We start from the raw sequence: 72089 nt of genomic DNA on the forward strand, positions 1-72089 counted from the left end.
TTGCTAATAACTAGTGCTTCATATGCGAAATTGAGGATAAACAGCACTGGAACTGTGTTTTCAGGGCACTGTTCTTTTTTTTTTTTTTTTTTTTAATTTTAAATTTTGTGGAATTAAGCTCCACAATTTGAAATTTCATTTCAAAATTTCATTTGCAATGCAGCCTATAATTTCTACATAGTGACTACCTGCTCACTCTCATCTCAGGGTAAAGGCTTAGTAACTACTTTGAAGTTAGTAGAAACTGTCTAGATTTGTATCAGTGTGACAGAAAGATTAAGCCCAGCATACGGGATCACACATTCCCTCTCAGCCATGCATGCATATATATTTATATACACATACATGTGTACATTTAAAAGAATGTTTTGAAATGGCAGGACCTACAAAACCAGTAATGTATACAACAGCAAAAGAATGCAAATAACCCATTAATTCTAAAACTGCGCTCCTGTGGTCTGATTCCAATTTACCCCTCACCAGACGAGGCAGGAATTGCACACCGGGAACCACCTCCTGTTGGGATTGGATTTCTGTGGGTTAGATGAGTACAGAACAAAGATGTCTCAGCATGTGTAAACTGAAAAATGGAGCCAGGTGGGTTTACACAGCTGAGACATTCCGTGTTTGCAGCACAGTCACAATTTTTCACGTATGGGTGCAAAGAAAGGATCAAGTAATCACATGAAACTGCCAGAAAACAACAGCACTCGATGTATACATGACGAATATAGTGAGGGGGAAAATAAGCAGAAGAAGCGAAAAAATGTTTTGGCAGTGAATGACATGACAGTTTGAGTAAGTAGATGCTTATACAGATGAATAGTGTAGACAGGTATTTTTCCTTAATGGGCTGATTACAGTCAACTAATTTCCCATGCAAGATTCCTCATAATACATGTGAAGAAACCTTCCAAGTTAATGGGATCAGAATAACACATCTGACCCAACCCTGCAAACACATTTCTGGTTGAATCAAAGACTATCTTAGCTGCATATGGATGGCAAAACTGGGCTCTTGAATGGTCCAGTTGTGCTGCATAGTACTTTCTGGCTTGTTCTTTTTTGGCAAGATCCCCAAACAACATCAACAGGGAGTGCATCTCTATCAGGACTTACAGTTTTAGGCCCTCACAGATGAAATCTTCAGAAGAGCATGGATAGTATATCCCCACATGCACTTTTTTCTTTTAGTAATTAAGGCAAGTTTGTTTACCTGTTCCTACCATAAAGTGCTGTGCTTCTCCAATAGAAAGATTGACAGCAAAATGAAAACATATTTTTTCTGACCAAAATTTAACATTTTGCTAGTATCCTTCCCCATTAATGGACAACAATACAATTTGTCTATTATTGTTTCTTGTCAGAGGATTTTTTTTGCTTTGCTTTTATTGTCTGTTTATTTCCAAATGAGAATTAGAATAAAACTGACACTAAGCAAACATTTCATAACAATGCTAACAAACTCTAGATAGCTTTATACTTATTCATATATACAGACACACACACATACACTCTTTGAAATACAGCAAAGCATTTGCCTTGAGTACACCTCTGAGCAAGCGAAAAGCCTGGTGCATCTGGTGTGTGTTTGAGCAGGGGTACCAGCAGAAACCTGGTGTTGACGCTCTCGGATGTAAGAGAATTTCAGCCAGAATCCAAAAAAACCCACAACAAACAAACAAACAAACAAACAACCACCCAAAAACCCCAAAAAACAAAACAAAACAAAACAAAACCAACAACCCCCCCCAAAACCAAGAAAACAACAACAAAACAAAAAAAACCCCAAAAAACAAAACAAACAAACAAAAACCCAGAAAAAAAAAATCTAATTTTCACTCCTCCCAAGGATTTAGATCATTTTACTGTATTAGAAGGATACATTAACTCTTTTGACTATATTTAAGCAGCTTAAGAATCACAGGAAGAGTCTGTAAACAAGCAAATCCAGCTAAATGGAAAAAAGAGCATTTCACACCATACAGCCAATAAATAAGCAAACATTTTCACATTTCTATATAGAATACCCACATAGGTGTGTGTTCAAAACTTTATTTTCATGTTTTATTTTGTATGTTTGTTACATAAATTTTACTTGGAGAGCCTGTGGAAACCAGAAACAAAATCTATCAAGCCACTCTATGGCTTAGTTGTGGATGAAAGCATTAAAGTCATACCCCTTGTTCAACAAAACCATGACTTGTGACTCTAAGTAAATTTTGGTGCAGTCTGGATGAAGTTTAAATGCCATAAAAAAAACATAACTTGCTTAGATGACAGATTTCACTGGGGATGACTTGTATAGTCCTAACCTATACAGAAGAGGATGCTGCTGAAAGAGCCATCATGAATTCATAACAGCTGCATGGGATTTTTTCAAACAAATTTTCAGTAGTGCTGTCCAGAACCCCAAAGATCATTTTGCAAGTGTACAAGGATGTCTGTGTTATGCACATACATTTAAATGTGTCATTATACTACACATACACTTAAATTATTCTCTATTCTACACTCACATATGCATACACTTTTTCCGAGGCACCCTCTCAGTACAAAATAGCAGGAAGTGTTCTTTTTATTCCACTCCTTAAACTAAAGCAAACAAATCCGTTTAATGCTTGTTACCCATATGTTCCATATGACCATTTCTGAATTTCTAAACTCTGATGGGAGATAATAGTCATTATTACCTGACAGAAAATAGCAATGGACTGTATGATGCAATTCTCTCTTCTCACTCAATCATAAGTTCTAGTAATATCAAAAGAAATTTAACCTTAATTCTATCCCATAAAACCCTGAAATATTTCTTTGTAAGATGTTATAGCATCTGTTGTTTTGTACAGATGAGATGTTTTACTTTCCAAAGTTGTGTACTTGTGTGTTGATGTGTCCAGGAGATAGGACTGCCTGTATTTTATCCAGTTAGGTGTCATACAGTGGCACTGCTCTCATTCTATAAATTACTAAGTTTTCCATTTAATATGTTAATATGTTTCTTTAAAATGTTTCTTTAAAACTAGGATGATCAGTGATTTTGTTGCTGGAACAGTGCCTTTCAGTAGATTTTCAATCTTGTGTTATGCAGTATTATATCCCACAGACAATTTAAGGACCATAGAGTACTTCTCTTAGCTAGAATTGAACTACTACATGCTTTAGTACAGGAACTTTTCACTGATGAAACTGGTACTGATTTTCTGTAATCAGTGGAAAAGTGTTCAGTTCATAGCTGCCTTAAAGAGAAGCTTACACTGCACCTATTTTTAAGTGCAGTTTCAGTCTTGCAGAAATCAGATTTCCCCCATGGGACAAAATACTGCACATCTTAGAGGATGCACAGCTCACCTTATGCTCAAACCTTACTAAACACAGACGTTTTCATATTCAATTCAATGGATACGGGATCCGGCTCTTACATAAGATTAATCCTGGGAAGAAGTGGTGCTCAAAGCTGGCCTGTGTCCCTGCTTAAACCAGTTTTTCCAGGGAAAATATGCACCAGCAGCTGTACCTTAGAGGTTCATATTGTGACCAGTGTTATTTAATATCTTCATTAGTGACATAGATGAAGAAATCAAGTGCATCCTTAGCAAATTTGCAGGTCACACCAAGCTGAGGGGTTCTGCTGACACACCTCTGAAGGATGGGATGCCATCCAGATGATCATGGACAAGCTCAAGAAGTGGGTCCATGGGAATTTCATATGGTTTAACAAAAGTAAGTGCACAGGCAGCCCCTGGTGTCAGCACAGGCTGGGCATGAACAGACCCAGAGCAGCCCTGCCCGGAAGGACTTGGGGGTGCTGGTGGGTGAGAGACTGGACATGCCCCGGCCATGGCACTCACAGCCTAGAGAGCCAAACGTGTCCTGGGCTGCATCCAGAGCCCTGTGAGCAGCAGGGGAGGGAGGGGATTCTGCCCCTCTGCTCTGCTCTGGTGAGACCCAGCTGGAGCTCTGCATCCAGCTCTGGGGTCGCAGCATAAAAAGGACATGGACATGTTGGAGCCAGTCCAGAGGAGGCCATGAAGTTGATTAGAGGGATGGAACATCTCTCCTATGAGGAAAAGCTGAGAGAATTGGGATTGTTAAGTCTGGAGAAGAGAAGGCTTTGGGGTGACCTAATTTGGGCCATCCAGTACCCAATGGGAGAATACAAGAAAGGTGGAGAGAGACTTTTTACAAGGGTATGCAGTGACAGACAAGGGGGAATGGCTTCAGACTGAGAGCAGATTTAGATTAGATATTAAGAAAAAAACTCTTTGCTGCGAGGGTGATGAGGCAGTAGAACATGTTGCCAAGAGAAGTTGTGGATACCCCATGCCTGGAAGTGTATAAAGCCAGGCTGGATGGAGCTCTGAGCAACCTGGTCTAGTGAAAAGCGTCCTGCCGGTGGCCAGGGTGTTGCAACTAGATGATCTCTAAGGATCCAACCCAGGCCATTCTGTGATTACAGAGTTAGGCCAGTATCACGCATCTGCTGGCTTGACCTGAGGCAGAGACATTGGAAAACCCCATTTTGAGAATGAAAAGCAAGCAGGATTTTGTCTGTGCTTTGTGCAAGCTACACAGTACATCATGTTTACTATCCACTGATTATGGTACATAACACATCATGTTTACTGTCCACTGATTATGCATGTGTTAGAAGCATGACTTTGGATTTACATCACAAAGGCCTTTAAACCTGCAGCTCATTGATGAATATGATCAGTTAGACCACCTAACAGAGGAAATGTAGCAGCTTAAAATTTGCGTGCCAGATATACTGTCCTCAGTCTACTGGTGCAATGCTCACACCGTTGGGAATCCTGCTGTGAGCAGGAAGAGGACAATATATACATCCCCTTGCTCTGAAAACACCAAATTTCTTGGCACTGTTCATAACCACAGAAGACATATGAATCACATTTGGTACCTCATGGAGAACCTGTAAATGGCCTTCTTTTATCAAACACTGTAAACATGTTTAATTTTGCTCTTCACATTGAACACAAATATGAAAAATTACCATAAATGATGAAAACAGTTCCCTTATGCCCACCCACTAAAGCCCTAAACACCTTAGTGTGTTACAAGATGAGTGTTTTACAATATAATCCTTTTAGAATACAATCTCTCTTTTTTTTTTCAAATTCTGAATAAAGCAACAACACACATATCATAGTACTATCAAGTAGTGTCATCTTCACCTTCATCCAGAGAATAGTTGAGCTTTATGACTGTGCTGATAAAGTCACCAAGTTCTACAAAATCTGCAGTGATAATATTCACACCACTTTCTCCTGCTTTCTGAGTTCGGACCCACTCCATCATTGCGGGAAGAGCCCTAAGGAGAAAAGAGGAACAATAATTACTCATAAATCAGTGAGACAAGGCAGGATTTACTGACAGTGTCTCCCATTGATCTTACTTGGTTCCTAAGGGAAAGAAACCAAGTGAGACATGACACAGGTTACTGGTCAAGCTTTTTTAAAACTCTTTTTAATTTTCATTCTCTAAGGGGAAATAATATGTTGATTGCACTTCAACTTCTCAGTAGAAAAGAATGGAAGGAAGATCATGCAGGCTTAGAGTAATTATTGATTTTGCCTAGGCACAAGGCAAAATTGGACCATGGACCAGATACTTTTTTATATTATCTGGCCATATGACTCCAAGGGAATTGCTTATGGAAAAAATAAGTAACAGAGAACTCAAGCCATTTGCAAAGCATGTTTGGTACACTCAAGGGAATGCTGAAAATAGTATTTTGAGGAACACAAAACCAACCATGATTCCTACAGTATAAGTACAGCATATACCAAAAAACCCTTTCTTCTCCAGTACTGATGCCCAGGCCATAAGTTAATTAGACTTAATCATAAACCAGTGGTTGGTAACTGAAATAGAAAGTACCATAATCATATCAACTCTTTTCTAAGATGGCAGATTTTAATTATATCAGATCCTTATCACAGGAATACTGGGGTCTAAATGATATCTGCCTGTGTTTCTGAGTATAAAGAATTTTTTTCTGACATTTTTCTATGAAAATACAAACTAACAATCACAAGAAACATCTGTGAGAAAAATAAAAGGCTCCTTAGGCCTGCTGAGGCTGTCAAGCAGCAAAATCCAGTTTTTAGAAGAAAGAAGTTGACAGAGTTAAAAAAAAATAAGGTACACATTTTTCAGAGAAAGGGTATTTTTCAGAGAAAGGGTTATTGACCATTGGTACAAAATCCCAATGACTGTGACAAACTCAGCAACACTTTAAGTCTTTAAATCAAGCCTGGGTATCATTCCAAAATTATGCTCTTGGTCAACCACAAGCTGCTGAGTTAAATAAAAGAATCTAAGGTCTGGGCAGGGCTGCAGTCAGTTTAGATGAACATTGTGTTCTCCCTTTGCTCTAAGGTCTATAAATCTGTGATTTCCCCTAAACAGCATGATGTGTAGCCTTGCACACAGACACAAGGTACATGGAAAATTTTGGTCTGAAGGTAATTTAAATGAAGGTGAACATGTTGAACCTGTATCTTCTCTCAAAAGCTTTAGGAAAACAGATCTAAAGAAAAGAAAACTATTAGCAGACAGAGATTGTACTTGTCAGTGGCTACTGAATCAGCCAGTTTTAAAAATTATACATAATAAAATCCAAGCAGCTAAAATTATTCCTCTCTATGATTTCATAGGAGAATACCAAGGTTTTATTTCACCAAAATGTACTTGAATCTACTACGAGATCCACATATCAGCAATACATGTTATTTCAGTCATTGATTCAGTATGACTGAAGCACTTGCATGTATGCATACCAGCTCATAAAACCAAATTCAAGCATTCTGCTGTTTATAAACCCAGCCAGAACCTTTAGATGTAAGTTTATGTAATCCTGAAAAGTTGCTCTCTGTAGAACTGTAACAGGGCACAGGTCAGGTGTTAAATACCTGGCCACTGCCTGGACTGCTTGAAAAGCTCTGCAAGTGACCAGAACCAGGACAGATCTAAGAAGAACAGCACAGACCACCAAAATGACAAAAGGTAGCTCAGAGCAGCTGTAAACTCCATTGCATCTTCACATGTGAAAGGTATTGCTGAACTCTGCACAAAGATACAAAGTCGAATTTACAAGGTGGCAAAATGTTGCTTTTGTATTTAATATCTTCCTGTTTAAGCCCAGAGAGTTACAGGTTTAAAGGTGAAGAGATTCATTGTAGGCAGGCACACATCCTTCCTTCCTTCCTTCCTTCCTTCCTTCCTTCCTTCCTTCCTTCCTTCCTTCCTTCCTTCCTGCCTGCCTGCCTGCCTGCCTGCCTGCCTGCCTGCCTGCCTGCCTGCCTGCCTGGCTGCCTGCCTTCCTGCCTTCCATTTTACTCCCCCTTGAGGCAAAATTAACTTCTTTTGGTGTCTTTTACTTGTTCTGAAGCTGGTTCTGATGTAATTCTTTCTTCACACCATACAGTTTGCTGTCCATACACTTATCCATATTGACCAAAATACTATTTTCCTTTTGCTAATGTGCTCTTAGTAATTCAGACTCCACCAGTCATGCCTCCTTTTGATTAGTGCTTTATCCTAAAGTCAGCCTGCCTTGCTATTTCATCTGCAGTTGGCTTGGTTAGTTGAATGGGTTATTTTTGTTTTACTGATATTTCACACAGGACACGTTTGCATGACCCTCTGCTCATACATAAATTGCTAGATAAAGTCACAGAAATCTTTTGCTCATGAGACTAGAGAGCATTTAAAGATAAGTCAGAAATGAATCACATTATCAAACAAAAAGCTTACTTGCATAGCAAAGCCAAATAACACAATCCTATTAAAACAAACAAAAAAAAAAGATAGCTGAAGAAAAGATTCCACTGACCTTAAAGATTTGATGTGGGCTGTGTAGCTCTCTTTATAAAAGAAGTTAATACAAAAACCATACAAATCATCTCTTCCCCATGTGCCATCTTGAGAGTGGATTACACCAATGACTAAGAAACCACACGATGCTCACTTTCAGCGTGTATCGCAAATACTCACAATAATCATTAGAATGAGCCTGCTTTAATATTCCTCGGGGTGCCTTTGTGATAGCAGTACAAACCTTGTTCACCCTGCCTTGTAATTTCCAAATTGTGCCTCAAACTAGTCTCAAACTAGTGGTTGTTCTCACCAAGGGTTTTAGTCAGGCGAACATACCACCTACATGACTGAATCCACAAAAACCCAGTATGTACCATGGTGTTCATAGATATTCTTATGTGGTTCCCTGTCAGACATGGGGGAAGTTTCTAGAAACTTCTCACAGAAGCCACCCCTGTAGCACTCCCCCTACCAAAACCATGCCCCACAAACTCAATCCATCTTACTGAGTTGGTAAGAAAAGATTTTATGCACGAACATATACACAGAAGCCTATCAGCCTGCAAACCCTAGGAGCATTACTTGCCTCTGCGTCAGGCAGGTCCTGGCTCTCCTGTGGAGGATATCTGTGCTTTAGAGTGCCTCCCACAGCTGGTACAGTCCAGCCCTTATGGCCACAATCACAGTCCTCATGAGGAATAATTTCTAACCCCTATGTGTTCTGAAGCCACCATGTAATCCAGAGCCACATGCACAGAAGGTGCTGCTTGTCTTTGCATAGAGCCAGGGAGGAGAGTGGGTGTGCTCCTCCCCAAGATCTGTTCCAGGAGAAAGAGAGGAGTCCTATTCTCTTACCTCACTTCCTGAGCCACTGTTTTCATCCTGCTGCAGCTCCTCTGACCTGGGTTGGTGTTGGCCAGATCTGACCCTGCCAGGCCAGTGCGGCACTGCCCCTCAAACTAGCATCTGAAGTAAATTCATCTTTCCACATCCCTGGTGGAAGCAGAGGGGTTAATTGCACCATTAGTGTAGGGAGGGCAAAGACACAAGGCTGAAGGGCTTGAATACTGGCAGGGATGGAGGTGAATGGCATGTTGCCTCAGTTTGACTGTGGATTGAGGTCAGTAATCTTGGTGATAAATTTTCTTGCCTGAAGGAATATGTGGAGTATCTCATTTCTTTTCACTAACTTGAAACTAGGAGGTACCAGACAGTTCCCCCTCACTGCCAGGATGGTGGGAGTAAAGTCATGTGACTGATTGATGTGGAAGGACCTCATGAGAAGGGCTGTGGGTCCAGCCCCAGCCACCACTACAGCACCTCCACATGAGCAGACAGGTCCACCACCTGTGATGCCAGCAGCATTCTGGAGCAGCATTTCCACCTGCCAAAGACTGCATGAGAAGGGGGGAGAGTAGAGGAGATCTAGATGGTGGGGGTGGTAGCACCTATTTGTGCTGGACAATGCAAAGTCACACAGAGATACTTGATATGGCTGTATTTCTTCTGAGACCTAAGCTTTTATCTCAGGTGACATCTCACTAAGTCAGTCAGAGGTACTCATAATTTGGGCATGACCTGGGTATCAGGATGGTTTACACCATGACTGCAAGCATGCCTTACACCACCATTATACCACCACCACCACCACTTTCAACCTTTTTTCTTTTTTTTTTTTTCTTTTTTTGAGGAGTCATGTACTTTCTCATATAGCATTGCTACAGCAATTTTCATTTACAACACAGTAAAATCTAGACTCAGCTTTGACACTTACTTTATTACCTCTATTTACTCTGTTCTGCTTGCTTGCAGAAATGTGCACATATTTATTTTTTAGTTTTTCTCTTCTTTCAGGAACCACTTTCTGATGCATTAGAGGAGATCTGCTGAGAAATACTGACCTCAACTACAAAACAAGCATAGCCCTTTTTAAAGTTACTGAATATTCAAGACCTCTTTCTTCTCACTTTTTTAAATCTATCAAAGGTCTCAAGTGACTTCAATAGCATTGAATTTTGTTTAAAAAATAATAATTAAGCATTCAAGTTGCTTCAGTTCAAGCAGTAAAATCGTGAGTCCCATTAAAAGCTTTTAGAAAGAAAATATGACCTAATTATTTGTATTAAGATTTGCTTTTAAAAAACTGTTCTTGGGCTATTTTAGTTCAGAAAGAGGGTTGGTTATTTTTTTTTTTTTTAATGCCTGAGTCATGAAAGCCTGACAATGTGACAGAAGACTAATGACAGCAGTGCTGTAAGACCGGACCTCCCGTGGCGGAACAGCCGTTCCTCTCTGCAGAGCTTTCACAGGAGAGGAGAAGGAAAAGCAACTTCACAAACACAAAACAGAACGGCTATTCACTATTTAACGAGAGTTTGATCTCTAAAGGCAGAGAACAGGTTTTCTTCTGGAGTGCAGGGAGTTAGTACAACCTAATCCACAGTGAGAAATTGGTCCCATTCACAGGGTGTGATGCTGCTGAGCATTAAGTGCCCGTTCTCAGTAACACCAGTGAGAACTGCAGCAGGTCTCCATGCTCAGGGCAAAGTGACATGCGGCATTTCTTCCCTGTCCAGTGAAGCACACACCTTGCTCCCTGCAGCCTTTTGCAAATAGGAGTTACTGCTGAACAAAACCAGCAGCCCGCTGCAGGAAGCTGTGCTTACATGAGCCGCACCCAGAGTCCCTATATTCCTTTATTTCCCGCCTTCTCCATTCAATTTTACCACTGTCTGCAACAGCAGATAATTCAGCATATGCTCACCTTGGCTTTTCAAGGTTGCTGAGAATTCATCGCGCCAGTGGGAGCAATGGATTTCCCGTGTGTCACTGAAGCATGAAAATCATGACTGGAAAGAACTCTGAAAAGTCATCCAAGTTCATCCAGCCCACCTTGAACAGGATCAACTACACTAAGATCAGTGATACAAACCACTCCTGGTTCAGTTTAATCTATTTACACACCCTCAGTGAGGGAGATGTCACAACCTTTCTGTATATTCAGAGCACTCCTATACAGATATCCTTATACATCCTCATTAGTTTCAACTGGAATACTCAGAAATAATGGCATTGTGACATGCTGCTCAAGAGTGTTCACTATGCCTTTACTCTGCTCCTGCTGAAGATTTATTCTGCATCTCTAAATAAGTTTCCCTGCAAAGGATGAGCTTTAGGTACCATTCCACTCAACATTCTTCTACCATAATTTTCTCTCTGGCAAAACTACTTTAAAAGGTCCTCCTCTTTTATATGTTAGCCATTTGTTTCCACTCCCCGATCCAAATTTACAATTCTCTCTGTTGTGCTAATAGATCTGTAGAGAGACAATTAATACAGCACATGGAAATGGTCTGAATTACCAGAAACAAAACAAGTGGTTTTGCTCTCCCTCTGTCCCCTGATTCATTGACAAGTTTTGGTTTGTAACAGGTCCTCGCTAACTGTTGAAATGTGACAAACAAGGAACAAGTGAACCGAAGCACAGAGATTTACATGAGCTCAGCACAAAAAGGCTGGAAAGGAACTCCTCAGATGCACTTGCACACCCCTTGGATCCTCTTTAGGCAGCAGTAGCATTGTCATAAAATTGGCACCACCAAGGTCAGACTGACTCAAACCAGAAAATTTGGGCAACACTGTGTGGAAATTTCTTTCCCTGGATCCTGAGTGAACATTACTGCATGTTAGCTAACATGTTGTGAGAACTACTTAAGTTAATATCTAACAACCTTGAATTTATTCTTCTGAAAAACTTGTCTGTAATTCGGTCATCTTCAATTGCTTTATACAATTTGGAAATGCAACTATTCAAATGATACAGACAAGCATGCTGGGGTCAGATGCATCTTTTAATGTAATTATCTTAGCAGCATACTCTGCAGAGACACTAGGGGCCAGATGACTTCCTCCTCAGACTGAACTGGTGTTGGCTTTCTTGGTTTCATTTATAAAGGGAGGCAGAAATGAGCTCAAAATGAATATTCTTGCCCTCCCTTCAAAAAAAATTTTATCTGAATTTGTTAAATGTACATCTTGTAAAAAATGCAACAGGATATTTAATAGCAGCAAATGATGGTTTCTGGAGGTAATAATGTTCAACATCCCGTTTTTCCCTTATTCCCTGTTTTTAGCCATTGCATCTAGAGCATTAACTAATAGCATTAGGAATGCAGACAGCAGGAAAAGAACTGAGTACTCTGTAGTATGAAAGACTCTGTAGTATAAAAAGATCTCATTAAGGAGACAACTCTAGTATTTTTGGCTGCTCTCTTGGTTAATGCAGTAGGGAGCTGAAGTGGCAAAGACTGAGCTAAAAGTTTGAAGTGCTGCAATACAAATCATGGTGTTTAGCTTTTACATTATGACTGAAAAAGGCTTGTAAAACATGTAGTTACCCTTGTGTGGGAAATACACAATAGCCAAAGGATTTAAAGGAAAAGTACTACTTGCTAGAGGATGTCTCTCTTCAAAAGTTGGTTGCTAGGGGATGTCTCTCTTCAAAGGCTGGTTATCTCAGTGATTCAGCAGATCAAATTAGATAAGCTCATCAACTGCTTCTCTAACCTGGAGTTGTGCAAAGCATTTGACTTGGTCATGATATCTTTGTCTCTAAATTGAAGAGACATAGCTTTTGTGGATGGATCACTTGGTGGATAAGGAATTGGCTGGATAGTCATACTTCAAGAGCAGTGGTCAATGACTTAATGTCCAGGTGGAAAGCTGTGCCAAGTGGTGTTCCTCAAGGGTTGGTATTGGGACTGGTGCTGTTTAACGTTTTTGTTGGTCACACAGACAGTGGGATTGAGGGTTCCCTCAGCAAGTTTGCTGATGACACTGAGCTGTGCAGGGCAGTGAACACACTAGAAGGAAGGGATGGCATCCAGAGGGACCTTGACAGGGTTGAGAGGCAGGCCTGTGTAAACCTTATGAAGTCCAAGGTCAAATGCAAGGTTCTGCACATGGGTCAGGGCAACCCCCAGGCTGGGGGCGGATGGGATTGAGAGAAGTCCTGCAGTGATGCACCTGGGGCTCTTGGTGGATGAGAAGCTCAACATGACCCAGCAATGTGCACTTTCAGCCCAGAAAGCCAACCTGGGCTGCATCCAGAGCAGTGTAGCCAGGAGACTGGAGGAGGAGTTTCTGCCCCTCAGCTCCACTGGGGTGAAACCCCACCTGGACTGCTGCATCCAGGTCTGGAGCCCCCAAAACAAGAAGGAAATGGACCTTGGAGTAAGTCCAGAGGAGACCATGAAGACGACGGGCTGAAGCAGAAGGCTGAAGTACCTCTCCCATGAACACAATCTTAGAGAATTTGGATTGTTCAGCATGAAGAGAAGGCTTTAGGGAGACCATACAGCACATTCCACTACCTAAATGAAGCCTACAGGAAAGCTGAAGTGGGATTTTTCACAAGGGCATGGAGTGACAGGATATGAAAAATGACTTCAAACTGAAAAAGAGCAGGTTTAGATTAGACATTAGGAAGCAGTTTTTACTATGAGGGTGGTGGGGCACCAAAACAGAGAAGTAATGGATGCCCCATACCAAGTCCAAGTCCAGCTTGGATGGGTCTTTGAGCAACCAAATCTAGTGAAAGGTGTCCCTGCCCATGGTGGGGAGCTGGCATAGGATGACCTTTTAAAGGTCTCTTGCAACACAAACTATTTTATGACTCTACATTAATCAGTTATCTCCTGGAGATCACAGAGTGGAAACCAGGGAGGTCAGTGGGGTGTTCAGTCATCATTCCTTTCAACCTCTTGTAGCAAAACTACAAAGCTTGAACACTCATTAACACAGGTACCTGGATGAGGCATATTTTATCTGCATGAGAAGTTGCTCCTGCTCCCAGTTCCACATAGAAATCTGACAGTTAAAGAAACATTTAAAAAATTCATGTAAATGACAATATGCATGGAATATAGAAACTGGAATTGGAACTTATTCCACTGTCTGTGAAACAGAAAACCTCTGCTTTACAGAAGAAAATATCTGTCACCAATCAAAAGAAGAGCTACAGGTTTGGGGTTCCCCCTGCTACCATCTTCTAGTTCTTTAAAAAAAGAGTTATGATTTATTCATACACCCATTACACTTGAATCCCTGTATTAAAGCATCCAAATCAGGTGTTAGAATCTGACAGCAGAACTGGAACTCCTTTGTCACAGAAGTATGTTGTAGCCAGTACCAGACCATTCACAGTCAAGGTATCCTCCACCAGACTCAATCAAGAGCTTTGTTTTCTCCAAGAGCTGCCAGCATGTGTTATCTGTGACCTTTCAAAGAGCTGTCCTACTCTTTGAAGAACTTATTTGGGTACTTAAGCTATACAGCTGTTCAGCTACTCCCCATTTTGGAGGTTCACTTGCTGCTGCTGGCTCATCTTCTTGTTACAAAATTCACGTTCTTGAAAATGTAAAATTTGAATGATTCAAGACAGGGATTTAGAGGGGAAAAATAATAGAACAGATGAAATACCCTGAAATTTAATGTGGAGAACTGTGAAAGAGAATCTACCACTTCAAAGGAGAAGAAGTGATTTTTACAAACATTTAGCCCTGCCCTGAACCTTAGAACACAGATGAATTAGCAGAGTGATTATGAAAATCTGACTTTGGAGTAACAGGAAAAGTTAGTAAAAAGTTATGTAACATTAGCAGAGAAAGCAGAGCAGCTAGGTGGAGGGCAAGGTTTATTTAAAAAACTTGTGACTGCCAGCACTATTTCTCTGCTGTATGACTTGTAACAGAATTTCATACATTGCAGTTTCCACTGAAATCGTTACTACAACAACCTAAATTACTTAAGTAAACAGATAAAGTACAGATTTATTTTAGCAGACTAATAGTGTAGCTTGCAAAACTGTTTTTTCCTGCAGATACCTTGAAATGAATCTCACAAATATTTGAAGTCTTTGTTATTGAATACAGAGGCAACCAAAAAGTACATTCATCAAACAAAGCAATCCACCTAACAAACTTTAAATGGAAAATTATAAGAGAAGGAATTACCTCCAAAAAAAGGAAACAGTAGTTTTTAACCCTACTGTTATTTGGACAGCAAGAAGCAAAGAATATAGTAAGGGTTTCAGGCTGCACATCCAAGTAACAGAAATTGGGCATAATTACAGCTCTGATTTGAATGATGTTGTGATTAAAACAAGTCAGAAAATTAGATGGTGGAAACAAAATGACATGGGAACACACAGTTTTTCAGTTAATTAAAAATATATTAAATGTGTAGCTCATGTTCAGCATAACCAATTAAACATTCTTTTCTCACTCTTTGGTCTCTTAAAACTGTCAAAACACTTCAATATTTCTAAAACACTTACAGAAAATATCGCACATAAATATTTTCTTACATATTTTTCTTATATACAACTAGTCTTCAAGTTTGTCCCCATTTCTCAAATAGAATCAACAACATTCACAATTTTGTTTTTCCAGCAAATTTCATTTAGCACACAAAATCCTCGCTGCTCTACCTATCTATACCTGAGGCATCACTTCTTCTGTTTCCAGCTGTCTCTTTTTTTTTTTTTTGCTTCACCAAGCCTTCATCTACAAGGCTGGCTTTATCATTTCCCTAGCAAGGTGTGTACCAAATGGATTCACAGCACATCTAAAAAGGATGCTTATTTCACTGCTGTCATGGCCACATCCGGTGCTGTGGTGCCCCACAACCCCAAGCCTGGTGCCTGGACCTCAGGTACACACCTTTTAAATCCTCCACAAAAACTGCTTCATCTCACCACAGCAAAGGATCAAGCTGCTTATTATAATTTATACATCTTCTGGCTTATAACTCTGGACTCCCACAGCTAAACCATCTTTGTTAATCAGCTGGATCCCAGAGGCACTATCCTCCTAAAGAGCATCCTGGGCATTGCTGTGAATCATTTACCAGAAGCAGCCTTCCCAGAGCTATTCCTCATTCCTTCTACTTAACTTTCCTCACAACCTAGAATTAACAAGCCCAAAGCATTCATATGATAAACCCTTTACTATGCCAATTATAATTATCCAAAATAAAGTACCCAGGAGATATTACAAAATAGTCACTGCTCTTATACAGTGAGAAATGTTTGTCCTGGATACATCTGGTGGAGACAGGCTTACCAGGTTATCTTTCTGCCAAGGCAGTCCTACATTAGGGGGAACTGTGCCCCTAACACAGACTTCTCTGACTTCTAGATAACCAGTGAGGTCATGAATGAATACTGCAAGAGCACCTGTTTCCCCACCTCCAGGTGGGAGTCCCCATCCCATGTCTCAGGACCAGAGTTCTCCCAGGGCTCCCACAAGCAGATAAGGGAGGGAGCAGAACATGGTGAGGTCCTGTCCTCCCATCTCCAGTGACAAAGCAAGTGCCATGGACAAGACCATGCATATCTGCCTTTGGTAAGGCAGGTTAGCAGCCATTACATTCTCCTGTAAAATGGGGTCTGGGAGGAACTTGCAAACTAGTGATCTCTGCTCCTCTTTCAAAAGCTGATGAAGCTCATCTTAAAAGCAGTCTGTTTTCTCCCTCCCACTTTTCCAGCTGGAAAATTTCACTGTAGGGAACCCTTCTCTCACTTCCAACTTAAATTTATTTAGTCAGTATATACCTGTTGCTCTTGTAAGAATGCTTACAAGAATGCCCTTAGCCTGAACTGTTTTCCCTCACTGTATTTATTCCTGTGATATTTACAAAGAGTAGGTAATCACAGAACCTCTAAGGATTCACTGTGCCAGGATAAACAAGACAAGCTTTCTCAATGTCTTCAGCAATTCACTCCCTGTTTGTCATAGCTAAGTAGCCCCTCTCTACAGCTGTGCCTGTTTTATCTACTCAGAACATGGATGACCAAAACTGCATTGAACATCCTAAAAGATATCCTACCATACCTCAGATGGTAATATCAGCATCGTTCTGAGCAGCCTGTAAACGTCTAGGTGCATAAAATAAGGGATACCACCCTTCCTTCTACACAGTTTTCACTGAGGGCTAAGATTTAGCCAACCACGGGAGACACTACAGCAGCTACCTTGCCTGGCAATCCCAGCTAATGAGATCCTGCCTTATGAGAGCATGCTCCCATCATTATGACCTTACATTTTATACCACTGAATTTCATCTCACTACTTCTGCAGGCATCCAGGTCTTGCTATATGTTACCCCTCAGCTTTCCTCATTTACAATGACAGACTCTTACTTTGTGTTATCAGCAAACTCCCTTATCCTTTACAGCAGAATTCAAGGTCCTTAGTGGCAAAATTAAAGATGATCAGGGTCTTCAAGGAAAGCTACCATTTCTAGAGTCTGGTAAGTCTAACAAGTCCAACTTAATTTCTGATTTCTAAACTCCATTTCAGTTGATAATACGCTACTTAACCCTTTACCAACTGCGTTATGCATTATTTACTAGCTGCACTGGTCCATACCAGGTGTGACAAACCAGTCAAGGGCAGTAATTCTGTCCCTCTGCCCTCATGAGACCCCACCTGGTGCACTGTGTCCAGCTCTCAGGTCCTCAGCACAGGAAAGACATGAACCTGTTGGAGTGGATCCAGAAGAGGCCACAAAGATGATCGGAGAGCTAAAGCACCTCTGTGAATACAGTGTGAGAGAGCTGGGGCTATTCTACCTAGAAAACAGAAGGTTTGGGGGTGGCACTGCAGGAAATAATATCTGCTTCTTTCATTCTGTTGGATAGTTCTGCTGACCCCTGAGCCACCCTTTTAAACATTTATTACTGGCACATTTTGTAATCAGACGATAATACTCATCTTTTCTTTGAACTCAACCTTATAGCCAACAGTCTTGGAAAGTCAAGATGATACCATCAATGGCAGCATCATGTGATGGACAGCAAAATTCGGATCAGTCAAAAAGCTAAGACTCTTTCACATTGCACAGTCCTGAATCACTACCTCCAGACTACATCTGCCAGTATGCTGTCTGCCTTGAGTTCAAATAATTTTAGATATTAGGGAAGGCAGTCCGGTCATTTAACTTCCGGCCAAAATAAAGCAGTTGAACTTTCTTAGAGAATAATTAAGGACAGATTCTAATTTATTTCTCCTGCAAAAAAGTAAAGGACCCTTAAATGTGCCACAGTATTACTTAGACAATAGAGTCTCCCTGAAGAACTCCATCCTTCTACAGTGTTTATTATTGTGCACACCATGTTAATTAATACTGCTAATAATACTGCTGCTTTGCTTGGCTGGTGGTACTCACCTTATAGATGGCAGATAAAACTGTAGGTTCAAATAGTCATGAGCAAAGTTAAAATGGATATTGAGAATGAGAGAAAAAGACTGTCACTTGATCAACTGTGATCCCAATGGGCAGGCGAAGGCTGGATGCTTCAGTGCTAGACATCCACTGTGGTACTAAATAAATGTGAAACCAAGATTCTGAAACCAATAACTGTTGTTCCATTAAGCTCCAGCATTTCAAAATGTGATTTTGTTTCATATTAGAAAGCAAAACCAAAATGTTGGCCTTTCCACGAAATAAAGTCCAAGACCTTTTTCTGAATAAAAACATGAAAAGCTGAATATAGAAATATAGGAACAGCATTAAATATTGCTATTAAGAGTGTAACATAAATCTAAAGACAAGACAGAATCAATAGGAGTGAAAATAGAAATGTTTTGACATAAAGTATTTTACTAAGATAGACTTTTCCCTGAGGAAAAACACCAAAAGGAACATTTTTGGGGAAAAAAAAAAGGAGTAGACTTTAAAATACCTGCAGTTTTCAATAAAAGCAGCATTGATGGGAAAAAGAACAAATGGCTCTGTAATCTCTGGGTTGAAAAAATTTACAGAAACATGCCTCTGATGTCACATCTAAAAAACTAACAGCTGTAGACCAAACTCTTAATGAAGGAAATAAAATAAAATATATTAAACAATATACCACTGATGTGATCTCAAATTAGCTTTAAAAACAAAAATTTACTTCGTGACTTGGAGCACTCTTACAGGTTCTGATCAGCGCTAATAATAGGCAGACATTGTGAGAAGTCTTATGTTACAGTAATACTGATAACTTTTGAATGGATCCCATATTTTATTTAATGAGAACTCCACAGCAATGAACCATGGTTTCCAACCATCAGGGAAAAGGTAGACTAAAAAATACATTATATATCTTGTAAAAATTTACCAGGGGACAACAGAGGATGCATCAGCAATTAAGTAAAATCCCCATGGAGAGAAGACAAAAGAGGTACTTGGTTGAGAAACACTTTGGCAAAGAGGTCATGGAATAACTGAAGTTGTTTGGTTGAAATGTATCTTTAAAAGTCATCTGAGGGACATAACTTGTCACTGATGTCCATCAGGAGGACTCTGAGCTGTTAACCACTACACTCTGAATATCTATCCAATCTATTCTTCATTCACCAAAGTCTACTCATCAATTCCAACTCTCTCTGATTTAGAGAGAAGGATGATTTGGGGGACCATGTCAAAGGCTTTACACAAGCCCACACAGATGACATCCGCTGTCCACTGATGTGGTCACTCCATCATAGAAGCCAAGTAGGTTTGCCAGGCAATACTTGCCCTCCTAAAAGCTGTGATGACTGTCTTGAATCACCTCCCTGTCCTCCCTGCGACTTAGTGTAACTTTCATGAGGAATATGACTTAGTGTAACGTTCATGAGGAACTCTTTCATCATCTTCCCTGTCACAGATGGGAAGCAGACAGGTCAGAGTTCCCAGGGTCCTCCCTTCTACCCTTCTCAAAAATGGGTGCATTTCCATTTTTCCAGTCACCTAGGCCTTTATCTGACAGCCATGAATTTTCAAACACCATGGACAGCAGCTTGGCAACTCCAACAGCCAATTTTCTCAGGACTTCGGGATGCATCTCATCAGGTCTTACAATACTACATACATACATGCATACATACATATATATGTATGTATGTAGGATGTAAGACCATACATACATAAATATATACACACATATACACTTACATACTACCAAGTTCCTAAAATAAACATGAATCTGATCTCCCTATTATACTGGTTTCCCTCCCCTGCTTTAATGTCAATTCTCTTGAGATATCTGGGAAGAAAGGCTTCCAAGAGAAGTCATTCCCTTCTCCATCATTATGGCATTAAGTAATGCTGCTTCATCAGCACAAGGAAAAGCAGACCTGCCACCTCAGCCGTACAGGATGCCTGAGAATGCCTGCAGTGGCTCACACGCCTCTTGTGGAATACAGACCAAGCTGCACATTCATCAGAACTGCTGCAGTCCTCTTCCTCCAATAAACCTCTCACAGCAGAGGCTGATGGTGGTCAGTCTCAGCTAAGCACCTGTCTTGCATCAAAAACCAGGCAGACAGACCTTGCACACCTCTGCCTCAGCACAGACTGGGGTAGATCTGCTGGACAGCACAACCTCCGTCAGTGTGACCCAATGCACTGGCATAATGTGCATCAACAGAGACGTTATTTAAGAGACAACATGAGTTCAAAAAGAAGGGCCTGGAGGAAAACACACACCACTTCAACAAGCAGACATGAGTCTGTGTCTCCAGAGATACTCTCTTCTCAGAAGAGCTGGGCAGCTGGTATGATCAGTGCTGGCTGTTAGTAGGATAGGAATCCAGAAAGTTACTGAGAGGGAATTACAGTAACTAATCCTGGGTGTCAGTCCATCCAATGCATTATTTCACAGAATCATAGAATATCTTGACTTGGAAGGAACCCAATCATCGAAATCCAGTTCCACACAAGGGAACACCAAGAGTCACACCATGTGCCTGAGAGCAGTGTCCAAACTTTTCTTGGACTCAATCACATTTGGTGCTGTGATTGCTTCCCTGGGAAGTTGTTCCAGTGCCTGACCACCCTCCAGGTGAAGAACCTTGTCCTGTTGTCCAAGCTAAACCTCCCCTGACACAGCTTAATGCCATTCCCATGGTTCTGTCACTGGTGAACAAAGAAGAGATAGTGCCTGCCTCTCCATTTCCCCTTGTGACAGAGACCCAGTCTGCTATGTCTCCTCTGAGACTCCTCCATACTGAACAAGCCAAGTGAACTCAGCCACTCTTCATACAGTATCTCCTCTAAACTCTTCAGCATCTTTGTAGCTCTCTTTTGGATACTTATACTTCCAGTTCCTAAAGGACAAAGCAATGTCCTTCCAGAGCTGAAAAGTACTTTTCAGACAGTCCACCTGTATTTCTTATGAGAAATAGCCTAGAAGAAAAAAAACAAAACAAACAAACCAGGTGTTCATCATATAGATTAATATCTCCACAAATGTTCCTCAGACTGCAGAGCTCAAATGAGGGTGCTTTCCACCAAGGGAAAACCATTCAGCTGGATTTATGTCTCTCCTCTTCTAGCACGGCCAGACACCAACAGCAGTGAAACACTGTCTGATGGAGAGAGGAAGCCAGCAGCAAATGCCACTAACCAAGACAGATCATTAGCAGCCAAATGTTCTGAGCTGCAATTAGCAACAGGCTCAGAAGAACTCGCTGTGGTGTGAAAACAGGGCTAGAGCATGGCTCTTGTTTGTAGTGCCACAGCAGTGACCTTTCCCACCTCTCTCAGCTGCGTCCCATCCTTTATGTTTAGCAGAGGGATGTTTAACAGATGGACCAAACTGGGCACAGACACTCCCCATGCCCTGTGCTCCTACTTTTCATGGAAACAGCACCAGTCTTGCACAACACACAAATACCTTTATGACATTCCAGCAATGAGCTTCAGGACCACCTGCCTGACACCTGACAACAGCCAGAAACAGCATCCCTGGGTACAAAACATCCTTTCCTAAATCTTTACTAGCTTTAAAGGCTGGTAACATTCTGGCTTCAGATTTATATTTTCACCCTGATTACCCAAACCCTAACCAGCACCTCACATGCACCTAAAGTAGAAATGAAGCTTACTAGGCTGACTACTTGCAGTAGCTTAGAGGAAAAAAGCAAATCTAAGTATAAAGAGCATGTGGGAGGAGAGAGGTGAAGAAAGGTGGCTAAGAAAAGGATGTGACAACAGTGTTCCTTTAGCAGAAGTAGATCCTCCTCCTGACATGGGGTGATTGGCACAAGACCCACACAGCTGGACAGGTCAGTTGAGAGAGTATGAAGAGTTGTGAGGAGCCAAGTCCTCATTATTTCTGCATTTTCCTCAGCCAAAAGCAGGGAACAGGGAGGTACCCCTGTAGTTGCTTTTCTCTGGTAAAACATGCAAATCCAAGAGAAATCATAACAAACTTAGCTCTGAGAAAAAAGCCCGCACACAAGGAAACAGGTTTCTTTTCAAAATCCACTCAAACCTTGGGAAACAGCATTGAACACACTGGACAAAATTACCCCTTCCCCATTATTCAAGCAACACAGTGCACTACCATACCTGCAGGAATCATTTGGAATTATAGCCTTGCCTCAGAGCTGTAATTTGAACAGGTCTCACTGGAAAAGCAAAGAAGCCAGTTTCAGACATCAGAGTATGTAAAGAAGTTGGTTTGGAGTGTTCTGCTGGAGGGCAGGAAGGCTCTGCAGAGGGATCTGGACAGGCTGGATCGATGGACTGAGGCCAATGGTGTGAGGCTCAGCTAGGCAAACGGCTGAGTCCTGTCCTTGGGTCACAACAGCCCCAGGCAGGGCCACAGGCTGGGACAGAGGGGCTGGAAAGGACCTGGGGGTGCTGGTGACAGCAGCTGAACATGAGCCAGGGTGTGCCCAGGTGGCCAAAAAGGTGAGTGGCATCCTGGCCTGGATCAGCAATGGTGTGGCCAGCAGGAGCAGGGCAGGGATTGTCCCCCTGTGCTGGGCACTGGTGAGGCCACACCTCGAGTGCTGTGTTCAGCTTTGGGCCCCTCATTCCAAAAAAGACATGGAGCTGCTGGAGTGAGTCCAGAGAAGGGCATCAGAACTGAGAAAGGGTCTAGAGAAAGTCAAAAGAGGAGTGGCTGAGGAAGTGGGGCTATTTTGCCTGCAGAAAAAGAGGCTCAGCAGTCAATTTTTTGATTTCTACAAGGCTGTACAGGCTGTAACATGGTAGGGTTGATCTGCTCTACCAGGCAACCAGCAACAGGACATGAGGAAATGGCCCCAAGGTGCACCAGAGTAGGTTCAGGTTGGACATCAGGAAGAATTTCTTCACTAAAAGGGTGGTTAGGGTTTGGAAACTGACTTCCCAAGGAGATGTTGGAACCACCATCCCTGGAAGTGTCCAGGAAAGTACTGGACATGACACTTTGTTTACTTGGCATGATGGTATTTGGTTAAAGGTTGGATTCAATGATCTTGGAGATCTCTTCCAAGCTTATTGAGTCTTTGATTCTAAATCCAAGTAAAAAAGGAATAAAAATCCATGGCAGTCAGTCTTTGCTGTCCAGCAGAAAAATTAATGTGTTTGTTACCCAAGATCTAATATCGTACTTGATTTACTATACAACAGTGCCTGCTCACAGAACTGAGAGTGCAGGGTGCGGGTTTCAATACCCTACCATGGAACAAATCATGCTAAGGTTCAGCCTTCGTGCTACAGCTCTGAAAACAAGAATGTTCAATAGGAAAGTGCCTGCATTTCACCATAGCTTCTATTTCACCCTAAGTACTTAGTCTCCTTCATATCTTAATACTCTTTTATGATCTAATACATTCTGGATGACAGTTGCTTAGCTACAAAACCCCTCAGATCAACAGCTACAGTATTAAAATATTGCCAAAGGTCAAATCCCACTGTATGATCATTCAGCATCTTATAGATATGTTTTTATTATTTTTCTTAGTGTCTGAAATAAATACTGAAAGACATTTTAATATAAAAGGCTGTGCTCTCTAGGGCAACTGTACAGCCCAGGACAATACATGCAATTATATCATTATAATTACAGTCAAACCCTTATTGTAATCTTTGACTACATCAAGTTTGTATATTAGACCTAGCCCTCCCCTGCCCCTCCAAAAAAAAAAAAAATCAGTCCTGGAGAAAAATATAATTATTAAACATTTGCCTAAAAGTAAAGTTGTAAAGAAAAGATCAATAAAAGAAGGCTAGATATTTGCAGGATGTGTATTCATGAAACCAGCATCTTTCACAGTGACAGTAGCTCTTTAAGAAAAAAAACTGCATTGCAACCCACAGACATTACTAAATTCCTAGGGAAAAAGCTGTATCACCTCTGCTTTAAGAGAACAAAAGCATGGGCATTTTTATGGTTTATGCAAATTCTGCATGATACAGAAGGTGGTACATCAACAAGAACTTTGGCCTGGCTGCTTTCACTACTTCCAGCCCCCTGTTGCAGTCATCTCTTTTGTACAATTGCAGCAGTGTGCCCGAATCCTTATTGCTTTCTCTGCACGCTTTATCCAACATATCTCTGGCTGTAGCCTGCATGGCCAACTGCTCATTCAGCCCACAAAGGCTACTTGTTTTTAAGCACACAGAAGTATTTAATTAAATTAATTGCAGGCTTGGTGTATCTTCTGAAAATGGATTTAAGGGGTTTCTGTCACTAAGGCTCCTTTAATATCCCTTCCTGTCTTAAATCTTTCCTACCAGCCAAGTGGAGATACCCACTGCTGAAGCTGGGGATATGCAGGTGACTTCTTCAGGGACAGTGTGGATGCATTCTCTCCAGATTACATTTGAAAGCCCTCTAAGGTTTTAGAGGCTGCTGAGAATTGCTCAAACCCATCAGAAATGATACAGCATGTTCAGCATGGGTTTAAGAGGTGACGGGATTTTGTTTTGACATTTCTATTCACATCTTACCCCTCTAGAACTGTGGAGAAGCTACAGAAGATTAAAAATTCAAACTTCCAAACATATAATGAGCATGCTACTTCATGCAGAACTGTCCAGTTTCTGCTTAAAATTTGACAAGGATGTGCTTATGGATCTCCTTATATAGTCCTGAAAGAAATGGTCGGCAGCATGCAAGAGCTGCCAACAACAAGAGAGAGACATGGACGTTGCCATATCTGCCATATCTACTGAGTTTGTATTTGCTTGCGTCTGTGTGAAACATCTTTGCTTTACAGAAAATTTTTACCAACTTGAACACCACCTTGTGAGTACATCTGGAAAAGCTTGTTTGTGTAAACCTCTGTGCTCATTTTGTACCTTATAAATGAAGAGCAGAAGGATCAACCCATCAAGGAACTAATTCCTTCACAATGAGGTAAAAGCAGTTTCGCAAACCCAGGACCAACATTAGCAAATGCATTTTCCCTGGGGTCAGCACTTGTTAGCATCTATTAGCTTTTGAGTTTCCTTAGTGATCTGAGTAACGCATAAAGATCAAAGAAAACCCAAGTGACTTAATGAGACATTTGCAATTTCACTACAGCAGCCATAAAGATTGAAGCGTGAAATCTTTGAGACAAGTAGATGATAGAGACAGCTTACAGCAGTGGAGCTGAGAGAATGAACATTTCCTTTTTTGTGATGAAAAACACTTGCTGCTGTCTATGTGCAGGGTCACACTGTGCACAGAGTGTGACGACAGGAAAACACAAAGTATATTTACAAGTAGTCACAAAGAACACACAGAAACTATAAGCAGGTGTTTTGATGCCCAACAGAATAAAACTCACAAGCACACCAAGCAGAGGGAAAAACTGAGACACCCATACCTGCCACAAGGAAACATCAGGACAACCACCCCAAACAAACACCCAAAAACCAGCCACTGATCATGGAGGTCACCGTGGTGATCACCACGCCAATCTTCTTTCTCCACCAAATCCCACAGTCTACTAGTGGGTACCTAGATATATACTTTAGCAAAGATACTAAAAATCTCTGCTCCTGTATTTTGTGACAATTCAGTACTGTTCCAAGGTCATGACCAAAGGCATCAGGCACAACCACACAGCCCTTCCTATGGGAATGCTATGCTAAAATTCTCATGCAGACAGAGGGTCCAGTGATGAAAGGCCACTATACATACACAGCCCAGTGGGGATTTCATTGTGCAGACCTGTTGACATGGTGGATAGATTCCTCTAATGAAATCTCCCTGTGCTGTTCTGTGTGCAAACACAGAGATTGTTGCCTCTTGTGCAGAAAGAATGGAAAAGTAATTAAGGATAGTTTGAGGAAGAACAGAAAAACTAAAGATTTGTCTGGATTGCCCAGAGTTATTTTGAATAACCTACTAATACACCAGAATGCCATTTTGTGCCTTCTATGGTCAGGAAATAATAACAAATAAACAATAAAAACCCCACTAAACTCCAAACTAAACCAAACCAACAACAACAACAACAACAACCACCACCAAAAAAAAAAAAAAAAAAAAAAAAAAAAAAAAAAAAAAAAAAAAAAAAAAAAAAAAAGCTGTGTCCCAAGGCAACACAGTGTGGTCAGGCATGCTTGTACCACACACATAAGTGAGGGACTGAGTCTCCCCTCACCTCTCAGCAGTTAAAGAGCTGACACATCAGTTTCTCAAGTCCTAAAATCAGAACCAGCTCATTGGAGCCTGCTGCTCTCCTGCAGCCTATAACGGAGACAGACATCAAGGTTACAATCAGGAAGGATGCAGAAAATTAGGAAAATACAGTTGCCATTTCTGTTGTTTTTCTTTTTCATATAAAATAATTTAAGAATGGCATCAATTAGTATGAAGAGTGGATTAAAATATGATCAATTCCCACTCTTCCTGTCACATAGAAACTCTAAATTTCAGCTGACGGAGGTGTGGCACCATCAGTAACAGACTCAAAAAATCCCACTTCTTGCAACTTCAGGGATCATTTTTCATACAATACCCATCTATTCTCTAGCTAGATCTGACTCTGCTTAGTTTATGACTGTACCCAGAGATGGATTTTCTCCTGACAGTTTCTGTGGCCTACTTACTACCCCTTCTGTTAATAGTGTGGATTGGATGCTTTGCCTCCACTTCAAAAGGTTCATTCTCATGTGCAGGATTTTTTTTTTTTTTTTTTTAATTTGGTTTGGTTGCTAAGCAGGAAGCTTTAGCATGGTAGGCAAGGATTTTGTCATATGAGAGGCACAGGGAACATTATCTTTTGAGATTTATTTGGAAATCAAGTGACAATTGGTGGGGTATGTGTTTACTTTCTATTTTTTGAAAGCTTTACAAGTACCACAGGATTTTTGCATCCACCGAAGGAGATCTACTCTTCTGCTATATTAATAAACAACAGAGACAATAAAGAGAGTATCATGCTTCTCTCAAGTGTCATAGATAAAATTAGTAATTTCACTGCAAATCAGAAAGGAAACTAGATTATTAGGAACAGCTCTACACTAATCAAAAGGGTGTCTTACAACCACCTTTCAGATATACTGAAGGCAGCTGCCTCACTGTGAAATTAATTCAATGAGCACAGCAAATGTAATTCATTTGGCATATACTGTTTGCTAATCAAAGAGAATTTCTTGGCATCTAAACTGTGTGTGTGACAGAATGTTAAGCCTGGAAACACACTGATAGTCCTCAAAGATTTTCATCAAATCCAAGAAACATAATGTGCACTCATGCAAGAGATTCTCCTCATTCAAGCAGTGTAGGTGAAATCTGTGTTAGCAAGTTTTGTTACACTGAACTGTGGTCCCAGGAAGATCTTACAAGAAATGGCTTTGCCCTCTCATATTTGTGCAGGACAGAAAGCTTCATAACTTTTATTTTCTTCTCCTTTCTAATTACTGTACCACAGAACACTACCTGTGATATCAGCATAGCCTGTGAGAAAATATTATCAGAAGAAAACTCCTGGCATATCTTCACTGAATTGAGTCTTAGGAGCATGAAAATGTTTTGGGGTTTTTTCTGTTTTTGTTTTTGTCTTGTTTTTTAGGGGTTTTTGTTGTTGTTGTTGTTTTAAATTGAGGTTATTTTGGGCCTCACAGCTTGCATATCTGTGCTCTAGGGAACAGGTTAAGGAATAACATCCCTTCTCCTTCTAAAATACATTGCCCTGGAAGGCTGCTCTACTGCAGTGTGTGTGTGGACCTCCACCACCACAGGCAATAATGATGAAAAGCCATTAAACCAACCATCTTGGCTACAGAGGAATTTTTCACAGTGCTTTTTCCCAACATAAGCTGCAAAACAGCAGAATGGAGTCTGGATGGGATTGCTGCATGGAGTCTGCTCACAGATTTCCTAGTCCAGTGGATGCTGTGACTGAGGGAAACCATGCTCTTCCTCTAAGGTAGCCACTGCTCCTCAAATGGTAAAAAAAATTTCATGACTAATAAACAACTTCAGAGATCAAAACCTGGTATGGTTACAAAAGTGCTTCCAAAAGCAAGATAACTGCATTCTTAATATAAGGCTCTTCACCAGCATTTCTTAATAAGGAGAAAACAGTAAAATATATAAGTCCATGCAGTAACTGGCAACAAAAGCACATATATTATCTACCTGGACACAAAGATGGGATTTGATCTGGGTATTTATTCTGAAAAGGACGAAATAATATTTTTACTGAGTGATGGCTCAAAGTGGCAAGCACAGCACAGCTGGAATGTATATTTTGGTACCTGTTGTATGGACTACATATTTTTAAGCTACTGAAACATTAAGACAGTGAGATTGAAGACAACTGTGCAAATTCTACTGTGTAAATTGTACTTCATCTTTTAATTGCTTGCCTATTTATTTTTAACAGAATTATTGTAAAATGAGGAGCAGTTCTGCGTATATTTGATGTTTACTTTTAGAGCAGTTAATTCAAAATACAGACTGAGTTTCTATCTACATTATCATAAACTCCAAGCCTGTTTCTTCCTACAGTGTATTTTTGTATTAAAAATAAAATTCAAAATGAGATGCCACACCTGGAAGACTAAATATTAGCCTTGGAGATTATTTTGAAAGTCTTTTTCTCTCATAATGGCTAAAAGAATTATGCAAAAAAGGAAACAACTTTTCATGTAGCAGACGTGACTACACACTTGGGGAGCACGTGAAAAATCTCAGTTGAAACTGGCAAAACAACATTTCCAGGTTTTTCAGTGCAATTATTTATTGACTTTTGAAGATAGTTACAATTTCAAGGTTTGCTGTTGGGAAAGGCGTACTAAGAGTTCAATGGCTTTGGACATTCAAAGCTCAGTCAAACACATTCAGCATCTATTTCAAGTCTTTGTTTTACAAACAGCTTCTAAAAATCAGATTATAAGCCAAAGATGAAGAAAATGGGGTTTGATGGCTATTTTATTGATACAACAAGCTTTAAGAACAACGTGTTATTTTTCTGATTGTGCTACTTCACGTTCTAAAGGACACTCAGGAAGATGTTTACCAGAGGGGAAAAAATCCCTTAACAACAAGGTGTTTATTGGTAAAATCCATCAACAAAGCAGTGTTTCAGAATAGCGGAGTGCTCTTCAGACTCAGGAGAGAAGGAGACTCCCCAGTCCGATGAAGCCCATAAAACACAGATGAAGGACATCCCACCAGCTTCAAGTGCAGTCACACAAGCACTTCTAAATAACATTCCACTGCTCATAAAATCTTCTATGTCAGTGTTTTACCATGTCAGGTAAAGTTTTTACCTATTTTTTCAAGTTAACAGCTGCTTTGGAAGGCTGCCATAAAAACAGCTCAACCTTACACGAATATGAGACTATATTTTCTTTGCAGACACTGCATCTTTCATCTCAGAGAAGGGGATATGCTACCAGCAGACCTTCCTGTCACAGGCACATAAGTGCAGAGAGCAAAACATTAGCAGGCCGCTGACCCCCATTGTAAATTCTTTTCACACTCTGCAACCCTTCTTTATTTTTAAGGAAGGGCATTAAATTTCGGTTTTCCTACCAAGTTGTCAAGAACATAATCACATATATATGCCTTTAAGCTCAAAATTGGCTGTGATTTATCAAAGTCAGAATGGTATAAATAATCACATCTTGCACAGGTGGCATTTTTTGTAATGTAACAACTAATGGCCTGTCAAAAAAGTGTTCCATGTACAGAACCTATACAATGGTGTGCCATCTCTTTCCTGAGAGATAATGATAAATGAACAAAGAGTTTAAGGAGTCGAATTCTCTCTAATGGTGTCCTTCTGTCTTTGATACCATGTGTGATGGTATAGAGACAGAGAAACATGCATCTTTGAGGTGTGTAAAGGCAAATTCTGCAGTATCAGGCTTTGCTGATGAGACAGGACAGTTTTATTTTTTTTTATCCAATATCTGAAGCCTGATACACAAATAAACACTTAAATTATCTAGATCATACAGATAGATTTGTCTAGATCATACAGATAAGGTTTTCCAGTAAGGAAATCCTAGACACAGTATTCACTGCTTATGGTAACAAACCACATTTGGAAAACAAAACAAATTAGCAAACCTACTTTCAGAAAAAAAGAGAAAGTTAAGCCAACCCTCTAATATCTCATTATGCTTCAGTCACAGATTTTCTTTCAAGATGCAAAAGTTTGTCCTTCAATGTATTTCTGTTTAAATATTTTCGGATTATGCCAAGTTCTGACTAGCCCACAGAAGCATGTAGCCCACATCTGCTACAGTGTCTTTAAAAGGAATTTGAAAAACAGCACTACCAACACACATTCAGCACAGTCAGCACACCTTACTAGCCACAAACTCACCTTTCTGTGATCGTTTCTCTGAGACCACTTGCAACCCCTTTCACCACCGTACTAGCCTTTGGCGTCAGCACTACTTGAGATATGAAAAAAGAGCCTTTCTTCCTTCTTTCAGTGATTGATGCCTGCAGGAACTGAATCAACTTTTCTGTATCTGTTGTGTTTGCCCAGGGAGCTGGCATCATCTGGCCTGGCCACAGAAAGGCTACTTCAACAGCCACTGGACTGTGGTAGAACACTAGCACTTGGTGTTCCTTTTCCCACAGGTACTGGAGGCTGACTTCATGGGCAAATATAGCAGGACACATTTTGTTTCCATATGTGTCTTTGAGCATCTGGACAAGCTTTTCATGATGGCATTTCTGCATCCCGTAGAAATGATTGAAGTCCAAGAAGACCACTTCTTTTGGGTGCTCAGTGAGAAACTCATTTATCTCCTCCAGACCTTCCTTGACTTTGGCACTGAATAAACCGTGAGCGAAGTAGAGTTCATTGTCTGGGTCTCTGGGCTTAGTGGAAATTCTGAGATCAAAATACCGTATACCTGCCCCCAGCTGGCTGGTAAAGTTCATGGTCTGTGTAGCCAACCACTTCCTCATCAGCTTTTTAGCCACAGTCCCAAAAACTGACACAAAATTCTGGACCGTCTCTGGCTGTTCAGGCCCAACTGGAGAGGCTTCATCAATGTAGAAGCTAAAAGAGTCATGAGACCCTAAAAACACAAGAGAGAAAAAATTATCAGTATCGTTTACTCATGCGTTAAAAGATTTTAGTGGGTTTTTCTCAATGTAAATAATTTTCTGACTGTACCAACACCCACCAACCACCTCCCCTGCCCTTTCCCTCAACAACAGTACATTTGTCTGGCAGCATTCGCCCCAACAACACCTTGCAGGAAGTTGAATGAAAGCCTGTTTCACTGCTTGTCTGGATGCTCAGACACTCTCTTCCAGCTCTTACTTATGCCTTTAGGCTCAATGAACACAGGGGTCTCTGAACATCAAAGCAATTCTGGTAGCAAAGCTAGTCACACAATAAATTCCTTGAGGCAAGGAGGAGAGTTTGGCCCTGCACACTGAATTGTGCACTGTCCAGTTTGTAGAACCAATGGAAAAAAAAAAACCCAAAACAAACTGACATCCTTCCAGCCAGAAAAAAAATAGGAGTTGGAAAAATGTCAAGGAATGTAACATTTCTGATCTTTATTCCAAGACTCATCTGGTCAACCACAAGGTTACTGAATGTTGTTTTCCTTCTTAAATTTCCTTCTAAAATTCTTACGTTTCTTTGTTAAATAAGTACAACAGATAGAGCCAAGAATAGCATTGCATTCCACTGATAAAATTCAGAAGCTCTGCTGCATGCTCTTCACAAGAATAGGACGTAAAACTTAACATGCCTATGTAAAAGAGTTACCATTTTCTACAACAAAACCTTGAAAACCAATATGTATGTCACTTCGCTATACAAAATTCTCTGTCTCAAAGTATGTCTATTTGTAAAACCCCACAACCTCAAAACAAAAGCAACAATCAACAATGCTCAGCATTCAGACATTCAGACATGAAAACAGTTTTATGGAGAGATGAGCTGACCCTAGGAGATGCTTATCACCTTTGCCAACCATTACTGCTGAACACCTGGTGTTGGCACCTGGTAGTTTACACAGAAACAATGTCCAGCTGCTGGCAGAGCCACACTCCTGCTATTCCTGCCGTAGATGCTTCTGGTCATACTCACAGCAGCAAGCAGGTCTGCTGCTCAGCCTGAGACACACTGCTTGCAAAACTCCTTCAAGGTCAGCAAGACTTGCATTCTGAAATGGACTGCAGTACTAGGTGCTCAGAAATCCAAATCCTACATCAAAATGAGTTCAGAGCACTGGTCTTGCCTGTCACCAATGCTTTTGCAGGTGCTTTTCAAAATTACTTTCCAAAGCACACATGCTGTAGCAAGTAAGTATCACATTAATGAAATTCTGCTAGTCAGTCATTTCAGAGAGCAATGCTACTTTACCTGAACTGGAATAAACCCCATAAACTGAAGAAGCAGCTATAACATTTTCTTCTTTAACAATAAATGAAGTCATGAAAAATCACCTTAGACTCTGGCTTGGATTTGGCTTTGTTAATCTGAGAAATGTCTTTAAATTTTGTGCACACCTGCTTCTGGTGGTTGACTCTTTGAACTCATTTTGCTTTCAGTATTAGGTAACTTCTCCATTTTGATGAAGCTTCGTACTGCTAAGTGTTGAAGTGATAATATATTTCTTGCCGAACCTGATTAGATCACGCAGTATCTGGTTACACACTGATATCCTTAGGGACTAGAACTGCATACAGAATTGTAATGATAAAACAAATTATTAGAGTAGTGACCTGTGTATCAACAGTATTACAGGGAAAATCAATGAGATGCATTAAATGTTCTGCTCAGTGTGACCTGCACTAATCTAGAAATCAAAGTAAATCTGGTCTTATTTAAAACAAGGCATAGTTATTGATATTGGAAAGGGATGGGTTTTGCACCCTCCCTTTCTCCATTGAAGTCCATTTTATTTTTGTAGGGGTTTATGCCAGATTAAGGACCCGTGTAAACATGATCAACTGATCAGAGCAGTAGGCTCAAAATGGTATTAAGACTAATTAACCCATTTGTCTTTTATCTTCTGATCTGCAGACATGGGCAATCTGAAGCTGCAGAAAAGGTAGCAGCTAAACTTGACCCCAGCACTGCCCGTAGGCATATATTGGTTTAAACTACTTCTTAAAACTACTTCAGTCAAGAAAGGCAGCACAATTCTCTTAGCAGAAAACTAAGGTGAACAACCTCTCAAAAGGTGGCTTTTAGCTACTGATAATGAAAAATAGAGGTGTGGGTGTGTGTGTGTGTGTGTGTATGTATGTAAACACCACAGGTAGAAACACCTGAACACTGCAAGTAGGATAGGTCAGAAAAATATTTTTTCCTCATTGAAGTCTTTGTGCACATATTTGAGCCTAAAAATAGATATTTCTATGTGGATGGTAATGAGAAAACTGCACAGTACTCTGAGAATTTTCATGTTTTGTAACCCAAACAAGGAAGCCGTACAGCATAATACCAAAAGGAAATAAGGCTTAACTTGGCTGACACAAAATGAAGCAGAGGTTAGCTGTTTAAAAGTATGTAAAGATCCCTCCTGAACAAAAAATACAGCAAATGTTTTGTCTTTCCACATGTATAATTTGAACAGGTCAATTAAATATTCATTTCCATCATGCACCCACCTACCTTTCCTTTTGCCTTAATCCTGTGCTGTTGTGCCAGACAGTTTACTTGTGTAGCTCACAGAAATTCAAAATCCTTACACTTATCAGAGCAAATTAGAGTATGATCTTTCCCAATGTCATGCCCAAAATCAGTACATTTCTGGTAACGAGGGAATCCTGTACAGACATACTTTTGGCAACCGTGTTTCCTTCCAAATCTTTCCTTTGTGCATGGGGATGTCCCCCTCCTACATTTTCACTGGAAAGTGTTCTTGCAGGTTCTCTGTATCACCAAACTTTAGTCTCCATGAAGAGAGGAGTTAGGAGCAAGTTACATTTAGGAATACAAATGCAATGATGCCTGCAATCTTTGGAAGGTGGCATTGCTTCCACATCATCTATCTCTGTTTTGGTAGATCTGTACCACAGAGACTTCACAGTCTGAGACCTGGAGAAGCAAAGAGGGGAAATTACTCATCCTAAGTCATTCAGGGAGCAAAAGAATATATTCCTCTCATGTGCAAACATATTTTCTCACCAGTTTACTAAGAGTCTAAAATGTTCTTAAAATATTTCACACTGTTTTCTCACTATTTCAACAACCCAACATATCACTGATCCAAGAAGTCAAGGGTGAAGGCCTATGGATCAGCATGATGGGGGTAGCAAAAAAGGGGTTAACATGGTGTGCACATACTATAGACTGCCCAGTCGAGAAAAGAAAGTGGATGAAGCCTTTAAACAACAGGAAGAAACTTCATAATTACATGTTTTCATGGGGGAATTTTGAGACATTCACTGGCAGAGGAGAACAGCAGAGTGCAGGAAACCTGGAGAGCATCAGAGGCTTTTTTTTTTCTGTAGGTACTCCTTTAAGTAGTGAAGTTGCACTGCTGAATGTTGTTTGAATTAAGGAAGAAATGGATAGGGACATAAAGGCTGATGACAGCCTTAGACTGAGTGACTATGAGGAGAAATAAGAATTTGAAATACTCCGGAAAGCAATGAAGGCCAAAAGCAGAATAAAGATCCTGGATTTCAAAGCAACTGTCTTAGCTTGTTCAGGAAAATGGTAAATGGTAGCCTGGAAGAACTCAATTACCTTAAATGCCAAGAGACTCAGGAGAAACAACTGAACTTGAAAAGCAACTTCTCTAAAGCATATGAACAGAGTGCGAGGAAACAAGGAGGCAAGGCAGAAGGCAAATTTGGCTGAAGGGGTAACTTCTGAGTGGCAACAAACTTAAAAAGCCTTACAGAAGGTTTTAGCAAGGACAACTTGCTAGGGAGGAACAGAGGATGAAGGCACAGAGGGAGCTAGGAAGGGCACAGCTGGGAAGGGAAACCTGCAAGGGGTGGGAAAGGCTACAGACAGCTTCTGCTGATATATCAGCAGCAAAAGAAAGCACAGAGAAAACTGATCCACTACAGAACAGGGCAGACCTCCTGAGGGGTGGGATGCCGTTCAGAGGGACCTGGACAAGCTCAAGAAGTAGCCCATGGGAATCTGATGAGGTTTAACAAGGCCAAGTGCTGGTGCTGCACCTGGTTAGGGACAACCCCTGGTGTCAGCACAGGCTGGGCATGAACAGACACAGAGCAGCCCTGCCCAGAAGGACTTGGGGGTGCTGGTGGGTGAGAGGCTGGACATGCCCCAGCCATGGGCACTGACAGCCCAGAGAGCCAAACGTGTCCTGGGCTGCATCCAGAGCCCTGTGGGCAGCAGGGGAGGGAGGGGATTCTGCCCCTCTGCTCTGCTCTGGTGAGACCCAGCTGGAGCTCTGCAGCCAGAGCTGGGGTTCCTGCACAGGAAGGACATGGACCTGCTGGGTTTAGTCCAGAGCAGTGTCTTTGATCATGAAGACGATGAAAGGGCTGGAGCACTTCCCCTCTGAGGACAGGCTGAGAACGCTGGGGTTGTTAAGCTTGGAGAAGAGAAAGCTGCTGAATAGCAGCTTTCCAGTACCTAAAGGGGTCTTACTTAGAAGAGAGAGAGCGAGTTTTCACACGGACAGCCATAGGACAAGGAGGAACAGTTTTAAACTAAAAGAGGAGAAATTTAGATTATATGTCAAGAAAAGGGCAGCGTTACTCAGAGGGCAGTGAGGCACTGGATCAAGTTGCCCAAGGAGACTGTGGATACCCCATCCCTGAAGGTGTTCAAGGCCAAGTGCTGGATAGCATTTGTAATCTGGTCTAGTGAAACATGTACCCGACCTTGGCAAAAGGGTTGGAGCAAATGATCTTTAAGATCCTTTCCAACTCAAAGCATTCCATTATTCCATAAGAAATTATCAAGAGACACTTAAAGTGTCTATACCAGGCATGACTCAAAGAACAGAAGTAGCCAGTTTCAACCACCAAGACACTAAATTTCCACAAACCTGATATTAAAGAATAAATTGTGCAGTATCACTTAGATTGCTAGAAAACACCTGCTAGTACTTTCACTAGGGAGAACTGTCTACTGTTTTCTTTACTGGATTCCTGTAATAGCACAACTGGGAATATTTAACCCACTACAGCTCACTATGGACATATTTATGGCTTCCCTGCAGGGCTAACCCCCCCATTTAAAAAGTAATTGGGCTTGGTGCTGAAAGAAGTCCCTAAGGGAGGGTGCATTTTAGTTCAGAATTGTTTCTTCAGTCTCCTGGAGATTTACTCAGAGGCCTGGTAAATCTACTATTCTTGGTAGCTAAACTTAAATCTATCATTAACAAAGCTGACAAGTGTAGCTGAACTTTGCTGTGCCTTCCCTTGCTTCCCTGCCAGCTCTGGCCACCCCTTGGCAAATACAGCCTTATAAACAGCACCTAGAATTGAACAGCACTGACCAATATACTCCCAACAGCAGCAGTCACACCCTGAAGATCCGCAAGTATCAGGAGAAAAACACAAACAAATAGAAGCAACAGTTCACAGGTTTTAGCATGTTTTGCTCTCTTCCTCTTCTTCCATGGAACTCTTATCTCTGGGCGAGGAGTTATCCAATAGCTGTTGGAAGTGGAACATTTTACTAGAACTTTAGGTGTCATTAAAAGCTTTCCCTGTTGTCTTTCTGTGTTTAGATGTCATCCCTTTGTGACTATTGCTGAAATGTCACGTGCAGTGCCACATAATTTCTTTAAAGACATTCTTATCAATTAAGGCTCTATAGTGACTGATAGCAAGCAGGTAACATGTTTCTTGGATGATGTAGAGACCAGGCAGGACAAAGTTCATGACCTCTGGTACACAGGAGTTCAATGCAGATGTTCTTGCAATCTCATTTAGTCTGTTCTCCCTGTCTTTTTTGACCTTAAAAAACAATCAGTCAAGGGGGAAGCTCTATGAATTGTCATCTAGTTGCACTGCCACTTCAAGGAACAGCAAAGCCCAGTCATGAGACTAGAGTTAATGCACCTCAATATTGTCTTTTGCCTTCTTTTTGACATGGCTGAGAGCAATTCTCTTCATCAAAGCCACAGCACATCTCAGGAAGTCAAAAGGTGCTGCCAAGTGCAAGGTAATTCAGACTTAACAGTCCAGTTCCTTTTAGCATGCAAACTGCTTGGGTGGTATCAGCTTTATTTGATAAAAACACTACACAGGAAAACAAAACCAAAACTGTAAGAAACACAGAGATTATAGATGGCCCAGTGTCGAAGTGTCCCCACAGGTAACTGCCTAACTTTCCAGCTGTTCTTCTAGTGTTCATCAGCAGCTGTGTGTCCCTGACCCCAATTGAAAGTCACAGGGCTTTGTCACAAATTCATACTCAGGAGCCCACAATCTAAAGGCATGGGAATAGAGGCACACACTACCTCAGGTAAAGCAAAAATCCAAATACTGAACAAGTCCTGAGAACACTTGCATAACATTAAAAATTGACATACATATAGGTGTATACAACACACACACACGCATATATGTGTGTGTGTGTGTGTATGTATATATGTTTATATACTCCGAGAAATTGCACTCTTCTTGTACTTGTATCTCATTCTGCCTTGAAGACATTGGTTACAATGTGTGAAACAACATGGAAAGGAAATGTTTGCTTCCTTCTTGCCCCATAACTTCCCAGAAGTGATAGCCACCCCTCCTCCTCCTGCATCTTCTCTCCACCACCTGGACCAGCCACTGGAATTGCATGTAAAGGGAACTTGGACCCTGGTCCTATGCCTGGGAATACAGCATTGGGAGTCTGGACTGTGCTGCTTTATTGAGACTGTCCTGCAGACAAAAGGGACAATCGGAGAAACAGCGCAGGAGTGCAGTTACCACCATGGAAACATTTTAACATGGTTTGCTGGCAAGGGTGAGCAGAACTACTTGGTGTTGTATTTCACCAACCTCTGCCTGGGTTTCTAATGCTACCTCTGCCAGGGTGGAACTCAGCATTTCCCAGCCAAAACATCTCAGCTGGAGCCCCTCAATCCGCATCAAATGTCCAAGCACAACTTCAACAGACTCACCAGTCACTGGACCGATCTAGGACACAGCCTAGAACTGCAGTACAAAGCATTAAAAACTCAGCACAAACAATCTGCTTCTTGTTCAGTGTAATACAGAACAGAGAATTTATTTTCAGAGATTCACAGAACAGCTGAGTTTGGAAGAGACCTCTGGAGATCATCTGGTCCAATCCTCCCTTCTCCTGAGTTAAATTAAAAAAAAAAAATATGCAGAATTGACAACAGATCATTGAAGACTTCTCCAAAACACCTTGCTGAAGCAGCTTCTTAGTCAGGAAGAAGGCAGAACTGGTAGACCATCAGTCTGGAAATGGCATTCCATATCTACTGACCAACTTTCAGGCCTGGGATGGCTTTGTTTTGCCCTCCCTATAAAAAAAAAAATTCATGCAACAAGAGAGGACTTTAAACAAATACTTGATCTTGTTCTCCTTACATGTCTTTATCACCTGTGAAACGCTCTTGAGAATCATTTTGGCTTGTACTTTTGAACATGGCTATAATTGCTTCCATGGGGAGCCAGCTAGTGTTGATATTGCCAGTACTCCATGACCATGATGAATTGCTCCTCACTCAGGCCAAAGATGTTACCATTTGAAGATGTTAAGAAACAGCTTATGGAATATGGCAATGCCTGTACTGGGAACTGTTTCTGGTCACTGGATTGAGCCAAGATCTGTGCCTTGCATAAGCACTGCTTCTCTCCCATAAAGAACTCACTTCTAGAAAATAAAACAGGTTGGGAGCTGGGAAGGGATCTGCTTGGTACTAAGGCCCTGGGTAGCTAGTAATTATCACAGTATGACAGGCAAGCTTGGCTACAAATCTGATTAGGCTACTCATTATTCAATTCATATTAATATGTTTGGTGTATAGAAAAGTACCCACATGCAATTTCCCAAAGTTCCCTCCTGCCAACACAAAGACCAGCTCCTGTTCCTTTTAGAACACTATCAGTTAATTCCACTTTTCAAATTCTCAATACTGTGTTGAAAAGTAAAGAAATAAGAAAAAACAAGCTGTAATTGTATTTCTAGCTCTCCAAACAGTGTGAGCACATTCATAATCATGGCTATCACAACCTCAGTTTTGCTAAAGAAACTGTTCTTTAACAGAAGTTTGGCACATGCTGCCCTCCTGAGTTTTCCCTCTTACTTTGTAATTTCTTTACTGTCCTTTAATTGCTTGTGCAGGATGAGGTGAAGTAACTTTTTCTGAGACACTGCCAAGTGCAGATAGCCTCCCACTTCTTCCGAGGCAAACCACCTCCTGACAGATTTCCTTGGAGGCTTCATCCAGCCAGCACTCAGAAGGCAGCGTGGTGCAGCAGTACATGGACAGCAGGGGCTTCCTAAGAGTCCCGGATTACCTATTTTAAAAGCTCACCTTTAAGTTAAGTTAATCAAATGTTGCCTCTAAACAAGGCAGATTTTACACACGCAAATGTAAGCTGAACAATGCTGGAAACCAGAAAAAGGGCAGCAAGACCAGGACACAGCACAGGGTGGAGCAGGCTCCTTCTCCTGTTTGCCCAGTGCAGCAGGAGCAGCAGGGCAGGCATGGGGCAGCAGCACTGCTCCCCATGCCCAGAGCCATTCCCACTGCTCATCCAGAGCAGGTCAGGCCACCAGAACTCCTGCAGGCACTCAAAGGCACACAGAAGTGTGGGGAACATTTTTGCATTATAGATGCAAAAGTGCAAAGGATCATGCTGAGGACTGAGAGATTCAGCTGGTGTGTCTTCTCCACTGTTTTTTTCAAAATGTGGTCTAAACCTCTCATCTGTACACAGGAGAAAAGGTGAAGGAGGAAGGCAGTGATACTGCTTGTGCATATACCACATTCCAAAAAAAACCCTGTTGAAGATTTGTGCACTGCACTGAAAATTTTAAAAGGTGCAAAGGCTTAAAACTTTAAAAACCTCCTCACAACAAGCCACTAGAAAACTTAGTTTTATTGTTCAAACAAAACTGTAAACATGATCTCCCAGTGTTTTGTTAGCAGACACACAGCATAAATTCCATAATAGAAGAAGGCTCCCTTCACCTATCAGGCTAAAACCCAGCAGGATTAATGGAAGAACTTCCACCCAAACTTACAAAAATTACTAAATCAGCTCCTAATTTTTGGCAGAGCAAGAGTAAAAAAAAAAAAAATCTAACAGCTTTTAAAAATAATCTTTATATCAGGATTGAGCAAGCACCTAAAACACATGGTTTAAGATCATCAGAATTTATAACTTCAGCAGCAGACTGGACATACCACCACAGCTTGCATGGTCCAGGTCAAGTGCTGTAGTAGGCAGACTGCCATGGTCTTCTTGTTTATGTGTTTGCACATATGAAGATTGTATAGAATATTCTAGATCACATAAATTATCATCACATATAACCTTTTATTTTATGCCCAAGTATAATTTGAAGACAAATTAACTACCTAATCACTTGGAAATAAAATTCATTGGGGCAGAGGTAGCTACTGTCTATTACCCAAATTCCACAAATGAAAATTTTTTCAAGTCTTTGCTTTTCTGTGAACTGTGCAAACAAATCTAGTATAGCATCTTTTTTTTTTTGCTCTGCAAGCTTGGTGCTGTGTGATCAGATGCATGAGAGATCTCTGCCTGATCTCGCATTTAGTTAAACACTACTCTCAAAAGTACTGTGATAGCTATTTTTCGTCTAAATTTAGGGACTAGCAGACAAGAATGTGAAGGAAGGAAAAAGAGAGGAAAAAATAGCAAGAGGTATATCTGATTCTAAGCATAAAATAATTGTGCCAAGAATAGTTTGGGGCGTATTTTGTTCCAGTACCAGCTCAGTCTGTCTGAGTATGTCATCAGCATCCAAGTCATATCTCCTGGGGCAATCAGAAGCACTAGAATTGTGAGCCAATAGCTCTGGGACTAGTGAGAGGCTGTGATGATCCCAGGCACCTTTGCTGAGCCTGCGAAATGGCATCTGCCAACAATGAGCACCTTCCGACCATAAATCTGGTTCATAATCCAAATGCTATCATTGACAGAAACCTGAGAAGGCTCCTGAAAGAGAGACTGTTCACATTTCTTCTTCTCTATGCACACAAAGAGCACAGGTAATTCAATATTCACACTCTAAAATAGCATCAAATCAGACAACTTCTGCATCTTGAGACTTTGATTTGCTTTCATGAGAAACATTCTTTAATGCTCTTAAACATGAGAAATTTCCCTTAAAATAATTGCCTCTGATTACACTGATATCTCTTTTGCCACCCATTGTATCTTTTTCACAACACAGATTTTGGATACTTGATTTTGCCTTTCCCTCACCTTTTGCCTATGCCCTCTTCTTTCATTTTTTTTTATCTCAGACACACACAACACAGCCTTTTACTAACACATGACTGCATTGACACACCTACTAGCCCCTCCACATATGCTAGCTAGTATAGTTCTTATTTCATTGAAGTCTCCCTTCTATTTCAAAACCAGTAACAGCAAATTAAAAAACCCAACAAAATGAAAAAGGTGCAGCATTTTCTACTAAATATGAGCATCCCTTCTAAACAGTTCTTGTAGCTGACAGAAACTACAGCATACGTAATTTCTGCATCTTTACCCGCAATTTTAAGGCCAAGAAAAGGACAACCAAGAGGTGTGTTTGGATAAAATGAAACTGCATTGCAAAGCCAGTGGGAAGAATGAGCCATTAAACCAGCTTTCCTGTTAAAATTAACAGGATTAAGATTACTACAAGGCCACCTCTGCCATCTGAGATGGATTGCCACAAGAAATTTAAAAAGCAAGATATTTATTTTACAAATATCAAACTGTGCTGCAAGAACACCTACAATGCAGAGAAAAAGGACTCTTCCTGCACTGTAATGAGTGCACTGGCAGTCAGTTTACCAGAACTCTAGAATGGGATGGCCTAAAGAAAATATGGATAAAGTTTTCTGTTTCTACTACCACACAAGAAATCCAGGGTAACTTTTCTTTTTGTCAGTCACTGAGTTTGAAAAATGGAGGTAAATCTGATCAGTTCACCTGATGCTTGGGGGGGAAAGCTGCAAAATATTAAACCCTGGGATGAGAGAAATATTATACCATTTTCTGAGTCAATCTGCAAAGGCTTTCACAAAGAAACACTCTTAAAATATAACTTTAAAAAGCTGTGCATATGGACTTAGATGACTGAGAGATAACAAAAGGATGTAAAATACTATAAAGTAAAAGGAGTAAGAGGGAAGTTTGTCAGTTGTTTTGTATTTTGACCACTGCCCTTTCTAGGGCACCCTTCCTTATCATTTGGTTGCCTCAAACATTCACATTTGACATTGTTCTACTTTTGTGCACTGCTTGGCAGATTTGACAAAGAGCTACAAACAAAATAACTCCCTAAGCCAATCTGCTGAATGCAAGAGTCATTCTCTGAGACCAGGTGCTCTAAAAGGAGTCTCTCATCCGAGGTCTCCTCAACTATAAACAAAGACATTGTAATGTTCAGCTTCATGCACCCTAGAGAACAATACTGAAGCAATTTCCCTAGGACCCTGAGATACAAATAGAAAACACTATGTCTTTTCTTCCAAAGCATTTTTTTCCTGCCAAACCCCAGTAAAACATCCCTAAGCAGTTGAAGCATGAACTTTAGGAATTCACCAGCTACACATGCTCAAATGGAGCACTCCTCCATTCCCTGGGGCTCCCATGCAGTCAGTTTACTTTTCTGTAACTCAAGAGAATGGGCAAAGGAATGGGCAAGTGCACCACAAGGAAGCACACAGGCTCATTCACCTGGCCATAAATACAACCCCTCTGCCAAGTTACCACATCATGGTGTCACTGGCCTGCCCAAGCCCAGAGGTTTGCAAATAACAGCACAGCTTCTGCTTTGTTATGTACACCACTGCTTTACAACATGACCACCTCAGAAAGTAACTACAGAGAAAAAAACCTTTCTAGGAGGCCTCACAGTCTCCTCCACATATCAGTATTTGTCTTTTACATCCAACTGCATAACAAGGAACAGTCTCATTCAAAGCTTTTTGTACGTGAGCATTCAAGTCCTGGCTTTCCCAGGACGTCAGATGCAAAACCTCATGAGCCATTAGGCAGTGACACATTCTGAGCTTGCTGTCACTCAGAGTCCACAGCAGGTGTCAGAGCACATCCTCCTCAGACAGTGCTGCCCTCATGCCTTTCAGCCCTGTCTTACACCATGCATTGCTGCTCAGATTCCCACAGAGGTTCTCCAGTCATGTTTAGTCACTGTAGGCTATACTTTTTAGGAGCATGTACGGAATATAAAAATATGACTTGCTACACACTGAATGATGAAAAGAAACTACAACACCTGTAAACCACAGGACTGATGCCAGAAAAACAGCCTCCTGCTGTGAGGTGGCACCAAAACTGGAAGACAATGAGCCAAGAGACTTTATAAAGGGAAACAGAAGAGAGATGCAGCCAGTGGGAAGAGAACAGAACTTAAACAAGAGAACAACTTTAAATAAAAGTATTTATTTGGTCATTGCTAAATGGAAATATGAGCAAAAGTGAGCCATGTTTTTAGCCATGAATATATATCAAAAAGAACAGAAAACAGAGCAAAACACCAGAGGTATCAATCGCAATCAACAGACAGGAAATGGGACACACCTGGATGCTATTTTAGCCTGTAAATGAAATAAAAACCAAACAAACAATCGAAACAAACCACCACACTGTGATACAGGAAAGAATTGCAAGCACCACAACTGGAAGAATCTTAGCTAGGATTGCAAAATGTATCTATCTGCCTTATGACCTGATCTATTTCCTCACCAACCCAGTAACATAAAGATACTTTTTAATTTCATTTTGCCAATAGAACAAGTAAAGACACACAGAAAAGAGAAAACTCGAACTGTCAATACTTGTCTTCTATCCGTCTCTTCTACCATCACTAAAGAGGCAATTTAAAGGTCTGCATGATCAATCAACCTAGACTCCTGTCAAACACCTAGTAATGCCTAGGAATCCAATTTCAGTCAGTTGTTCTTGCATTATTTGCTGCTAACATTATCCCTGCTCAATTCAACACAGCAGTCAAATAAGCCACTACACAATACAGAGGGCTACAAGAAATTTATGAAACCAGTTATCAAAGAGTATTGATGCTATTTCATTTCCTAAGTTTCCAGCCTACAGTCCACACCATATCCCCAGCTGGCATTTATCAGTATAGTTCTAATGACCCATTAGGCCAGTTTAGACTGCTGCAGATCTGGCTGTTAGTGTTACACCTTAGCATTAAGAAATCAATGAAAAAGCACAGGTGGTACTATTGATTAACTGAGAAAACAGACAGATGATCTGTCCTTTTTCCAGACTCAGGATACACCTAATTTACACTGGATATGCTTATGTCTTCAAAAGCGATCATTAGTTTAGCTGCTTCATGCTAACACCAAGTAAAATACCATAATTTCATAGTATTTTCCTAACATGTAATTGTATACTATCGATATCCTCTAATTTCAGCTGTTTTCAAGGGTTCAAAAGCTAACTTTAATTCAGTAAAACTTAAAATTAGTAAACGCATTATTAGTACATTTCAAATTATCTGAAAATGGAATGTTTTCAGTCTTGCATATGCTCAAAAAAGAAGCCATGTCTTCTCTGGACATAATGGCAATGATTGCAGTCCACCTAGACTGACAGTTTTTTGGCTTCATTGTGACACACAGCTTAGAAGTCAAAATATTGTTACCTGCAGTAATTCCACAGCTGGTGATAATGGTAAAGCTGAGGGTATTAGTAAAGTTGGTTTTCACAGTGCGGTGATGATGCCAGCACATATTTTTTCATACTTTGAATTCTCAAGCAACCTATGTGTCACCCTTTTCTTCTGGATAGAGTTTGCCTTTATTACTTGGTCAGGAATATCACAGATCAAACTACCATAACATCCTCTTCCTCTCCACTTTTTAGCTCTATGTCATCCTGAGTATTTTCAAGATACTTGCAAGGACTTGCTAACTTCTTACCCAGTTGCGAGAGGATCTGAGTGGTCTGCATGGAAGGAGACCCTTTTCTTTAAATCACTAATTAATTCTTCAATAAAATGACACTGACAGACAGTCTCTCTGACAGTTGCACCTCACAGCCAAACACATTGGAGGCTGTTCCACTATGATGCTAAGTACTGTTTTTCAAGGAGACTGTCAAATTTGCACCATGAGCAGTGGCGGGTTTTTTTTTTTTTTCTCTCGACCTTTCCTCCATTTATAGACATATACATTAATTCATCAATTTGAAAAAAAATTGAGTAACTGAGATATTTTGAAAAATAAATTCCCGTTTACTCATTTTAGAATCAGCTCTACTGGGTAAAATAACGATACAGCAAGCCACTTTCAGTTACCTCAAAGAGGACCAACTGGCGAGAGACCCAGAGCTTCACATGTAACTCTGTTTAAAAAGCTTTTCTGCGACTTTAACCTCTCTGTTGGTTACAGAACTGCCCTCCTACTGGGATATCACTGAAGCTCTGGTGCATGTGAAACCAAAGTTCCCAGGAGCCTTCATCCCTCCAACCCACAGCTGTGATCCAGAGGGAGGTATGAAAGACAATTCAGGCCATAGCTTTGGTGGAAATCTCTTCATCGCTCAATAGTCATTTCTGCAATACTGAGCTAATAACACACTCTCTCCCATTAAATGTGTCCTAGTAAGAAGTGTGACATAGGAACCAGAATTGCTGAATTTTTAGCTGAGGCAGTGTTTGGTGCAAATGGAGAGTCAATGCCTTCACAACATTGTGTCTTCACAATGCCAATCACGGACGATAAGAATATCCACGTTGCCCACAACAGTACAGCAACACTGCTACCCTTCACCCTGCAAACCTGCACACCATGGGCAGCCAGGCCCCCTCAGCACTGCTGCCAGTTCATCCAGCCAAAACCAGCCATCACGGCAGCTGCAGACCCTGTCCTCTGCCCTTACAGGCATACGGTGCTCCAGATGGTGTTCCAAGGATATTGTCCACCCCTTCCGCCCTGGAAGCGTCATGAGCTATCAGACAGATCCCACATACAACAGAGGAGGCCTTTTTGCAGAAGTTCAGTTTTGTGTTGTGCTCATTAGAGTAAACCATTCACCCTTACATACAGTTAAAATGTTTAGTGTTTTGAAAAGGATGCATAAAAATAATTGCATAGCAAATTGTTTCTCACCTATGAAAACACCTAGTCTGTAAATCTTCTGTTAATAGCAATATCACTGGCATATAAACAAAAAATAAGTACCTCTTATCAGAGTTCATGTTTTCAAATCTAAATACATTCATCAAACTTAAAATTTCTAGGAAGTTCCAGAATCTTTCCTACAACTGGCAATCAGCCAGTTTTTACATTAGGTTACTGACACAATTTAATTAACTCTAATTCATAAATTATAGTCACTGTCTAGAAAAATTGTGACACATTAGTTATGAAGCAGTTATGCATCTTTATCAACATGTGGTCACCCTATTCTTATAGAATTCACTAAAGCGAAAAAAGGCATCTTTTCCCATCATAAATTATGACATACCTGTCTTCCACTTAAGTACTCTGGTTTTCTCAAAATCACGTACAAACTACTAGCTAAAAGCATTAAAATCCCTGTACATTGGAAACATTCAAGAAAAAAGGAAAAAAAAATCACTCCTTTGCAATAGGGACTAGTATTTTTCTCGACACAGAAACTAATCATCATTTTAAAAAAACCCCAAAAAACTCTTGAATGTATCATTCTTTCTTTCTGTCCCCAAGGACCTTTGAGACCCTGACTTGTGGGATTCTGCCTATTGCTGTGAGTCAGTGACATGTGGGCTCTTCCAAATGAGACAGTTTTAAGCCTGATGGTGTTTAACTACAACATACAGTAATACTGGTATTGAGGAAATACAATTTTAAAATTCAAATGAAAGATTTCAACCCTTTATAATTGTGATATAGCTGTTGGTGGTACTGAAGTTCAGGTCTTAGATTGTTCTTCAACATCCACAGTTGATTTCCAAGCATTGTTCCAGGCAGTTTTATTTGAGCTCAGTTTTCACGTGCAGAGTTTTATTCATCTGCTGGATCTGCTAGGTGAACTGTAATCTTCCTAAAGCACTAATAACAAAAAACAAACATGGTGCAGATAAGTGGAAGCCAAAGGAATAATCAGCACAAAACCTAGAGAAGAAAGCCTTTCAAATTGCCAACTCTATTGTCTGAGAAGAGACTGACAATACAATGCCTTATATATTTGCTGAAGTGCACTTGAAGCACAGGAACTTCTTGCTCCATGCACATAGCTACCCAGAAAAGCAGAAGATACATTCCACCTTTTGCTTATTTCACCTTGCACACCCATCTGTGACAAATCTACATTAAACACTAATTGTTTTTTTCTTTCACAAGTCAGCATCCTTTGAAGAACTCCAGAAACAAGATAGTTCAATTATTTGCATACAAAGAGCCAGATTTCATGGCACTGACTGATTTTCACCAGGCAAGCAGGAGAAGAGAGGCACAAACCCTGGACAGTTAATGACATATTCAAGGACGACAAGCCAAGTATGAATGTAAGTGCCAGACATGGGTTTGTGTATGATGCCACACATCAACAGCCCATAACGAGGGATAGGAGGCAATCTGTGCTGAAATCCACTCCTGCTGCATGCTCCTTTTAGTGGCTGAACACAGGCACATCACCCAAAAGACTCCCCCATCTTGTGCAGCAAGAGCAGCTGCAATGGAGGCAGAATCTGGCCCTCAGTGTAGGAGGAAAACGAACAGTGAGCAGAACAGCAGTTCCCACCCTCATGGCACCATTTAACAGTTTTGCTGGTATGTGACCTTTTGTTTGCCATCAAATCATCTCCCTAGCATCCAGATCATATGTTTGTCTATTCGTCAAATCCCCTGAACATTCAAACCACATACACAAAGGCTGTTTGGATCCTTCCTACCTCTATTGTGGCAGCTCAATAACTAAGACAGGGAGCTCCCAGCTGGGTATCAGCAGCAGAGAAACACTGCACAGCCAGAGGGGAAAGACATGTCGGTAGAGCACACTTACATGGGGAGAAAATTAGAGTCTGGAAACTCACCAAAAAGTCATCCCTTTTCTTCTGAGTGTCATAAAAAAAGATGCTCAAAATAATTACTACACTACTGATGTTTAAATGTTAATTTGTACAGTACTCTGTGGAGCATACAGTTCTGATTGACATTTTGGCTGGAAAAAGAACCTTACTTAGCAATCTCTGTTTGCTGAATTAAAGCATTAATAGAGGCAGTTTGATAAAAATTATGTCACCCTGTTTGAAACCAAGCCAAAGGAAAGATATGCTTTTATGACTTCGCCCCTGCAATTGTATGGTGATATTTAGACCTAGAGACTTTCAGGACGGATTTGAATCCTCACCATTAAAAAATAGAAACTGGAAAATCATTACAAAATTATAGCACAAAAACTGCTTCCAGCTGAAGAAGTTCTGTGTGCAGGAGCAGCAATTCATTGGGTATTTAATTTCATTGCACAGAAGCACATTCACTTAGCTGGCCCATGCTTATCACACCAACTATTCCATCAAGTTGCAACCACTTAAAAATGAAGCCTCTTGTCTAAACTTGTACTGGTTATCTAAATTCCTTCTGAGGTGAAAGAGAAAGACCTCTGGCGTCTATTTACCTTGTTCACAAATCCGTGACTAATGTAAGTTAGGATACTTCATTAGTGAAGGTGATTCTTTTTCTCCCTCTTCAAATGAGGAAAGAACAGTTCACTTCAGTCAGCTGAAATTAGGTGAGATGTATCCCAGCATACATATCTCTGCTATTAATGAATGAGTCTGTAAGGGGAGGGAAGTATTATCCCTTTGTTACTAATGGGCAAATTTGGGTCCTGAGAGGCTCTAAACTGTACTTTTAAAGAATTTAAAGTCCAACTACACTGAATGTAGAATTTTAAAGTCTAAAACTGTAACCCTGAAAACCCCTCTGTGGCAGACAAGTAATGAATAGACAGTCTTACCTCTTTTCTGTCTCACTGAGGTCCAATTACAGCAGTTACACCTGCACAGGGCAGCTTGAAGAAGTCCTCAACAAGGAGCATGTCTGCTTTGCTTTAGGTAGGAATTGGAGAAACTTCTACAGAGACATAACACAGGAATGTTCTTGTAATTGCTGGGCATGGCTTCTGCAAAGCCATGGTCTTTTCTGCTTCTAGTAGTGCCATGCTAGCAAGGACCCAGCATGGGAGGCTGGGGGAGACACAGCCAGGACAGGTGACCCTAACTGACCAAAGGGATGTCCCAGACCATGTGACATCATGCTCAGGACATAAGACGGGGGAAGGCAGAAGAAAGTGGGAGGGGGGGAGGGGAGATATTTGGAATTATGGCATTTGTCTTCCCAAGTAAGCATTACATGCGATAGAGCCCTGCTTTTCTGGAGTTGGCTGAACACCTGACTGTCTATGGGAAGTGGTGGATGAATTCTTTGTGTTGCTTTGTTTATATATGTGGGTTTTTCTTTCTCTGATAAACTGTCTTTATCTCTGGGTCTTCCAGCTTCTACTCTTCCAATCCTCTCTCTGATCCTGATTCTGCTAGTGGGGCAATGAGTGAGCAGCAGTGTGGTTCTTAGTGGCTGCCTGGGATTAAACCATGACAGACTGGAATAAGACTCCAAGTCCGAAACAGTGTTTCTCCACTGCAGTTATACACAGAAGCATAAAAGATAAATGATGATGGTGTTTTGTGGGAAATGCTGACTCAGGTTCAGGAGTAGAGGCCATTACTAAAGGGATGCAGGCAAGAACCAAGTCTCCACTGCTACCAGGACTCACCAGATGGGCAGAGGCCAGCTGGGCTCTGCAACTAGGACTGAGCACCCTGTGTTTGGTGTTGCGGGCAGGGAGATGTGCACAAGGACAAAAAGAGGGAGAGCCTAAAAAACCAGAGTTGCTGCTACAGGCTCTGCAGAAACATCTGAGGGGAAAAATGCCCTTCCTCTGCTGTTTGCTGTACATGAGCAGTGTTGGGAAAAATGTACATGGCTTCACACAGCGCAGAGACATCCACCAAAACCCCCAAGGGTTCTCTGTAAGTTACGAGAGAGAGAGAGAAATCCTGCTGGGAGAAAAGACATACCACCCATAACACTTTCTGTTGGACAAACTAAAATAACACAAGCCAACTTGGAATTTCTCCCACTGTGACACAAAAAGAATGCCTAGATGGTCAGTCCTTGGTGTACTGAGGGAAAGCATTTTTTGGAACACAGTCAGCACAACCCAGGCTGGAATACACTCGATATCCAGACAGTAACACTTTCAGGTTTCACAGACAGAGCTATTCAGACTGCGTATATTCTTAGACAGCACTAGTATTAGTGTCAGGTTGTATTTTTGTATATAGCTTGAGGTCTGCTACTTCCATTTCAGACCTGGAGAAAGCTTTCTATATCTAAAAGTTAATCCAATTTTTTCCAATTATAGCTGCTGGTTGTCAAAAGTTATTACCTTTACTACGTGCCTGGGACCATCACAGTCATAAGGAAACTACTGCAATATGGGAAGATACTGAATTTGGTGTCTGAATGGAGATTGCCCAAAATGAAGAAAAATGAAGTCACATTATTACTTAGTTCTCGAATTTGCACACCGTGCCCAGAAGACCTATACCCCTAAACCTCTAAGTATTACTCATTTTTAACTACTATATATAACTGTTGGGGGTTAGGTTTGTTCCTTCTTTCTCTAAAGAATTTTTTCCCCACAAGTTACCAAGGAGACCAAGTGTTGGATACTTGAGAGTACTTAACCGAAACAAAGAAGTGGACAAAAGTGGAAGGGGGAGATAATGCAGGTAAAAGACAAAGCCTGAGGCAGCTGCGGGCTTTTTTTTCCGGCGGGCGTTCGGGGAGGGAGAGAACGGCTGTTGCTGGCTGGAAGAGTTTCACTGTGGCCAAAGGGATCCAGTCTTGGGAAATCTACTATCACCTGTTAGGCCTGAATCCTGAGGTTTCTCTGCCACCCGCGGGAGCTGGGCCGGCCCTGCCTCGCCTTCGGCTTCTTCGGCGCTGCTCCTCTTGCTACAGTGTGACCCTGCTCCCCCTGCGCTGCCGGGACATCCTGCCCCTGCCTGCCAGGACACCCTGCCATCCCAGCTACCAGCCTGGGACTTTCCACTGTTTCAGCTCGGTGCTCTGAGGATCCTGCAGGGGCACAGAAACCAAACTGCCCTGGGTTTTGTGAAACAAAGCCCTCAAGGTTCTTGGTACTGTTTTCGTTTGTCATTAATGCTGTAGTTGTTTGGGGGGGGGGGGGGGGGCGGGGTTTCTTTGCTTTGTAATACATACTAGTAAAGAACTGCTATTCCTATTTCCCAAATCTTTGCCAAAGAGCCTCTGATTGTAATTTTACCTGGCAGATACCTGTCTTCCCAAACCAAGACAATAACCAAGTAGAGAACTTCCAACACTGAGAAATCATCTGTTTCATTCAGCCAATTCAACTCCACAGGAAATAACAGAAACAAGAAAAGTGCTCCCTAATACTTAAACATTCATACAACAAAACGAAGCACTACACAGCAAACCCTATTACGCTGCCAAAATAATCTGGTAACAGACAAAACAAGGGGAAAAAAATCTTATTAAGATGAAACACCCACTGCCAACAACAAATTAATCTGGAAACCCTATGAATGCATCAAGAAATAACAATGTCAGAATCAACACCCTTGGACATAAACTTAATATTAAGTCCTTAAAAAAATTTCTTTAATAGAAGTAGACTAATAAAAACCCAAACCTCTTAAACCTTATATTTTTTGTTAACTGCAAGTTGTTCATTAAGATAATCCCTTTAATGACTGGTCAATAAACTCAACTGCCAGCTCTTAACAATACAGGTAACAACACCCAGCAATCTGTGCTAGAAGTTTACATTTTCCCTCTGCCAAGGACATAACCTCTGAACGAAGACTGATCTGATGTCAAAGGCTCAATTTTTCAGATAGGAAAGAAACAACAGAATATGTGTGAACAGTCAGGGTACACAGGTGGCACTTTTTGGGAGGCAGAGCCCATCTCTCCCAGTCACTTCCACCAGCCCTTCCTGTTCACATGCCCAACTTTTTGCTGTGATAGGCTATCAACATCTGAGGGGAGACACAGCCTAATAGGTAGCTCATAGTCCAACAGAAAAGAAATATATCTATAAATAAAAAGCATTACGCATTGGGAAATCTGCTGATATTTCGTCTATGTACATCTTCCCACCTGCACAGCACTGGAAATTAACATTTTCTTAATTTGCTTGAAGAAACACACAGAAGGTTGGCTCGATCTTGTGATTTCTATGGATTATATTACCTGACTCGAATGCCAAACATAATTTGGTATTTCCAAATATAGACCTTGCATGTATTTTTCTGAAGTGTCTCAGCAAAAGGCTGGACAAAATTTGATCTGCCTTCTTCTCAAAACTTATTATGCTTAGTGGCATATCCCCTCCTATACACTCCCTCCCCATCCCTCTCAATTCCCTCAACCTTCTGTTACCAGCAAAGAAACAAGAGGAAATTATAACCAACATCAGGTATATTTCAACTGAAGCCTGTAACAGCATTTTCCACAAATCTATCAGTTATTTCCCAATAATTATTTATTTATGCATTTGTAGCCAAACAGACAATGGTTTATATCACAAAGGGTGCATAAAACGGACAGATAATCATACAGTTTCTTAATGTGGCTGCATTCCTCCTGCAAAAGGTGGCTTTAGTTTTGCAGAAAACGTAATGCAAAGGTACAACAGTGAATTGAAAGGTCAATCTGACCTTCACTTTAACAGGTTTTAGACATTAAAGGTTAATACACCGAGAAGATGCTAACTGTCTCAAAAACACTTTTCCAAGCACTCTTTTCTGTACAGAAACAATGTTTCTATATAGAATCACAGAACCATTTACTTTGGAAAAGACTTTTAACATCACCAAATCCAACAACATACATTGTTGGACTCTGAGCCCACCAAAGAGAGGCATAAGAACAAGCAAGACTTAAAATAACATTTGAACTGGCTTTAGATAAATTAATGCAAGCCTGTCAGAGGACATGGACACCGATGAATACAGTTCAGCCTGTGGGGCTGCTGCAGGACACTGTGTCCACACAGTGTGCTCTTCTCCATCCACTCTGCCAGGGACTGGCATCCCACAGCCATGTGCAGGGTGATGCACACAGGTGCCTCCCCACCCCTGCCTGTTCCCAACCTGCCCAGAAGGGGTTTCATTAATGATACATCGTAACCTCATTTTTCTTGACTAGGGTTCATCTTCTTTTCATAATAGATGCAATCAATAACTAGTTAACAAGGAGGATCTGCCATTGCTAAAAGACTAAGTTGTAACACAAGAACACAATTGGAATGAACTACATTTCAAAACCCGAGTGGAGTCATATCATCTGTTGTTTAATAGCAATATATATCCAGAGACTTTGCAGCTCTCTGTCACACTGAAGTTTCTGCATTTGCATTTGATACTACACATACACTTTCCACCCTGCACCTCCTCCCAGAAATACATACCTCTGAAGGAAATGAGAAGAGCAGATCAATTCAAAGATTGGTAGAAGTTTACTTCCAGCAAAACTGGAAAATTCTGAATAGTATATTTTTATCTAGGTAGTATTTGTGGGCCAGAACTCTGACAAAGACATATTGTAAACTCAAAAAAAAAAAAAAAAAAATCCCATTCCTGTTCTAAAATAAAAGCAGTGCTATTTAATTACTGCAGTGACTTCTCCTCAGGCAAAAGCATCAGCTAAGCAAATAAAATATTTTAGTACAGAGCTGTGATTCCTTATGGCTTTAGCCAGGTTGACAAATAAAACTACCATAAACCTCAAAACCTGGGAGGCAAACAGTTATCTCATTAAAGTGCAGCACATTAACTTGCCATCAGCTCTGCTGCGTGCTGTGCTGTGAATAAATTAAATGTGAATTCAGAAGAATTCTGACTGTCTGTGTCTGACAAGCTTTATTACTGTGCATATACCAGCAATCATCTCCCCTGTTTTGCAGGAGGAAAAAAAAAACCCAAAACCCAAAAAAACAAAACACCAAAATAACCCATTAAGGATGCAAGAGTGAAATAGTCCAAGTTTGCCTCTTCTGGCAGTGAAGGTTTATAAGCTAAACTTATAATGCCAGAGATGGCCTCACATAATGCTTTGATGGCAAATGAATAAATGGAACTGATCTTTTGGACAGCTGCCAGTGAAGCAGATATTTTGGTGACCTACCATTAGCAGCTTCTCCTTGTGGCCAAACCTACTGAGAGCCTGTGGTTCATGCAAATGCAATCCAAGCTCTCAAACAGAAATGCAACCTGAGCACCGACTCTGATGGATTTTGGCTCTGTCAGGCACATGGGAGGTCACTGAATAATATATTTTCCTGGGGCAGTAGGAAACATTTCCTTACCTTCTGAAGTTCTTTGTCCTTTTTTCTTGCAGTGTTACTTTATCTTGGAGCACAAAGAGGCTCCAATATGTTAGCTGCGTTTAATCCATTTCAATGGATTGGGATAACACTTGACCATGAAAAGCAGGTATTAGCATTTCTTTTCCACTACATTTTCTAAAGTTCTATCTCACTAGTAAAAATCAGGATTTGTGACCATCTTTCTGTATTTCAAAACACAAACATAATAAAATTTAATGCATTTTAATCAGGCAAGACCATCAAACAACCAGAACACAAATGAGGACAGAAGTGAGACAACCATCACTCTAGCTGGCTCAGGTCTCCCAAGACACCACCGGAAATGCAAGTGTTCAAGACTGGAAGCTGTTGATCCAGCACAAAGAAGGAATGTGCAACTATATCAGTTTTGTATCTGTGCTTACATTATATTATTCTTCAGATGTGCTCAATAATAATGTATTAATATATGATCTCTGGCATGAGCTTTTGAAGACCTTGTGGCTGGTTTAGCCCAATGGGTGCAGCATTACGTGGTGACCATCAAAGGATATGCAAGAGCAGAATCTGGGACATTGGCACAACTACAAATGGTAGCACATGCTAATAAAAGATTTTGAGCATGTCCAGAGATGAGCAACAAGTGAAGGATGTGGAGCATAGGTCTTGTTAGAAGTGGCTGAGGTAGCACAGTGATGATAGCTTGGAGAAGAGGAGGCTCAGGGGGGACTTCACTGCTCTCTACAACTCCCTGAAAGGAGGATGTAGCCGGGTGGGGGTCAGGCTCTACTTCCAAGTAACAAATAAAACAGAAAGGAGAAATGGCCTCAAATTGTGCCAGGGATGGTTTAGATAGGGTGTTAGGAAGAATTTCTTCACTGAAGGGATTGCAAGCATTAGAGCCAGTTACCTAGAGAAATAGTGGAGTCACCATCCCTGGAGGTATTTAAAAGATGAACAGACATGGCATTAAGGGACATGGCTTAGTGGTGAATCTGGTAGTTGGCTTGATAATTATAGGTAATTATAGATGTCTTTTCCAACTGAAATGATTCTATGATTTTCTTCTATTACGCAAAGCACCTTGGCCTTGGGCAAAATAAAATCCTGTAGCTCCATGCTCATTTAACTTGCAGATGCATTAAACCATATAATGTCAGCAAGTCTCTTGGACAGAAGCACACTGAGTTTCTAGCAGTTCAGACTGATAGGGAATTAAAAATTAACCTTTTACTCATCAATATTTCAATGCCCTATTAGGTTCCATTCAGTAGAGAATGTCCTTAGCACATGTCCTTACAAAACTATCACAGCAAAGTTGGAGAGGATGACAAGCATTTAACTGAAGAAATTAGAAGGGCACAGAATTTGCCTAAAGCCTCCAGAGATATGTCTGGTTTCATTGCTACAAGTTATGTTGCTTCAGATGACGTAAGTTAGTCTACAGATAAAATCTGTGCATTCCATAGAAGGTACCATCTGATGTTGGTCGGAAGTCCTGAAGGAGCTCACCCTGCCATGCTGACCACAGTGATGGTACTTTCCCAGGGGACATTTTAGCTACTAAGGATGCTTGGAGGCAGAGAAATGGCATTTGATCTGTGGTCCTAAATCACTAGAGACACTAGAGTCACTAGAGACAAAGCATCAACTCCAAGTCACTCACAGGGAACACGTCTGTGACAGCGTTGCTGAGCTGAAGTGTAATCTTGCAAACAGGTAAACTCAAAATGTGGGCATGCTGTATGTGCCTGGTACCCATCTGCAGTAGGAAAGTAGCTTGTATCTCTCACACAAAGAACTTCTGGGGAATTAAAGCCTCTCCACAGCAAAACACAATTCCCATATCTAGCTTTTTTTCCCCCCTACCAGATTTCTCCAGCCAAATCAGACAGGTCATGTACAGGTGTCGGGGGAGGAAAAAAAACTGAGAGAAAGGAAATAACTGTGATGTACCTTTCAAATGAGAGTTGTCCAGATACTATGTGATCTGGCCATTTAAATTAACTTCTCTGGCATTTCCAAGTGTTTAAGAGGTCAAGATGTGAAATACCTAGTAAATAATTTGCCTTGACAAACATGCTGCTTTTTTTCTGGCAAACAGTAAAGGAATCACTATAACATACGTGAGCAGACACAACTTACACATGTTCTCTGAGAGGTTCCACATGGGTTCTTACTGCTCAACTGCATCTGCACTACCTGGTGTAGGGCACCCATGTGTCCAACTGCCACACACAGAGAAAACAGAGGAATAGAGAATTGCAGAAAACAGTGGCAATGTTTACTCTGAAAAACAACTGTTGAGCTTTTCAGGGTTTCCTACAAAGACATAAAAACTTTCTGAACAGGTCCTCCTTTTCTAACCTGCTTATCTATCACTTAATTTGTCCCGTAGTCTTTGTGGACCTTGCAAAATAAAGTTTAATTTTATCCCTTATGAACTTTCAACAGGGACTTGTCACCTGAAGGAAAAAAACACAGAAAAATATATGTGCACATATGCAAACACACCCATACACACATACATATTGGAGTCAATGCAATGATTAATACACATCCAAATTATTATAGCTACTAACCAAATGATTACTTTACATCATGTGAAACCTTTCTCTTTATAAGTTAAAGGGGAAATCTGCTTTCCTGGGGAGGAAAAGTTTTCTCTTGTATTCAAAAAGGCAGATTTCAAAACTATCAGGATTTGGGCCAGGAATAGTTTTTCAGTTCCTGAGATCTCCACTCTCTCTCTCAATCCCAAAAAGCCCAGCAGCAAGTCCAACACCAAGTGTGGCTCGTTATCCTGTTTGGTTTTGGAGTGCTTTTTCTATTTATTTGTTTGTTTGTTTGTTTTTTGTGGAGTTTTTGTGGTTTTGATTTGTTTTGTTGCCTATTGGTGTTTTATAAGAAATTAAAAACTTTACTAAAATTACCCTTGTGTAGAACTTAAGTTTGCTAAGCCACAGGCAGTGTCTGCCCTGGACATCTTACAATCTACAAGAAGAGATGGACAAAAAAAAAAAGGCAAAGAGAAAGAAAACTACTAGTGGCAGCCAAAAATGTAGAGAAATTTCAAATCCCTGTTCATGTTAATGTTGGTTTGGCCTCCTTCCACACAGGAAGAGTAACCCTCCTACACAGAGGGATGCTAATGAGGACCTGACTCGAAGTAAGATCATGCTCATCTCTGGCAAGCGTTTGCTTACAAAGATGCCCCTGCTTAATGCAGTGAGTTTGGATGAGATCAACTTTCAAGGTCCCTTCCAAATGAAACTATCCTGTGACTCTACAATTCTAAGCAGCTGCACAAATTCAGCAAGATTTAAAATAATACTTAATACTCCTTTCAGCATGCAAGGGCCATGCCCAAGTCCAGTGCAGATCTTTGATCTTCAAGCTCTCAAGTAGAACACCCAAGTGAGAATACTCAAGTTTGCACAGAGGGCAGAGGGGCAGGTTGGTCCTGTGAGTCCATTTTTAACAATGTGCTTTAAAGAGCTAACTTCTGCAATTCAAGAAAGAAGCCCTAGTGACTGAAGCATCTCTTTGTAGTAAAAGTAAATTGTCTTGAAGCCCAGATATGACTGATACTAGTCCTTTCACTCAGATTCAAGAAGATAAGTAAGCTAAAAAACTCTGTGTTCAGCTAGTTACAATATTGGATAAAGAGAAGTTTAATCTTTCTAGTACTTTTAATAACCACCTCTCAAATCAGTGGCACAGCTAGTGCCCAATATAAGGGTAAGGACACTACTTACCTACTCCAATGTATCAATTAAGTAGTGTTGAACTCTGAAAAGAAAAGCTGTACTGTGTTTTAACCTCTTTACCCTGAAGAGCTGTACACAGAGGATAATTAATTGAGCAGATCACTATAGGTGAAAGCCTAACTCAACAGCTGGAAAAAGCCATGAATGAATGAATTACATATACACACACTTATGTAAATATAGATAGATATAGATATAGATGATATAGATGATTCAGATGATATAGATGAGATATACAGAGAGAGAGAGAGGGAGAGATACATACACACAAACTTTAAAAAAATTTCTTCCTACATACATATGTGTGTAAAAAAAAAAAAATATATATATATACATACATACATACATATATATAAATATATATATATATATATAAAATTAAAAAGTTTGCAAGGCTCCTTTGAATATGAGCCTAAAGAGTACTCCTGCAACAAGTACAAAAGGCTGGGATGGATTCTTGCCATCATTTGTTACATCCCAATCCCACTCACTGTCCTTTCCAAGAATTAAAAACACATGGTGAAATCAGCAAGACATCCAGACTGAGACAGACAGTAGCCTGCCCTGCATTAGGGAAGAGGGAAGCACCCTGAACATGGTCACAGAATGGGGTAACTATCAAAATGTCTTGAAAACATAAAAAACTTCTTGTCCACAGGGGACCCCCCATGTATTTACTTAAGGTTCAAATGGATCAGCTTAGGGCAACATGTACATGGTCCTCAGCAGTGATCTAATTCTGACTTCTTGAGAGCATGGTTTCATGGATTCCACATGCATTTAGAAATTCAAATTTGAACTTTTACCAGTTCCCATGAAAGTAAAATCATATATCCATGTTACTACCTGAGCAAGCCAGCCAAAATCCCAAAGTGCACTTGTTAAATAAGTCAAGTATTACAGAAAAATATCTGCATTCTGTCAATCTTCACTTCATATTAAGCATGTGGAAGCCTGAAAATATACATAGATATTTGTTTCTTCTGAGGCCAGTGCTAGTCATAAACAAGGAATTAAAAATATTTTCATTAACTTTACTCTTCTGCTGACCACCTACCAAAAAGGTTCCCTGTCTTTATATGGCTTGTATGTCTTTATTCATTATGTTAAAACTCAGATGTTCACACTCCAAGCATAGGATTCACTATTCAGATTATGTATCTTAGTCCACAGTTTGCTTTGAAACAGTGAATTTGGCTGGGACTAATAGTACTGTCTGAACTTTGTAGCCTATTTATCAGTTAGATTCATCAATTTATTGTCCTATGAGTAGCGGTGAGTAAACTCCCACATATTGTTTTCCCACACATAATTACTTTGTGTAAGAAAGGTTATGCAAGTGTTCAGGGAAATTCATTTGGTCAGTGCATTCAAGAAGGACCTTTTTGTAATTTTAATTTACTATCTCTCAAATGTTTGTAAGCTGCTAAACCAGGGTCACAGCCACACTGCACCCTATTCACATTCTGACTTTTCCTGTTTTGAGCATATGGGTGAGCATTTAGAGCTTAAGCTTCTATAAAACATCTTGAGAACAAAGCTTAACCTAAGCAATTCTGATGACGAAAGGATCATACTTTACATGGAAAAACTGAATACAAAATATTGAAACACATTGAAAACAATGTGTTTCCTTGTTGCTATACCTTGTTCTGTCTAACCCAATCAACCCCACTGCAGACTATGTTTATAAATTCATTCTAATTCATTCTAATTGACATCTTACTCTGGTGCAGGGAATGTAAAAATCCAAAGAAAAACCCTTACCAAACATAACTTTTTCTTCCAAATAAGGATTAGAATACAAAATACCAAATTCCAATGCTACAAAATAAGTGTTTGATTTTTAAAATATTGAAGATGAAAAATATCACAACTAATGTGAAATGACAGTAAGAGTAAGGAAAACAAAAATTCTACAAGTCAATGTGATTACACTATCTCTTCTATAAAGCAAATAATTAAGTTTAATAACTATGAAGGGAAGAAATAAAGTAAGAAAAAAAAATCTAGTTATAAGAAATTGTTGAAGCCGTGTTTAAATGTCCTTGATTAACTGTGCTACAACTACTTTTCCTTCTTCAGTCTGGAGAGCATTGTTCCAGCCCACATATTCTCCATATAATGTCTAAGTGAACATTTTCAGATATCACTGCCTACTTCTGACTCCTAAAAACTAAACTTCTGCTCCTAAAAGCCAAAAAATTATTCAGTGCTTCAGGGCATGTACAGGTGAAGTAATCATTTAATCATCCAGGTGATACTCCTCCTGAAGCAGACAGCAAAATTGGCATTGCGGTGAAATATGCTTTCATAACCTTGTCAGAAGTAACCTCTGTATCTTGAAGAATTTTTTAAAATTTTATTTATTTAATAAAAAGTTGTGATAATGGTTTGGTTTCTGACAAAGATCTCTGCAAACTGGTGAGACTACCATATTTTCTAGGTCATGGAAGTAATAGAAAAATACTTCTTTTTGTTATTCCTAAATTAACAAGGCATGTCCATTTCATAAAATATTTCCTATATTATTTAAGTCACTAAGAAACAACAATTTTTTATGTGTGTTCAACTATCAATCTACATTTACATGTTCTATTGTTCAAGAGTGCCTGAAAGATGGTATTTTAGAGGAAAGTAATTTTACATGGTTGGTTTACAGAACAGAAAAAACTCAAGGGGATTAACAGACAATATCTATAGATTCACACCAAAATCATATTAGAATAGGCTGTTGAACAAATATAGATTGCAACAACTAGACCCACAAGAGAGGTGGCTTTAAAACTCTGGAGGTTGGAATGGACTTTAATTCTTGAATATTTCCAGCTCACCTTGGCTCTTTTCCGGGAGTTTTCATTCTACAACTTCTGTTTCTGATCTAAGTTCATAATCCAAAAACTGAAATATGTAATGTAAGCAGTTAAAAATGAAATTTAAAAAAAATCTGTATTTCAGAGATCACAGAAAGGTAAGCTTTCAAAAGAAATCTTAGTATGTGTAGTTTCAGTACAGTACAGTATTCTGTACAGGGGCATTCAGCTCCCTGCAAATGAATCCTTTACAAGAAATACACTATGCATAAAATGACCCAGACATAAGTTAGAAAACATTCAAGGTATGGAAAAACTCACAGAATAAAAATGCTTAGAGGTTGACCTGAGGGGCTTTCTGAACTGGACTAGATGGACATTTTTCATGGTCCTGAAAAAGCATGTATCTCTCCATTCAGCAGCACCGAAAGACTTTGAAGTGTTTCAGTGAAACAAAGCAAAGTTTATGTGCATTTTAGTGCCTGGCATAACTGCAAGAGCATGCAAAACAGCTAGCAGGTCTGTTCTTGCACTTCCCTGTAAATCTGTATATGGTCACTTCTGGAGAGCAAGACAGTGGGGAAATGGCAGTACTACTATATACATGTCACTTTAAACATAACATCTCGGTTTGAAATACATACTTTGGGTTTGATATAGCTTGCAATTACTGAAAGAAACACACTTTCAATGACTGAAATAAAACTTTTCATTTTTGAATGAGAGAATGCCTACATTCCTTCCCAAATGGAGTACTCCTTTTTTGCTGTCTTTCATCAGCTGGAGATGAAGAAATGCATTTGTTACTTTCCAAGTTCTGTTCCTCATAATACAGCATTTATTGGAAAATAACAGTATGGACAACAACAGTAAGGGCATTTCAGATCAAGGTTTCTTTACCTCTAAGGCCACAATAGGTAATGGTTATTGATGCTGAACTGTTGCCTTGCATGGAAGAAATCAGTTCAAGCCATGGAATAATTCAATCCAATAGACTCTACAGCAACTCTGAAACCCCATACTAAGATGGAGTGCTTTTTCTGGAAAGAACTCTGATCTCACTTGTAACAGATTTCTCTTCTCAATCTATCAGTTGTTCTAGCAGTCTCATTGGTAAAAACATGCAGTTTAATTTCAAGCTGAATATATATGGAGAAAAATGACATTTATATTTCACTTCTTGACTACCCCCAGAGTATGATGTTATAGTTATAATCCTACCAGAAAGCCATTTTGAAAAATCATTGCTCATATTCTTTAATCAGACTCAGAAACATTTTCATACCCTGTAGGAAAAGACAGCTCCATCAAAAATACGACTCTCACAGGGTCTCTAACACCAACTTTCTTCATGGTCTTGATGTAGCAAATGGTCTCTTCAGAATTCCATAATTTCCAGTAGCAGAATAAAATGTGTCATTAAAAGCTTTAAAAGGACAGCTCATGGAATAACTTATGGGAGATCATTATCAACTGACACCCAAGGATACAGAGACTGAAATGCACAGGCAGGGCAAAGATCTCAGCATCTTCTCCTGGTATCCCCAGCTTCCTCCTCTTCTCTTTAGCTGTGATAAGCAATTCCTCATCATTCACTCTTCTTGAGCCTTTGAAATTCAATTTTGACATACTAAACAGCAATACCTTCTTCCTAGGCAACCAGAGAACTGTAATTATGGAGCACAGCACAGACAGAAACATACTTTTATACAGAACAACACTGTCACATACCTGAACCTCGAACACATTTTGAAAGGCACAATGCCTTTATGAGGGTAGAAAGAGGATTGCATTAAGGGTGGAAGGGCTGCTCAAGCAAAATGAACAGAGTAACAAATACTGTGGTCATTGTGGGGTTTTGGCTTGGTTCTTTCTTTCCTTTGCAGACACAGGGACAGCTCAGAAAGTCAGCATCACTACCTAAAAAAGATGATAATCTGGTATCATGTGGACTCCCCAATAGGTACCCCAGCATTTTAACACACATATTCAGAAGCTGTGCAAATTGAAAGCAAAAGGAATTATTTTTCAGTGCATATTACAAGAAAAACTTCAGAGAGGGAGACACTACTCTTTTTTGCCACATCACCAGACCTTTTGTTTGTCTTCATCTTATGGAAGTGTTTCTACAAGACAAGACATGACTAGCACCCCAGAACACACATGGAGAGATCAAATTCTCCGTCCGGATCTTGCAGAGGTTAAGGATGAAATGCTGCCAGAGAACAAAAACAGTGTAGGCAGTACCCAAAAATAATAGTTGAGCCAGTCTAGCTGAAATCTGATGGGAAGTGAGCTACAGACAATGGCTAGGGAACTGCCCTGATACAGCATGTGGTCAGGTGTGTCCCACAGGTCAGGGACAACTAACCTCGAAGTACCATTGTATGTTGAAAAGTAGTATTACTTTTAATTGTTAATATACTTCTTGTGTCTTTCCTGCTTTACATTTTCTTCTAGGATAGAATTACTTTGATTCTAGCAAATAACTAAAATATAAATTTACTTCTCACCTGAAATACACCAATGCCTAAGGCCCAACTAGAGGCTGTCATCCTCCAGTTAAGGAGAGGTTTCTTATACTATAAACAGTCTTATCAGCAGGCTGGTTCATGTAAAAGACCTCACTGGTAAGAGAAAATCCAGAATTTGCTGCTTGGTAAATAGTGACTTCTGCACAATCATCAGGCTATAATTCAAATGGTTCAGACTCTGCCACACACACAACAACCTAGACACAGGCTCCAAGGTCACAGATCCTGGCTCTTTACCAGACAAAGATACTCATCACAGAACATCACTATAAAAGAGCACTGCATTTTGACAGAACTTAAGATGGCCCCTGCAGAGAAGAGCTCAGGGAGCAAGTCAAGTCATGTAAAAAAATTCAGTCTTCCACTGCCTGCCCAGGCTTTTCATATGGCATAGGAAAACCATTTACCAAGGCATTCACATCAAGTTACCAAGGCAGCATCAATTTTTATACAGCAACAGTTGTGGTAAGTCACATGTAGTCTGGATTAGCAGCAAACTCTCTAAATTTACAATACCCTTCCAAATTTGTCCCTGATGAAGAAACATCTCATTTGCCACTCTCTAAACTATTTCTTCTAAATGCTTTCTGCCAGAAAGCAATCACAGTTCAAGAGAAATCAACAAGGCATGGATGAACATTTTTCATGTCTTAAGAAGTTCCTGGAAGTGTTTTGTGGAGAGTTCCTTCATGAGTAAACCTCACCGACATGGTGACAATCTGCAGCAGACAGGTGCATCAGCTGCAACAGACCATGACCAGCACTCCTGGAATCCATCTGAGGTTATCAACACGCAGTGTAACGTGATTCTTAGGCATGGTCCCTGTGCAGGGCCTTGTGAGTCCTTTCCAACTCAGCTTTTTTCAGGGAATTTTGCATCTCATTTGCAGCCACACCAGACCCACCTCCTCTTCTTTAACCATCATGGTTCTGAGCACGTGGCTAACGACAGCAGTGGTGATTTCTTCCCAGATGCCTAACCTGTCACAATCCAAGCCTTTGCCAACCTCCAAGTCTCTTCCTGAATGTTTTAAATCCCCCTTCTAAAAAGAAACCCTGACTTTCAGTTTATTTTTATCCAAATCAAGTCCATTTCTCTGTGATGCAATACAGGCCACTTTTCATGTGCTCCTTTACCTTGGTATTACTTGTATATTTCAACAAAAAAATGAGCTTGTTCTCAGCTAGGTTGTTAGTGAAAGGAAACAGGACTCAAACACTGCAGCAATGAGGAAGTACCCTGTTCAGCACCCAGTTTTACCAGTTCAGTGTCTGCTTTCACCAGCAAGGCATTCAGATTGACTGGATGCAAACACTGCTACCAAGATTTATTTTGGATTATTTAGGAAGTATCATACACAACAAGACAGCTGTAAAGAAGTTTTAACCTGTTGCTTTGACAAAGTCATTAATCAGCCTCACTTTTCATCCCCCAAAAAACTCCTTTAAGCTGATTTTTCTAAAGTCATCATGAATTCACTGCCAAGAGCAGCAGGAAGTGTGTAACAGCAGGCATAGGCCTACTGGCAAACATCCTTTTAGGGCTTCAGTAATTTGATATTTTGATGGAAATTAAAGCTATAAAAAATTTAAAGCAATAAAAATTTTTGTCAACAGTTTTCACTTTAAACATCCTAGCTTGGCACTCATGAAGTATTTTAATACTGCAACATTGCTTCATCATAGCACGAAGTTGTCAGAACACAGCCCCATTCTGCTGTGAGCTTGCAGAAACCTTTTACCTGCATGGTTTATCACTCGCTTTACTAAAACTTCACAGCAAATTCTCTCCCACTCACATATTTAAAGTAAGGCCTGCGCTGCAATGGTATATAGACAGTTCTCTCCAAGCAGGGGTCCTGAGCACAAAATTTACTAGACAGGGGTATCACAGCAATGCATATTGTCAGAACACACAGAAGAACAGCAGAAGTAAAATTGTCTTTTCAGAGCCCACAAAAAACTTGGCAGATGGTGAAATGTCTGGGTATATCCTGTATTTAGCAGCAAAATGTGGGCCTTGTTACTGTAAATTTCAATAATTTTTCCCAACAGCAGTGTAATTAATAGCTGTGTCCCCTCTTTGTGAGCACACATTTTCCTTAACTTTTACTGAAGTCTTCAAAGCAAAATAAGCCAACAAAAGACTCCTGAGATGTGCTCTAGATGCTTTCTGAAGCAATGTTTTGCAAAGAGATGGAGTTACATTGCTCACCCCCTAATCTCCAGGCAGAGTTTTAGGCTGGTAACCTAAAAGATTTAAAGATTCATCTGCATCCCTCCAGCCTTCAGAATTTTTTTTTTTCCACTTTATTCTCTCTCTTGCATCATTTTGGAAGCATGAATCAAACTACTGGTCCCTTCTTGCTTTCAGGCAATGCTTATGAGGCTTCCAAGTGTTCACACCTTGCCTCTCTCCCCACTACAATACATTAAAGACTACAGCAATATGCAACTTGCTCAATAAACTTCACATCAAGAAGGAATTCCACACTTTGGTTCTTGCACAGGTGACTGAAGGACCCCGATAAAACCAGCTGTCTGTGGTTCCCAGACTGAAAGGGGAAGAAGTGCTGCCAGATGCTACTAGGGGACAGCCAGTGCACTGTCGAAGCAGTGCTTGCATGTAACTCCAAGACAGCACATGCAACCCCTAATGTAATCCAAAATGTGCTGCTAACCAGCCTCCCTTGCTCTGCAAAGCTTGCAAACCTCCCATATAGCTGGAGTTGCTGTAACCCTTTATTTGATTTTCAAGTGAGGCCAAAAACCTTATCTCCTGCAGCCACCCTCCAAGGCATGGAGACCTGCCAAACCACTTACAGCCTGGTCTCACCTCTGACTGGCCCTTCTTTTCAGAGACCACTTAAGAGGTGGGTGATGCAATGCAGTGCTCCATATGCCATCACATTTGATGCACTTGTTACTTTCCTGTGAAAAATATTTCCTTTCCTTACTGGTATGACGTACTGCAAAGCACACAAATCTCATGCACAAGGCATAAAAACTTGACGTATCTGCTGTCATGAGAAGCTTTGTATACCCTCTTTCTCCTCCATGCTTAGGACAATGCATGGTCAAGTCACTAAATTAAGATCTATAAAACACAGGTTCATTTTCTATTCCTGCCTCAGCATCCCCTATTTTAATCAAGTAATTTAGTTTTCCTGTCAACAAAACATGGAAAACATCCTGTCATAATAGAGAAAATGAATCCTTCATAATTTATGTTTAATACAGAGGCTATGGAGATCGTTAAAACGTGCACACACTTTCCATGCTCTGACCATTTCTTTCAGAAAAGCTTTAAGCCTATGTCTTTGGCTCAAGCACCAGCAAAAGCCAGAAGTCAGAAGCCCTGTCCTAGACCAGCCCCACCACCAACTACCAGTGTTTTTACATACTGGTATAGAGCTGTATATGCTTGGCAGGACTAATGTCAAAGTCACCATGTCTGGTCACTTGCACTGTGATGTCTCAAGGATCCCCAGCTCTACTACTCTTCTCAGTGCCCAGTCCAGGTATCAAAAACTCCATAATCCTTACCTTCAATCAATACAAAAATCCATGCAGTGTTTTTGACAGTTACTCTTCTGTTCTCCCCAGCATAATTTAAACTATCTGTTTTCAAGTCATCACACAGCAATGCAACATGAAAATCCAGCCTAGATCAGAGACGCAAGGAAGAGGATTGGTCTTTTGGAAGAAACTGTTCAAAAGAGGTATGATGAGCCTTGGTGTTCCGGGGCTTCAGAAAAAGAGCAATACTGCTGTTATGGAACAACTGTATGCAGCCTCAAATAACGCAAATTCTAAAGCCCTTTCTTGAATACTATTTTCTGTTTCAATGCCTATCTCAATTCCATAGTAATTCCAGGAAAAAAATCACTACATCTGCATTGGGAGACAAACCCCAGAAATTTCAACCTTTACTTACTCTTGTTCCAAGAGTTCTCCAGACTTCAATTACATCAACATCTTAAAAGATATGCTAAGACTTTGAAAATAAGCTAGCTTGTTTTTGAAATACTTTGGTCTAAATATGAAAGCATATTATTACAAATAAATATCAATACACTGTATTTTCTACAGCAAAAAGGAGGAAGTCTGTGAAAGGCCTGTTCCCTCAAATATCATTACAATACAGATAAAACCCAAAATATTACTTAGTGGTATTTAAGCCTCAAAATAATCAATTAGACTATATGCTATTTCCTCCTCTTCTGTACATAAGGGTCTGATCTAGCACCATTAGTCATCACAGTTTCTGTGTCAGCTGATTGCAATGCAATAAGTAAAATCCCCAAACTTGCTTTTCTCTTGTTGTTCCCTGATTTATATTTAGGTCATAGACAAAGACAATGGAATTTTTGGATAAAGCTGAACCATAAATCTTGTGATTTTTTTACTCTGAAGATAGATTATTTTTTCTTTAATGTAGCTATTTAATAATGGTTCACTTAAAGACTATAAGCAATGTAAGCTGGTACTTTTCTTTCTGACAAATGCACTACATTGGGTATTTTAGAGGGCCATATTTAAGTTCATCATCTAGTCAGCATTGCTTTCTTCAGCTGTTCAGAGCAATTTATTCAACAAGAGCTAACTGAGGCAGACTCAGTTCCACCCTGCGTAGTGCACAAAGTAAACACACAGTTACTGCTCTGATTTAGTGATATTTCATATAGATCTGCATTTACACATGGTATAAGGCAATGGAAGAGCAGTTAGATTCATGTTAAAATTTCTCCTCTCAATGAGTGAATCCTGTTTTCCAATAAACTGCTGAAAACTAATACAAAGGGAGAAAAAGGACCCAAACCATGAACTGAGTAAAACTTATGAAAAAAAGTTCACTTTAAATATGGTAGTTTCCTTCTCTCCTTCTGGATCTTTCCTGGTTTCCCTGTAAGTTGGTGTGAATTTTTAAAACACATTACTTTGTCTGACATAGTAACTTATAAGCACTGTTTTAATCTAGCAGACAGAAAGGCATCTTATCCTATCTCCACTTACTTTCAAATGTCATTTCCAATTAGAATACTCCATATCTCTATTGGTTTTACATATCATCTAACTATTTCTGGCCTGTATCCTACACTTAAGACAGAGCTGAAGTAACACCTGATGAAAGAGATGTAAAAGGGATTGCATTTTGCTTCTTGGATTCTGAGTTGCGAGAACAACATGCTCTTGTAGACAATAGTAATTTCAAAATGAAAAGGCATTATCTCTCACTTGACTTGGAGAAGCTGCATTCAAGGAATTTAATTTGTTTATCAGCACTTCTGAATACCTTTTGAAATATTAAACCAATTAATAAAACCTAAAACTTACAACAAAACACCATCATCCTTCTCTGTGGGAAAATTCAAGGTAATTCACAGTCCAGGATAGATGGCTTGAAGATTAAGAAATCTTATCTCTTAGCATATGTGGGAGAACCATGCAGAATAAAGGTAAAATCCACTTCTGAAAACTACACAGGCCAGAAGAGTAAAGGGATATGTGTAGGGGGGAATATCCCTTTATTCTCACCTTGTCCTTGAGCCTTTTCCATGATACAGATCAGAGATGACACCAGAGCCAAGGCACTAAACTAACTGCACCTTTGATCTCCCTTCAGCACAGCACTTCTCCCCTTGGCCCTAGACCTCCACCTTCACCTAGTTTAACCCTGTTTCAATTAAATCCTTGTTCCGTTTATTTATCCGGATACAAACAGGGCTCTCCTGCAAAACTGAAGTCACTTTCCAATAGCAGAGATTACTTTTGGTTTTGTGAAGGATGCAGCCTCAAAGGAAACAGTAAGAATACAGTGGTGTACAAAGCACATTAATAAGAAGCTAGGAATTGCAATCCCAACATGGACCAGATCACCCAACCTTACAGTGACTTTTTCTGACCCCTGCAGGGCAGAAGGATGTGACAGGGCCAAATACATAATGGCACAAAAGCCAATCATTTCTTCGCGGTACCACCACCACCACCACCACATCACCCTAATCTCTCAAAGAACTCAGTGTTGGTTTTATAGGTTCAAACACTGTTTTCAGCAAGGAGAGTCTGAAGCACTGTTAGCCAGTTCAATAATACTGGTCTTAGAAATCCCAGTAATCTCCATATTCCACACTGTGATTTCTAAAGGAAATCTCGCCTCATGCACACCAGAAGCAACAGCATTCATTTGTACATGTGCTGCTCATGTCCTTCACAGTGTCCCTTGGCTTGTTTCCCCTACAATACAGCTACATCCAAAAATTACTGAAGCTGGCTTGTTTTCTCCTTATTTATTGTCATCTTATAAGATGTTTCTCAAAACACTCACTTGGCACATGCACTAAAATAACACATGGCTAAAGGCATGAGTCCAGCCCCGTCTCACAACAAGAGCCTGTACTCCTAGATAAGCCCTGAAGCATGCCTAGACATGTGCTCCCCATTCCCATCCTGGACAGCACCTGTTTTGAGGTGATCTCTCCTACTTGAAAGAACAGCCGTCAATTTTGCACCTGAAGCAGAGGAAGGCAGACTCCAACTGAGCAATGCTTTGCAGATTACAGTTCATCAAAACTGAGTATTTCCATACCACTGGCAAAGTTTCACTTCAACCAAGGAAATGGTGAGAGAACTATACAAGGTGGGGTAAAAGTTAAAGCATTAAAACAAACCAACCAACCAAACTAACACAGAAACATGGCCCAAAGCAGACAATGCCAGGTTAGGATTCACATGGTCTAAGTGTCCTGAATTTAAACACACAGGTTTTCTATACCAAAAAATACTGATGCAACCCCCTAAAAGTGCTTTTCTTAGTGCAGTGAGGATGGAGATGAATACAAAGACACCATCTGCAACTCAGGTGCAAGCTATGGATCTTTGTCTCCTCCCCCTTTTTGCAGCTTTGGTTAACTGGGGAATTCCTGTTCAAAACCAGCTTCATCCAGCCTGTTCACCCCAGTGAACAAATTACTCCTACTGTGCTGCCATGCGGAGTGGCAACACAATCTTCATTGCTTTCCAGCAATGGAAAAAGCAGCTGGCAGGTGCCTCCTGCAGCAGCTTCAAAGTGATCTCATCTGCCCACCACACACAGATGAGCCCCTTTGGAGATGCAGGCACTTCAACTCTGAGGGAACCCATCCAAGGGTCTCACATTTTTGGATCACATGATGGGAACACACATCCTCACACATGAAATACAAGATACACCATTATCCCAGCTTGCATGGCTTCTGATACAGTGAACACAATCTACCCAATTAGAACAGTCTTGCAAAATTTGAGGGTTTCAGCAGAGAGAAAGACGACTAATCCCAAAATAGCAAATCTTTAGGGATTCCTGTGCTAGCACCTAGAATGAGCACCTGCTCAAACTTCCCCATTGATACAGCAACTTTTGGGTAGCGTGCACAATGGATGGAAAGCAGCACTCCATCAAAAGCTTTTGTGAGCTTTGCAGTGTAAAACAAACACCTTTTCTTCCGAAGAACAGTCTAGGGGTCAGTGAAATCTTCCACAAGCCATTGGCCAGACTTCCTAACCCAGATGTCCTCCTAAGAGCAAGGCCAGCCTCAGTATCAGTAGTCTCCTTGAGATTACCAGATCTTGTCTACAAATCAGAAAACATGGCAGAGATTTCTAGCAGGTGTCTTAAGATTTCTAACAGCTGTCTAACAGATCAATCAGCAGGTTCACCGTTAATAAAAATGTGTCAAACTTTTACATTTCTCTTCCACCTTTTAATGGCAATGATCTGAGTGAAACACCACAAGACACTTCCAGTCACATGCTGGTTCAGGAGAGGTACAAACATGCCATTTAGTTTTGGTGTGAACACCTAGACTAGTCTGAAGCATGTATTTTTGAAGCTTGTATTTTGAAGGTCCAAGTTCTAACAGCAGGATTTAGCAAAACTAACAAACTAATAACCTTTCAGGCTCTAAAGCATCAATTTGATTGCACAGCACAACATGTAACTCATCTTTTCTACATTTTTCTTACACTCACTTAAATTCCAGTTTAGCAAACTTTCATAATTATAAAACCAAGCTGCATGGCTGCCAATATATAAATAAAAGCCAAATGTTTAATAGGATTAAAAAAACCCCCTACAATTCAAACACAAAACCACTACGGATGACAGCATGACAGCAAGGTAAAGCCTGAAGTATACTATTCAACTCACTGGAGTTTGTTTTGTTAAAAAAATGGCTACAGAATTTATTAAAGGCTGCATTAGTTCAATGCCCTTTATCCTGGCTTTTATAAATTACAAGCAAAATTCATAATGCAGTAGACTTCATGGATGGGTTTTTGCCTTGATGGCAGGAGCACA

General features: G+C 40.4%; 1 protein-coding gene across 1 annotated transcript; it reads right to left on the bottom strand.

Annotated features, from left to right (window-relative positions):
- Nucleotides 1–4597: 4597 nt before the first annotated feature.
- On the bottom strand, nucleotides 4598–32648 carry PLCXD3 (phosphatidylinositol specific phospholipase C X domain containing 3). The gene is made up of 3 exons (XM_066182491.1): nucleotides 32588–32648; nucleotides 30429–31137; nucleotides 4598–5332 (listed from the first exon to the last, which is right to left on the bottom strand). Exons 1-3 carry the CDS (start codon nucleotides 32646–32648, stop codon nucleotides 5176–5178), a joined length of 927 nt encoding a protein of 308 aa, XP_066038588.1. The 3' UTR covers nucleotides 4598–5175.
- Nucleotides 32649–72089: the final 39441 nt, after the last annotated feature.

The sequence above is a fragment of the Chamaea fasciata genome, unplaced genomic scaffold (genome assembly GCF_029207755.1).
Source record: "Chamaea fasciata isolate MVZ Bird 193981 ecotype frontalis unplaced genomic scaffold, bChaFas1.0.hap1 SCAF_4, whole genome shotgun sequence".
NCBI lineage: Eukaryota > Metazoa > Chordata > Aves > Passeriformes > Sylviidae > Chamaea > Chamaea fasciata.

Bases quoted from the DNA above. Each gene is read 5' to 3' on its own strand.
- PLCXD3 (XM_066182491.1), bottom strand. From the start codon at position 32,648: ATGGAGAAGTTACCTAATACTGAAAGCAAAATGAGTTCAAAGAGTCAA. The intron at 31,138-32,587 runs GTGTGCACAAAA...TTGTGTTTTTAG, and splicing joins GAGTCAACCACCAGAAGCAG to GGTCTCATGACTCTTTTAGC. The intron at 5,333-30,428 runs GTGAGTTTGTGG...TTTTCTCCTTAG, and splicing joins AGAGAAACGATCACAGAAAG to GGCTCTTCCCGCAATGATGG.